The 72089-nt window shown below is 40.1% G+C and overlaps 2 protein-coding genes across 2 annotated transcripts in view; one reads left to right on the top strand and one right to left on the bottom strand.

Annotated features, from left to right (window-relative positions):
* Positions 1-555: 555 nt before the first annotated feature.
* Positions 556-32830, bottom strand: EIF3B (eukaryotic translation initiation factor 3 subunit B). The gene is made up of 19 exons (XM_043973052.1): positions 32139-32830; positions 24062-24254; positions 22317-22436; positions 22141-22198; positions 21834-21962; positions 21335-21492; positions 19119-19250; positions 18952-19018; positions 18604-18650; positions 16995-17205; positions 14853-14925; positions 12091-12213; positions 9793-9871; positions 8111-8249; positions 5543-5668; positions 4801-4878; positions 4043-4151; positions 3626-3744; positions 556-1095 (listed from the first exon to the last, which is right to left on the bottom strand). Exons 1-18 carry the CDS (start codon positions 32695-32697, stop codon positions 3641-3643), a joined length of 2505 nt encoding a protein of 834 aa, XP_043828987.1. The 5' UTR covers positions 32698-32830; the 3' UTR covers positions 556-1095; positions 3626-3640.
* Positions 32831-49475: 16645 nt separating this feature from the next.
* The window catches only part of SNX8 (sorting nexin 8), a 50698-nt gene continuing 28084 nt past the window's right edge, over positions 49476-72089 (top strand). Inside the window, exon 1 of the mRNA XM_043969439.1 lies at positions 49476-49614. Within this exon, the coding sequence (XP_043825374.1) occupies positions 49539-49614 (76 nt within the window). The 5' untranslated portion in view covers positions 49476-49538. The remainder of the gene's footprint in view (positions 49615-72089) is intronic.

A 72089-nucleotide genomic window follows, 5' to 3' on the forward strand; every position in this document is an offset into this window, starting at 1 on the left:
CAGTGAAAGTACAGCCCCTTTTAGAACCCTTGAACCCTGACTTCTGATAGGGGGTGAAGAACATCGAAGGACAAGGAGAGTGTCATGGTGGGTTTAGTAAGGCAGTTACAGAAATGAACCGGGAATAAGAGTAATGAGGGATTACCTACGACCCCTCCAGTATGAATGTGGCATTTAAAATATTCAAAGGGAAGACCATAATCCTAAAACAAAACCTCAACCAGATCAAGTCCCCCATATGTCTCTGAGAGTCTAAGGAGCTCATCAAGTGGAATTTTCCACAAAACCAAAATTCTCTAAGTATTGTATTTTAGACAAACTCTTGTAGTAGTGTAACACTTTCTGAAGAGCTCTCAGCTAATGTACAGAACTTCTGTTTTTTCATCACTCAAGTAGAATATTCCTTTAAATGAAGTATAAATAATAGGATCAGAATGATACACACCAATACAGCTCTGCCTTGAAAACAGATTTTCCATTTCCGAACAGATTGTGGGAGAAAAAGAAGTAAATCTAAGGTAGTTTTCTAGGTTTAAAAGAGATGAGAAAGACGGCTTTTTAACATAGGTCTGCTTTTTATTTCCACGTTCAACCTGTTGAGAAACCCTATCACAATCTGAAGGGCGGAGGGTACTGCCCGCTGTAGTGCTGCTTCAGCACACTAAAACATGAATGATATACTGTTTTCCTGCAGATTTTTTCCCGGACAAAAAAACACCAGTCCATGCACTTGGGACATAAAGAGAGTCCTTGAATGTCAACATTGTGTGACTGTGGGGATGATATACTTAAGAAATGCTCCTGAGAGCAGTAATCAAAAGTTACTTGCCAGTAGTCCTGCATAAAAGTCTGAGTAGCAAATACTGGTGGTTTGGGATTTTTTTTTTCTAAATCCCCCAAAAGTAAGAATTTAAAAGCAGTGCCTTAAAACCTCCCACAATGCAGACACTGGGGTTTAAAGGCACAAAATGTGTCAGAATGGAAGGATCCAGGTGTATTCACTGTCCAGAGAGCAAGAGAAAACAAGTAATTCAGAAGCTGTGTAGGCTTTCTGCAAAAGGATGAACTCCACTCCTGGCACAAGATATGGCAATGCTGTAATGATAAAAAAAAAAAGATTAGTATTTGCTTTATTGGACATGCAAAAGCCCTTTTTATTAGAGAAAGGGTTCTACACAATTACAATTAACATTATCATTCCTTTTGAATATTCCAAGTAGATGAAGCATGGTTGAATCTCATCTCCTACCCAATGCCAGAAATCTATCCTAATGGTATTCCAATCTCAATACTTCCGGTGATGGTAAACTCACTACTTCATTAAACAGGAAATCAAGGATAAGTAATACACTTCAGGAGCAGAAGCTACCCAAATCACGTGAGCTATCACATGAAATAAATAATATTGCTATAGCAAAGATTGCTCATTAGTCCCTCAATGTCATCCTGACAATCCAGCAATATTATGTTTCAGTGATATAAAGAAACTCAAACGTGTTCTTACGATCTTTTTTTTTTTTTTTGCGGGGCAATGAGGGTTAAGTGACTTGCCCAGGGTCACACAGCTAGTAAGTGTCAAGTGTCTGAGGCTGGATTTAAATTCAGGTCCTCCTGAATCCAAGGCCAGTGCCTTATCCCCTGCGCCACCTAGCTGCCCCTCATTGTTACAATCTTTTAAAAGCTAACCTCTATATATAGGAAATTAAATCAAATTTATAAGAATCCAAGTCATTCCCCAATTGAGAAATGGTCAAAGGATATGAACAGGCAGTTTTCTGATGAAGAAACCAAAGCTATCTATTCCCATATGAAAAAATGCTCTAAATCTCTAATGATTAGAGAGATGCAAATTAAAACTCTGAGGTACCACCTGACACCTATCAGACTGGCTAAAATGACAAAAAAGGAAGATAATAAATGTTGGAGAGGCTGTGGGAAATTTGGAACACTAATGCATTGTTGGTGGAGCTGTGAGCTGATCCAACCATTCTGGAGAGCAATTTGGAATTATGCCCAAAGGGCGATAAAGCTGTGCATATACCCTTTGACCCAGCAATCCCACTTTTAGGTCTTTTGCCCAAAGAAATCATGGAAGGGGGAAAGGGACCCACATGTACAAAAATATTTATAGCTGCTCTTTACGTGGTAGCAAGGAATTGGAAGTTGAGGGGGTGCCCATCAATTGGGGAATGGCTGGACAAGTTGTGGTATATGAATACAATGGAATGCTATTGTGCTGTAAGAAATGATGAGCAGGAAGAGTTCAGAGAAACCTGGAGGGTCTTACGTGAGCTGATGATGAGTGAGAGGAGCAGAACCAGAAGAACATTGTACACAGTATCATCAACATTGAGTGTTGACCTACTGTGATGGACTATATTCTTCTCACCAATGCAATGGTACAGAAGAGTTCCACGGAACTCATGATAGAAGAGGATCTCCAAATCCAAGAAAAAAAAAGAAAGAAAGAACTGTGGAGTATAGATGCTGATTGAACCATATTATTTCTTTTGTTTTGGGTGCTGTTGTTTTTTTTTCCTTCTATTTTGAGGTTTTGCATCACTGCTCTGATTCTTTCTCTTGTAACAGGATTAATGCAGAAATAGGATTAATGTTATTATGTGTATATATATATATATATATGTGTGTGTATATATCTATATCTATATCTATATGTATAGATATAACCTATATCAGATTACCTGCTGTCTAGGGGAGGGGGGAGGGAGGGGAGGGAGGGAGAAAAATCTGAAATTGTAAAGCTTGTATAAACAAAAGTTGAGAACTATCTTTACATGTAACGGAAAAAATAAAATACCTCATACATTAAAAAAAAAAAACTACAAAAAAAAAAAAAAAAGCTCAGTCCCTCCAGTAAAGGAATCCTTTCCAAACAGGGCTGATGAGTTAAACTCTGTGTGGAATTCAAAGCTGAGTAATATCAACACATCCTAATGGGGATATACTTGGCCTGGCAGCCTCAATGCCTGATGTCAACTTTCTTCCCTGCCCCTCCCCCCCCACCCTCCACAATAATCTCTAGAGACAGAGGAGGGGCCCATAACTAGGTGGTATGGAATGTGCTTTCTACCAGTTAATTTTAGCTCCAGGCCATGCTCCACCCCATAGCTTCTCAAAAATTTTAAGAGCTGCCTCTCTTAAAATTCAATTTTTCAAATTTTCAAGTCCCTTTTTATGGGATGATATTGTACCTATCTAGGAAATCTCAAATGAAGAGTTCTGATAGTTATTCTCAATCTAAATAAATAAGCCAAAAAGAAAGGACATGACATAATGGATTGTCTTGACTTTGAAATAAGAAAGACCTGGGGGCTGGGCACTGTGGTAAGAGCTTTTCACAATTACTATCTCATCTGATCTTCATTAGCTTGTGAGGTAGGTACTGTTATTATCCCCATTTTATGGTTGAGGAAACTGAGGCTAACAGGATTTGAGTGCACTTCTTCCTATTCCAGGCTCAGCACTTTATCCACTGTGCCACCAGCTGCCTAGACACAGATAAGACTTTAGTTTCTTGTATACAGATAGTTATTTTACATCTTATAAGATAATTTGGAAAGGAAAGAAGAAAACTGACAAGAAAATAACAAAGAGTTAGTCTTACCAGGACCCTATCAGACTACTCCTGATTTCCAAGGGGAATAATTTCTTCAGTGACAAAAAATTCAATTGTCTCTTCTTCCCAATCATCTACATTGCTATCTAGTTCATCAGTGTCTACACCTATAAAAAGAAAGAGAAACAGTTAAATAAGGGGCTGAGAGCACTCTGGATGTTCGATTACAATATTGTTTGTAGTGAACTGATGCTACAAAAGAACTCATAAAAATTTAAAAAGCATATCTCCTCTTTTTCCTTTTTAATTCAATGGATTAAATATCAAATGGCTGTTCAACAGATAAAAACACTTCAGTATTCAAACAAGAAGTGATGTCTTAAGTTTAGCTTCCATTCCTTTACCTCTATAATACAGAAGAGATTACACAGCGACAGGAAGTCATTTTAAGGATTTGCTGTTTACCTCCTCGTAATTCGAGACGCTCATTTTTCTGCTCCATATAAAGTTCTTGGGCCATTTTTCGATATTTCCTAAAATCTTCCATCATTGTACGTCTCCTCTCTACCAATTCCTAGAGAAAAATGTAGATGAAGGGTATTACTAAGCTGGAATTGAGTCCCTGAGACATCGTGAATGTACTAAAAGCACCTGAAAACCTTTTAATACTGGTTACTGTAACCTGAGAGAAAATTTTTTTTAAGAATCCTAAGGGGAGAATAAAGGAAAAGGGAAATTGGGGTTATAGCCTTCTCTACTCTTGATTTTTCTCCATTGCAGAACACAGCTCCCTTTATTGGAATATTAGTTTGGCTTCTGGATGGGGAGGGACAGGGAAAAGAGACAAACAACCTTATTCTAAAAGCTCTGATTTGCTCCTTCATACAACAAACTGTTTCTGGATACAGAGCAACTTTACAATTAGGTAAATTTTGATCATATTGTAGGACTGAAATGCAACAACAATTAGGTCATACCCTTTGTGTACCAACAACGAGCCCCTTCAAGACTCCAAACCTCCCCTAATATGATTTTAATGTGTAGGAGCAGAGGCATATTTCCAGTATCTTCACGTGGAAAAACATTTCAGGGTTGCCTTTCCTCTCTGTGTAGTCCCCCCGGTGCTCTCTCCTCCAATAACCAATAACCAATAATGCTTATTTTTCTGTAGCACTGGAAAAAGCTGCCTTTAACCTTTTGTTGAGGTTGGGAATAAAGCTTACCTTTGAGGCCTTGGACTGGCTCAAACGGTCCTTCTGTTCAAAAATCTTGGAGTATCTCTTCAGATCCTTTTTAATTTGCTAAAACAAAGACAAATCACTCAGGATCTAAACATACAAAGTCTGAATCAAAAAGCAAACTTCAAAATTACCAGGATGAACTGTCACCCACAAAGATTAAATACGCGCGCGCGCACGCACGCACACACACACACGCGCGAGATATCGAAGTGATCTTCCATTCTTTTTAAAAAGCAAGTTTCCCCTTCATCTAAAAAGGCTTTCTTCTCTAGCCCCAGGATTGATTGAGTCTCCCTCTTAGCTTTGACCTAATATCATTAACTTATTTCATTGTAATTATGCAAATCCTGTAGAACAGTTGCTTTTAAACCCATTAAAAATTTTTAAACAACCTTCAACACTTATTTCCCATTTACCACTTCAGTTCACACAGAACTTCTTGGAAGATGATGATATACTTTTAAACCACCAGGACTTTCTGAAGGTGCTAAAGTGAGAAGCCACAAAAGTCTGTTTAACCCCCAAAAGGGGTGCTTTTCATCCCTGTCCACTTTCCTAAAAGCAAAGAGTCCCCCTAGAGAAGGGGATCTAAGCATGTCGTTATCTACATTCCCTAAAGATCAATGAAAAAGCAAGGTAAAAGTAAACTGATATCTTCCTCTAGGACCACGAATATTTCCATAACCTAACCTCCTGGCAGTATGGGGGAAGGGAGGGAACATACCTTTATCTGATCCTGGCTGAGCAGAGTTGGGGGCCGAGGCCTCCACAGCAACTGGCAGAAACGATCCTTGTTATTCTTTTGAAGGAGACGTCCTTGGAAGGTCCATAACCAATAGGCATTATCCACCTAAGAATGGTAAATGTGAAATATGACTCTAGGAATGTATACAGAGATCCTAGTGATCATCCATGTGTACGTAACATAACTCCAGGGGAGGAGGGGGGAAGAGTACTCCAATCATCATGCTGGCCTGTTCTTCAACACAACCCATAACCTACATTTCCTTTTAGCTGTCCATGTCCTAAAATTTCTTAGTCCTTTGACTTCCACTGCCCATCTCTCACTGCTCACAATCCTACCCCTTCCTCTCCCTTGGCTTACTAACACCACTCTCTCCTGGTTCTCCTCCCACTGGTGCGACTAGTTCTTCTCAGTCTCTTAAAATCCAACTCCACATCTCTACCTATTTCATATCACCACCAGCATGTCCCATAAGCACCTCGAACATAACCCGTCTCACTTCTAAACCCTCAGCTTTTCCAAACTTCCTGACTTCTGTAGATACCACTTTTATTTCTATTGGCACCTTCACCTTCCCATTTACTCAAGTTCATAAGCTCAGGATCATCTTTAACTTCCCCCTCAAATCCAGCCATATTTCATCAGTTACAAATTCCTATGATTCTAGTTTCACAGTAACTTTAGAATCCATCATTTCCCGTCCACTCACCCAGTCACCACCCTACTTCATGCCCTCATCCTCTTTCTTCTATGCTATTTGAAGGACTTGTCTTTCTCCTTTTACATCTATCCTCAGCTGACAAAATAATCTTCCTATGGCACAGGTATGACCATGACATTTCTCTACTTGAAACTCTAGAGAGAGGGGCAGCTAGGTAGCTCAGTGGAGAGAGTACTGGCTCTGGAGTCAGGAGTACCTGAGTTCAGGTTCAGCCTCAGACACTTGACACTTACTAGCTATGTGACCCTGAGCAAGTCACTTAACCCCAACTGCCTCACCAAAAAAAAAAAAAAAAAAAAGCACTGGGGAAAAAAACTCTAGAGAGGCTTCTCATCACATTGAAGAGGCAGCACAGCTTAAGAGAGACAGTACAGCAGTGGACAGGAAGACCTAGGTTTGAATCCCACCTCAAATACTAACTGGACATGGGACCACAGTCAAGTTGCTTAGCTTGTCTGTGCCTCAACTCCCTCATTTACAAAATGAAGAACTGAACTCAATGGCTTCCTCGAGCCTTTTCCCGGATCTAAATCTCTAACCCCCAATATCTGAAAAGACAAGCTCACCCAAGGTCCTTTACGGTTCAACTCCAATGTCCCCCTCCAATATCATTCCACATTTCTCCCCTCACACACTCTGTGTTCCAGACCCGCCTTCTCTCACCTCTAGATCACAGGCCATTCCCCAAGGCCTGAAATGTCTTCCCTTTTTCTTCACAGCTCAATTCAGGTGTCACCTCCTCCAAGAAGGGGGAGTGGTTCCTCAGTTTTGTGTATGTTGTATCCCCTGCCCCCAGCAGAACATAATCATCAGTGCACTAACACTTTTGGGACACTGGATTCGATTCTTGAGGCAGTAGGGAGCTAACGGGGTTTATCAGGAGTGTGAGAGGCATGGGCGAGAAGGGGATGTCAGATAGTCAGACCTACAATAAATGCCACTTGTAATGCTAGAGATGCTGTCACTTTGGCAGCAGTGTGGAGGCTGGACCAAGGAGGGAAGAGCCTTGAGGCAGGAGTTGATACAGACCTCTAAGGCAGAAACTGGTTGAGTAAAGAACAGTGGTCACATGTGAAAGATGCTGGGGAGATAATCAAACTTAAAAAACCCGAAGAATGGTGCTCCTTCTGACAGAAACTGGGAACTGTGGAAGACAGTGGATTTGGAGAAAAGAGGTTTGGGACATGCTGAACTTGAGGTTCAGGGGGAAAACAGGCCACAGTGTATACACCTGGGAGCCAGCCAGTCAGAAGTGAAATTCCAGGTCTTCTGACTCTGTCCAAGAAGCTCTGATCTTGACTGGAAGCTGATTCTGGCTGCTTGTTATGACTGAAAGCATACAACTGTCAATTACTGAAGTCTATCTCACCTTCTCTTCAAAAATTCTCTGTGAAGGGGAAAATTTCCATGCTTTTTTCCCCTTACTCTAATTATGCAGAATGGGGCCTTAGTGCTCAGTAGGCCAACCCATGACTTAATGCCAACAATCAGCTATATGAAGTAGCCTTAAATGTGATTTAAGAAAAGGATCTGCAGGTAGTATGCAACAGGCAAGTCACAAGAGCAAGGAATTATATGATGCAGTACACCTAAACCAGTGGACAGAGGAGGAGCATGGGGTGTGGGTGGACAGGGACAACATACTCTGACTGTTTCTCCAAGGCATAGAGGCCTCTGTTAGATGAAGACTAATGATCTATAAACTCCAGCACTTACCCCTTCACTGCTACTAGACGTTTTAGGAAAGTACGAGACCCTCAGGGGAGTCAGCATCCCCCATGGCATTCACTGCCTGTTTTCTAACACCCAGAAACAGTTGTTTTTACCTTGTGGCTCCACCAGGACACAGAAGTCACAACATAACGGCCTGTGGGATCCCATTCAACATCAGAAGCCATGTAGTGTTCAGCAATGTTCATCATGGTACAATCTGATGTATCAACAAATGCCAGGGCACCATTCATGCTGTAGAGAGAAGGTGGTCATTGCACAGAAGTAGTTTTATTACCCTGACGATTATGAGAAAGCTAGAGCAAAGTTTCTTAAACCATGGGAGTCACGTAACTGAACGTGGGGATCACAAAAAATACAGCAACACTGAAAGGTTATGTATACCTATTTTATATACCTGGGGTCACATAAAAGTTCTTGGGCGAAAAAGGGTCACAAGTGGAAAAAAATTAAGAAGCCCTGAGCTTAATGAGGTTAAATTATGGAGTAAACCATTAAAGCACCTCACATTTTGGACATGCTGAGCTTGAGGTCTATGGCTCCTCTGACACCTGCCAGCTTTACCTGTAGTATTTCATTTAATTGAAGATGATGGCCTCACAGATCAATGAATATGACATTGATATTAAGATAAAGTGGAAAAGGTAACAACTGGAGTATATTATAATAACATATAGGCAGAGCATATTTAGGAGTGATGTATAGGAGTGACAGGAGAACCACGTTACTTGCAGCACTGCACCTTTTGTGATAAAGGCAAACGTGCAGAGAAGCAAGAAGAGGGCCTCTTCAGTCACTGTATGACTGACCTCAGAAAAAATGATATTCTCAAAGGTAAATGCTTTTCCTTTGAGAAGATATGCAACCTATGAAAGTATTATTACTAAAGAAAATGGTAGCTCAGCATTCAATTAAGACAGAGTAATGAAGCTTCCAGAAAATGTCTGCATGACCACATAGAAAATATACAACATAATGTCTGTTAGGTCTCCTGGCACTTGCCAATTCCACTGTAATTTGCTTCCATCACACAGCCCCAAGTCTAAGGACAATGATGACAAATTGCTGGGTGTTAATGTTAGAAAGGCATCAAGAGAGTGCAGTTGGGGGGGGGGGGGGAGGGAGACAGCTTCAGAGGACAAGACCTTAATCCCCTTTTCTGCCACTTATTCTTGCTGTGACCTGGGGAAAGTCACTCCACCTCTCTGGGCCTCAGTTTCCCCATCTATAAAATGAGGACAGATAGGATCACCTCTCTAAGGTACAAGACTACTTTCTCTATAAAGTATCTTAGGGGGGGTGGCTAGGTGGCGCAGTGCATAGAGTACCAGCCCTGGAGTCAGGAGTACCTGAGTTCAAATCCGACCTCAGACACTTAACACTTACTAGCTGTGTAACCCTGGGCAAGTCACTTAACCCCAATTGCCTCACTAAAAAAAACAACAACAACAACAAAAAACCATAAAGTATCTTAAACACTGGGACAATGATTACAAAAAGGCAATCAAAAGAACAGGAACCAAATTTCAATTTTATATGTTTACTATGCATGACAAATTCCGTAAGACAAGCAAAAGGCACGGCACTGAATAAGAGAAACCCGGGGGCGGCTAGATAGCACAGTGGAATAAAGAACCGGCCCTGGATTCAGGAGTACCTGAGTTCAAATCTGGCCTCGGACACTTGACACTTACTAGCTGTGTGACCCTGGGCAAGTCACTTAACCCCCATTGCCCCGCAAAAAAAAAAAAAAAAAAAAAAAAAAAGAGAAACCCACCTCCTCAGACCAGCTAGAACAACAAATTGTCCCTGGGGACTCCAAAAGATTGTGTTTGCCTGCTGCTTATCAAACATTTCTGAAAAGAAAGAAATATTTTGTTAAAATCTTCTTTTTTAAGGAAACTGTTTCTTTACCATAGGCAATAAATGACAAATTATAGCAAACCAAAGAGGGTTTGGTGATGAGTTTATTTTGTTTTCTGAAAATTAACTAATCCCTTCTGTAGTGAAACCACAAGTGCTTCTAAAATTGCTTATAATCTCAAAAAATTTTAAAACATGAATTTTAAAAACTGTCTTTACATGTCATTGGAAAAAAACAGAATGCTATTTAAATTTTTATAAAACCCAGTCTCTAGTTTTTCAGAGAGTCCACAAGACTATCAATTAAGGCTAAAGTAAATAATAGTCTAAAATTTTAAAGGAGAAAGGGGAAAAAATTGGAAACCTTAATAATACTGCTTAAGTTGATGAACTTTTAACTTTCCTAAGAAAAAAAGTTTTTTTTTAAAAAGATGATCTGAGGGGCAGCTAGGTGGCGCAGTGGATAAAGCACCAGCCCTGGATTCAGGAGTACCTGAGTTCAAATCTGGCCTCAGACACTTGACACTTACTAGCTGTGTGACCCTGGGCAAGTCACTTAACCCCCATTGCCCCGCCCCCCCCAATTTATCTAGGGGGGACAAAAAGATGATCTGGGTAAATTATTCCATTTACAGTTTCTTTTTTGTTAGCTTATTCCTACTCTTTAAATTAGATATTAGCTGAAATGTTTTTTCTGGATTTTTTAAAAATTCTGTTCCTATTAAATATCTCATTTCCAAATTCACAGGACTACTTTTCTAGAGGTCATTTACTTGGCAACCTTGCCCATCTCAAACACAGCCAATAAATACAAAATAATCAAAAAGAACCTCCAGCAGCCAAAATAACATTATAAAGTCTGTGCACTAAAGTTCATGGCCTTCTATATTACTCTTAGAAACTGGAACTTATTTATAAATTTTAAAAATGTTAAGAAAGCTGTAAAGTTTTCTAGTTCAGAGAATTCATTCATGTATCTATTCAACCAACCTTTTTAAAGCATTTCTTATGTGGCAAAGCATTTTTCTAGACAGTGGGGAAGACACAAAGATAACTATGTTGTGGCTCCTGTCTCTGCAGAACTTAGACTAACAGGAAGGATCATCACACAACAATATTCACCACTCTTCAAACAATTACCATAAGGGAAAACAGAGAATATTTTTTAAAAATGGAACTACTAAAGAAGATCTGAGGAAGGAAATACTATTTCTGACAGAGGCAGCCAAAGAATGATTCTTAGAAAGATGGAATTTTAACTGGATGGGAATTTTAAAAGACAAGTATGGGAGACAGTCATTCCACAGAGATTACCCAGTTATTTTTCCTTTCTGAAATATTATGGTTGTTAAATTATGGGTTTAACAGATTTCAAAGTGGTATATATTTTTTTAAAGGTGATAATAGTCACATGTGTGACTATTTTTTAAAATACTCTCTTCCTAGTTTTTATGGTTATATAACATGTCTTCAAATCTGCCTGCCTCACCTAAAGTGAACTATTTATTAACTTGAATTAAGACTTTAGAAGAACAACGTAAATCACCCAAGCTATAAGGAAAGTGTATTAGAAATATATCTCTCGGGGCAGTTAGGTGGTACAGTGGATAAAGCACCAGCCCTGGATTCAGGAGGACCTGAGTTCAAATCCAGCCTCAGACACTTGACACTTACTAGCTGTGTGACCCTGGGCAAGTCGCTTAACCCTCAATGTCCCACAAAAACAAAAACAAAAAAGAAATAGCTCTCTCCTTCCTATCTCCCAATATCTTTCAACTGCTTATTTTTGCCTTCTATCAAAATCAATTAGCTCTTTAAAGTGAGTTTCCACTACCAGTCACATGCTGACACAGCAGTGAAAGCTAAACTATCTAGAACAATATATTCTGTAGAACAAGAAAAATTAATGCTCAGAATATACTCATTCAAAAGTTAAGACTAAGAATACTTGATTACATTTTCCATCCACAGGTCTTAAGAAAACATAGAATCATAATACACAGGTTTTCCAAAAAAGCCCCAACACCTCCCTATCCACAATGATTTTAAACTGTACTTCACTTTTTATCTTTGTTAGACATTTAAATAACATCTTGATAGGAGTTTAGGAGACTAAAGACACTGGCTCCTATATAAGTAAAAGGAACACTGTTCACAAAGGACAAACAATATATCACTAACACAAAGAGTAAAAGCAAGTGAATCTACTTACTGATAAGCTCAATCTTTCCATTGTTTTTCACATGGTAGAAGGAAACTGATATTCGAGGAGCCTCACCATGTAGCACAGCAAACTTACTTCCATTTGGTTCCCAAGCAAAGGCTATTATACTTTCTGGAAGAAAAAGACAGGGTAACACCTCCTTTCACATGATAAAAACTGGTGTTTATATATTCGAATTATTTCATTTGAGCCTTAAAACAACCCTGTGAGGTAGATACTACAGGCAACATCATTTCCCCTTTTGCAAATGAACAGACTGGGGCTCAAAGAAATTAAGTGCAGGAAAAAGGACCCAGGTCTGCAATCACTGATAAATCAGTCTTATCATATAACTAGAGTTAAAATAGCTAGAATTTATATAGTACTTTAAGGCTTGTGATGCAGTTCTTATTTGGTCCTCATAAACTTTGGGAGTATAAACTGTTATGCAGATATAATGCTTTTCCAGTGCCCTGCTGCTCAGGGTCTGTGAAAGACAGATCCTCTGAGAGCAAAGTTTTTAGGTAGATGTAGGTTGGGTTTTTTTGTTTTTGTGGGTTTTTTTTTTTTGGTGAGGCAACTAGGGTTAAGTGACTTGCCCAGGGTCACACAGCTAGTAAGTGTTAAGTGTCTGAGGCCGGATCTGAACTCAGGTACTCCTGACTCCAGGGCCAGTGCTCTATCCACTGCACCACCTAGCTGCCCCTAATGCTTTTCCAAGACAGACCAAAGTTGAAGACACGTTTATGCTTAAAAATGGGATACTTGGGGCAGCTAGGTGGCGCAGGGGATAAAGCACCGGCCCTGGAGTCAGGAGTACCTGAGTTCAAATTCGACCTCAGACACTTAACACTTACTAGCTGTGTAACCCTGGGCAAGTCACTTAACCCCAATTGCCTCACTATAAAAAAAAAGGGGGGGATACTTAACTCAGTAAATTAACATATATGTAAACCTCTGTCAAAGGAGATTAATGGGCCAGAAAGAAATTAAATCTTCTAAATCCAGGGACTATTTCCATCAATATTGAATATAAACCACGTAACAGTAGGCAACCTCTTAACAACTCTGTGCCTCAATTTCCACACATGTAAAATGGGAATGATCCACCTGTTGAAGGATCAGATAAGTTAAAGTGTATAAAACACTTTGCAAACCTTAAAGTACTATGTAAATGCTAATTATTCTTTTAAAAGTAACCCACTATGGGCAAAAGGGAAAGAATTATGCCCTTAGAAAGTATAGTTCTAAACAACAGAAACAAGTATTTTCACGAGCACATTAGTTAATGCTGAGTTATGAACTTTTTCCTAGGAATGTTTCCATTCCACTGTATGGTGGTTTTAATATTTTCCCTAAGATGTTAAAATGACTGCTATTTTCAACCACTCACACAAGCATTTTGGGTCACAGATGTCAAACCCAAGAGATTAGATCCTGCAGACTCATAATGACTTAGAAAATTATAAATTAATATTATCTATATTATACTGTATTTTTATTTCTTTTGTTGAACATTTCTCGATTGCATTTTAATCTAATTCCAGTGAGTTTGACAACTCTGACGTAGGCCATCTTTACCTAACAATAAAAATATTCAAGCCAATATGAATGTTCTAGATCATTAACAATTAAAGACTTAAGCAAACTTAAAATAACCTCCAGATTTCAATTTACAGTTCTCAAACTGACAAAGATGGGAACAGCCAACGTAAGAACAAAAGAGAAGCTGTGGGAAACCTGCTGGTGGCTCTGGGAGTCAGCACAACCCAAGCATTTTTGAATGGAATCATGCAGACATCATCGCCTTCTCATCCAGAAATTCTACTACCAGGCTTTTACGCCAAGGAGCCACAGATAATCAGAAAGGTCCCATACAATCAAATCAAAGTATTTATAGCAGCACTTTATTGGGATGCCAAAGAGTTGGAAACAAAGCAAGATGACCATAAATTGGGGAACAGCTAGAATTATGGCCCTTGATTATAATGTAATATTATTAAGTTCTAAGAAATTAAAAAGCAAACTAAATACAGAGAAGCATGGGAAGACCTACACAATCTGGATGCAGTGTAGTAAACAGAACCACAAAACCCGACTACAACAATGTAAATGGAAAGAACCACAAAAAAAGTAAAAAATGAATAAAAAATAAAGTAGAGGAATGAGACAATACTCCCACTCCACTCCTTTGCAGAAATGAGAATACTAAGGGGCAACTAATACTAAGCACTGATTGGTTTTGCTTATTTTTTTTTCTTTTTCCTTTTTTCCTCCCTTTTAAAAAATATTCTGTTATATAGGACGACTTTCTGAGAGAGGGGTTAAGAGAAAGGATACTGGGAGAAATCCCAGTCATGTAAGAAAGTATAAAATAAATAATTTTTAAAAACATTCAAGCTGGAAGTCAAATCTAACCATGAATAACTTTTTTTTCAAAATAAGGCTGACCACAGTTTACTTTTATAAGACAGTATGTACTAAGCAGGAACTATCATTAATAGCATTTATGTAGCACTTAAACATTTGCAAAACACTTCACAAATATGATCTAATTTTAATTTAAATGCTCTCCCTTAAACACTTATTTTTACATGTTTCAATGTATCACTTGGTAAGGAAATTTTTCTAAGAGAATCACATGTGCTCAGATTCTGGTCAATTCTGAGTGGAATGTAAATTCCTATTCAAATTTTAAAAACCAGAAGCATTTCCCTTGTCAAGTTAAATAAACATGGCACATAAAGGTAACATGAAAAAGTTAAACTTGCCTTTCATTTCTACTACATCAACAGGCACCTGTTTCTCTCTCATACGGAAGATTTCAAAGTTGGTTACTACCCCCTGTTTAAAAGTAAGGGAAAAAATGCTGTTTTAATAGTAGTGTATAATAACATGACAAAATAATATCATAATACCATATAATAGTGCTTTAAAGTCAGTCACAGAGAGACCTTTGGAGCCAGGAGGCATTTTAAAAGGCTTTCAAATATGATCCTTTTATTTTACAGGTAAGAAACACGATTACCCTGAAGTTAAATGATTTGCCCCAAAATGGTACATTATCTGCCCAACCAGAATACAAGGGAACCAGAACCTGAATATGTATTATCTGATTCTAACTCCGGTAAGAGTAAGTTAAGTAATAGTTTTTTTGGTTAGTTTTTTTTTTTTTTTTTTGCAGGGCAATGGGGTTTAAGTGACTTGCCCAGGGTCACACAGCTAGTAAGTATCTGAGGCTGGGTTTGAACTCAGGTCCTCCTGAATCCAAGGCTAGTGCCTTATCCATTGCGCCACCTCGCTGCCCCTGGTTAGTTTTTTAAATGAAATTTTTCCCCCAGTTGGTAAATAGTCAAAAGTTCAAACTATCAATAGCTTTGTAAAAAATCCTCTAAATCATTAATAGAGAAAAAAATTAATGCAATGCTGACATTCCACCTCACATCCACCAGATAAGCAAAAAAGGAAAATGACCAGTACTGGAGGGGCTGTGGGAAACTAGGCATACTGATAACTGCTAGTGAAGCCATGAACTGCGACAGTTGTTCTGGCCAAAAACAATCTGAAACTTTGTCCAAAGAATTACTAAACTTGTATGGCTTTTGACCTATACCCCTGCAAGATCACAGAAAAAAAGAGAAGGAACTTTCTTTTCCTTGTGTATAGATGTACAAAAATACAGCTAACAGTCCCTTTTTTTCATCATGTCAAAGCAATAGAATGCTTTGGGCTCCTTCAGAACAGAGACCGTCTTACTCTTCTTCACCCCATGGTTCTCTGCCCATAAACATTAATAACTGCTTTATTTACTCATTCATCCAAAGAAGTGGAAACAAAGGGAATGACATAAATTAGAGGATGGAACAAATTATGATATATGAATGTAGTGGACTATTACTATGCAGAAAAATAACGAAGGGGACCATTTCAGAGAAACTTGGGAAGACTTATAATCAAGAACAATTTAAAAAATAATACCACTGAAAAAACAAATAACTCTAATCAGTAGCATTGATAACAGATGAAGGATTTTACCTCCTAGAGAGGTGATGAGACTCAGGGGTCAGTCGGAATGAGGCATGGTTTTTTTTTGTGTGTTTGTGTGTTTGTGTGTGTGTGTGTGTGTGTGTGTGTGTTTGTTTGTTTGTTTTTTGGTGAGGCAATTGGGGTTAAGTGACTTGCCCAGGGTCACACAGCTAGTAAGTGTAAAGTGTCTGAGGCCGGATTTGAACTTAGGTCCTCCTGAATCCAGGGCCAGTGCTCTATCCACTGTGCCACCTAGCTACCCCGAGGCATATGTTTTTTAGACTTGGCCAAGGCATGAATTTCTTTTCCTCAATTACAAGGGTTTGGGGTTTCTCCCTTTTTTCAAATGGAAAGAAAGGAGAGGAAGAGAAAAATCAACTTTTGGGTTAATTTTTAAAAATGTTTCTCCTCCTAAAATAGAGTAATCTGACGTGGCAGTTACAAATTCAGTATCATATACTTTTTATCAACAACAGTTGCTCAGTGACAAAATTCAATCCAACCATAAAGTGCTATTGTAAATGAGAGTTCCTGTTATAGGGAGGGAGGAAACCTGAGGTAATAGAAAAGTGGCTGGCTTTATAGTTAGGAGACCAATCTCAGCTCAGACACTAACCAACTATTTGGCTTTCTCTGAACAAGTTATGTTTAACCTCTCAAATTTGGTTTCCTTCTCTATGAAGGGAGGATAACCCATGATCCTAACAAAGCTCTTGTGACAAAAGTAGCTTGTAAATCTTAAGCCACTATGTAGATGAGTTATCAAAAAATAAAGAAAACCCATGTTAAAACCTAACAAAATAAAAAGACTTTACAATAGCATGAGGGGAGCAATTTAAACGTGAAGTAAAAGACCAGAAACCCAGGCGACCACTGTAGTTACTTACCTGGGTACCCTTTGGAGTTCTGTCTACTTTGACACACAAGTAATCTCCATTTTTTTGCCAATGTAGCTTGCAGTCAACTACATTAAACAGATTTCTAACCCGGATTTCTTGTCTGGTGGGGAGTTGCATCAAGGTCACTCTGGCAGGAATGTCCTTATCTTCTGGTACCCAAAAGGCGATTATGTTACCACCAGGTGACCAAGAAAAATCCCTGTGGGAAGAGATGTTATCATAATGACTATAATTAATGAAGTATGATTCACTGATTATGAGAATAACAACTAAAGCCATTTTAATCTGCTCTGACAATTCAGGAAATGCTGAAGAATAAGATGGTACATCATGCTATTAATTTATAGAAACAATATCAATACATGAGCCACAAGGCAGAACTTGCAATATAAGTAAAGATGTACAGGTCCAACTACAATCTGACTTTTTTTTTTCAAAGACTGACATCACTGGATCACAGACCTAGAGCTGAAAGGGCCTTCAGAGGCCAAACAGTCCCATCATTTTACAGATGAGGAAACTGAGCAGAAAAAGCTATAATACACACATAGTCATAGAGGAAGAATTATGGGTGGCATTAACCATTTTCTCCACATTTTTTCTTCATAGTACAGCTATTACAAAGAATAGTTTATGAAGACAAATCATATAACACGCAAGCATCCAGAAAATATTTCCATACACAAGCTAACAAGAATATAGAACAGAAACGTCCTAGGATTACAGCAATATTCTAATCGCTGCAGCAAAATGGGAGTGGGATAACTCAACTCTAAGACAGGATGTACTGGGGTATTCAGAAACGATGTTATCAAGAGGAAATGCATCTTAGTTATGACAGGAATGCTGGATTTTACTTAAGTTACCAATCATTCTGTGGCTAATAGCAGGCATGGAAGATGAGGAACTGTGTTTGAGGAGCTTCTATGAAACCGATTAAGCTGGAAAACCATGACCTCTTTACAACCATATTCTACCTGACCTCAGTATAGACAAATACTATTAATGATTCAGGACTAAAGCTTCTATAAAATAAAGGACAGGCTAGCCTAGCTCTTTCTTCTGGAACCATCTAGAGTAGGTATATAAGTATTGAAAAATAATTAGTAGGTGTGGCATTAAGATGCCACACCATTCTTAAAAATAAAATACATAAGGGGCCAGCTAGGTGGCGCAGTGGATGGAGCACCGGCCCCTGGAGTCAGGAGGACCTGAGTTCAAATCCAGCCTCAGACACTTAACACTAGCTGTGCAACCCTGGGCAAGTCACTTAACCTCAATTGCCTCACCAAAAAAAAAAGAAAAGAAAAGAAAAGAAAATACATGGGAGATGTTAACTCCTCCCATGATGAAGGGGAAAAATGGTCAGAACAAGAGGCACAAACATTACTTAAAAACAGAGGACAGGGGCAGCTAGGTGGCACAGTGGATAGAACACCGGCCCTGGAGTCAGGAGGACCTGAGTTCAAATCTGACCTCAGACACTTAACACTTACTAGCTGTGTGACCCTGGGCAAGTCACTTAACCCCAATTGCCTCAAAAAAAAAAAAAGAGGACAAACAAGAAACTAGGCTTTCCTTTAAAGAAGTCACTTACTTTATTCCAGGGATTTTCAAACTCTTCTTATCCAAAAGACCCATAGACTACAAAGAAAAAGGTACAGTCAAATAAAAACATGTCAGAATTTCAGTGCAACAGGAGGGCAAAGAACAATATAAAACATAAATTTGGCCAACACTAAAAAACATCTAGTACAAGGCTTCAATTGGTTCTACCCAAGGAAAGGGTATAAAGTAACACTAATTTGCTCAATGATAGACATCAGAAAATAGTTGCCAGCCTTCACTGTCAGAGCCCAGAATTCAGAAGATTCTGGAAGTAAATATCAGCAAGCAAAATTACTTCCATTAAATATTCTATTTCCTATATAAGACAGTCACTTACTGGAGTCTCATAGATGCTGAGAGTGTCCATTGTCATTCGGGCAAAAAACTTGCCATCGTGACTCCATCTAGGCAAATGAAAATAAAAACCAGAGCCATTACTCCTTGTCAGTTCTACAATTATAGAGTCTAATGAAAGGCCAGCTGGGATTTTAATACTGAACCTACTTAAAAATGGGCCAATGAGCAGAGCTTTCACAGTGAAATCCTCGTTTCTTCTGTCCTGTGAGAATGTCCCAGATAATTATGGCTTGAGGGTCATCCTGTGTGTCCATCAGAGGGCTGAAGGTAACAAGATACCTAGGAGAGAGAAAAGGAAAGATCACTGTATTAAACTTCTCTGCAGGTGTTGTTATCCACCCCCAAGTGAGAGAGAAAGGGACTGAGGTTAATTATTAAGTGGCATAAGTACATAGGGAACGACTGGTAGAGTGACTGCTAGAGCCCCAAGAGTAGCTCAAATGCAGTGTTCTCATTTCAGCAATCAATCACAACTATTGGATTTTTTAAAATTTCTTTTTTTTAGTGGGGCAATGAGGGTTAAGTGACTTGTCCAAGGTCACACAGCTAGTAAGTGTCAAGTATTTAAAGCCGTATTTGAACCTGATCAGGTCCTCCTGAATCCAGGCCTAGTGCTTTATCCACTGTGCCACCTAGCTGCCCCACAACCACTGGATTAAGAGCTCTAAGCAGGCATTCTAGGTGCTAAGTGATACAGTTGAAAAATGTTTCTCCTTTGATGTCAAGATGATAAAAAAAGAAAAAGTGAAATCCAAATAAAATAATGTATATGCCCTGGGAGCCAAGGGAAAAGAAATTCTCACATACCTCTGATAATGTGAAATTAACAAGACTAACAAGGTAAACACAATGATGGTCAGATATGATTCACATCCCGAGCTTGTGCCAGCTGGGGAATCTCAGTGCCTAGAGGCCTGACTATTCACATGTTTGTTTTCTATCTCTAGAACACCTGTTTGTTTTGTTTATACCAAGAAAAACCTAAGCCAAGTTGTTCCCTCATAACAGGATGGCAAAATAAAGAGGAAAACATAATGAGAAGAGTGACAGAAATAGCCCAAGATAGCCTGGGGTAATACCTTCAGTGATTGTATCTCTCCTGGTAGGACTAAGGCCTGATAAACTAAATTTGGGAATGACCCCACACCATGGTGGGGTATCTTACCACGTAACTCTTATTTCTACCTATTTCCTATGCTTAGATAAGCCTCTAACACTACTTAGAATGCCCCCCATATGTATAAACTGTGCCAACAACCTAATCATCTCATTCTATACAAACATAAACATTCAAATGACATTCCATACTGAAACATAAGTGAACTGTGTCTGAATCAGTCATACTGCATAACACAAATGGTGGCTTAGAGCAGGTAGAGAATATGGCTGTTTTTATTGTGGGAAAAGTAAGACAAAAGGGATGAATAAAATATTTAGCTGTTTGTATAATGAAAGAAAGATATTAAATAAGCAAAGTGAGCCGTAAGACAGGTTGGGACCAGTTACCAATCTGGGGGTCATTTAGCATCCAGGTAATAGTTGAAACCATGAGATGATGAACAACATGGGATAGTGAAAGTAGAAAGAGCAGGAGATGGAAAACTGAGCCTAGAGAACACACACAAGGGATGGGAGAAAGAAGAACCACCACTGAAGAAAAAAGAGCGAGAACATTAGTATTAAAGAAGCTAAGGGAAGAAAAAGTGTCAACCAGGAGAAAGCAAAATGTCAAATGCTAGAGGAAAGTTAAGATGAAAATTTCCCAGCTGACTCCAAGTCAAAGTGTTTCTAAAGTGAGTATTAATATAATAGTGGGACCAGAAGAACAAGAGTAAGGGGTAGGGGCAGCTAGGTGGCGCAGTGGATAGAGCACCGGCCCTGGAGTCAGGAGTACCTGAGTTCAAATCCGGCCTCAGACACTTAACACTTACTAGCTGTGTTATCCTGGGCAAGTCACTTAATCTCAATTGCCTCACTAAAAAAATAATAATAAAATAATAAATAATAAAGTGCTTAGCCCAGTGCCTGCCACACAGAAAGCACTTAAGAGTAAGGGGTAAAAAAAACAAGGAAAAAATAGTGAAACTGTAACAAATATAGAGCTTCCTCCTAAATATGCAAGACACTGAACAGACTACTTTTTGACCATGATAGCCTGTATTGAAAAGGACCTGAACTTTAGATTCACCTGTTTCCATTTTCTTTTACATCCAAACCTTTTCATGTAACTTTATTTTCCTTTCCAAGATCTCATACTTTTATAAAATACTGACTGAAATAAGAGCTGATTTCTCATTTGATTAAAAATAAGCACAAGACTCCACAGCACTGAAATGAATCTTAGCAGATCTTATAAAGCATACCTTTCACAAGGTGAGAAGTCAATAAGCTGCACCCCCTGGTGGCTGAATCGCTGAATTTGTTTGAATTTTTCTCCCCCCCATAAAGCAATTCCTCTTTGATGGAATGTAGCCAAATAGGTGCCCTTTGGGGACCAGCGCACATAGGTTTCTGTCCATCTCTGTGGAAATCAGTACCAACATTAACAAACAAAAGAGAAAAAACAATCACATAAAAGAGAGAACAACTAAACTAAAGACTACGGCTCAGTCCTACCTTCATTTTTATGACCCAATTTACTCTGGCAGAAGAAAACCATAATGATGAGTTATGGGGGTATTATCCTTTAACTTTCATGATGACACTTTTAAAAAAAGGTTTTAAGCAGCATACAAATATGTGAAAAGCCATGGTCTCTATCCAAAAGCCCAAATTTAGAGATATGTGAAATAGGTATCCTTTGGGGGTCCTGCAGGTTCCCTATACTGTTGCTCTGAGAATCACAGAGCAGGTGACTCTCACCGCTCTTTCTTCAATGGAGACTGGATCCTTCACATCATTCCAGAATATGGACGTACGATCCCCAGATTCAAAGATGACACTGTACTGATCTCTGCACTCAGCCTCCTCCAGCCAATAGCGTAGATTTCCCTAGAATAATAAAGTGAGACAAAAAAATTATTTTCCAATTTAATTACAATAAATTATCAAAACATGTTTAATGACATTTGTTTTCTCAGAGTTCTGAAGGATTTCGAAAATAGCATTTAGATATTGGGCACTGCTTTTTTAACCCCTTGGAGCTAAATTTAAAAACAAAACACCATACCAAGTCTTTGAAGGGCTGCTTCTCTGGAATGTCCCACTCATCACTGATTGTCATATATCTGAAAAAGACAGTGACCCATTATTAAAATAATGTAATACTGGAGTTCATTGATTAAATCACAGAACTGTATGAGTATGTTCATGTGAAGAAAGCGATGGCCAAAAATTGGTACTTACTTGTCAAAGTCAGTAAAAAGGTTTACTCTGAATGTATGCTGTTTGTCAAGCTTGTAGCCATCAGCATTTTTAACAGCATCCAGGGCATGAGCAGGGGAGACATACTCCAGGAAAATGTAACTGTACAAATATAAGAGGTAGAAAAGAAAAGTAGTTGGTACAACTATAGTCTTTTGCATGTGTTGACATATTACTAAACCTCTTTGAGACTAAACATTTGTTGGAATCCTTTTAACATTATGGATAAAACCCACTAAAGATTAGGTACAAGGTATATACTCGTCTGATGTCTCCCATAGGCAGAAAAAATCTAACAAACCACAATCCAAAGCAGCGAGCAGAAATCCCTTAACCAAAACATAAATTCCAACCTGATCACAGGTAAAATAACTAAGATGTGTTACCCTAACAACATGACCAACACAACCAACAGCTAGTAGACCTTTTAAGCTGTTCCAAAGAAGAGAAAGTTTTCATTATGGTATAGAAATGGTTACCGGTCATTTCTCTCAAAATTCTGTCAGCTAGCTGCATTTCTTTTACCTTTCTCTACTGCTTCCTCAAATTTTACCACTTGAACCAAGACTGGTCCTGTATTTAGCCCGACTCTTAGAGGGGGTGATTTCAGAAGAATTCTGGGATGACACAAATTGATATAGAATGAAACAAAAGGATAATTTATACAATGACTCAAGAATTCTGATCAATGTACTACAAGTTCAGGGGAAGAAACTTGCTATCCCCCTTCTCAACTCCTGAAAGAATTCTGCCATGACACACACAAATTGATACAGAGTGAATCAAAAGGATAATTTATACAATGACTCAGGAACTCTGATCAACGCACCACAAGTTCAGAGGAAAAAACTTGCTATCCCCCCTCTCCACTCCTGAAAGAGGGGCAAAAGACCAGGAGGGGTAAGAATAGAGAATAAGACCCCAAGTGTTATTTCCTCCTCTCTTTCTCTAGCAGCTTGCCTTGTGATGAACAAGTTCACTGATAATTTGCATCTCTATCCCACTAGCAGGCTGATATGATATATAAGATATATTCCTCTTCTCCCTCCTCTCTTTCTGTCTCATTCCTTTTGGACATGACCAGTAAAGAAATCTGCTCGACTACACATTTGCAAAACAGGATGTTTTTTTCTTTTGTTCTCAATTTGGGGGGAGGAGGGAGAGAAGGTAGACTTTTGCTGATTGAAAAAAAAATTTAATTTTAAAAAAGATAGCAGAATTACTTATATTTACTTCACCTCTCAATGGCACTATGAAATACTGGGCTGTTATGCTGTGCATAAACCCGTGTTTCTTGCTGTTCTTTTTTAAAGTGGATAGATTTTTCTTATAAAAATATAAAATTGTGTTTTTAGCTTTCCTAAAATACATCCAACTTGCATTTCTGTTAAAAGCCTTTTCTCAAGATTTGTGGCCAAATGCTTCAATTGTAGAATTGAATTTGACTTGTGATGGCAGTAAAACAAAATAGTAACTGGATTTTTGCAAGAGATCAACCAGTTCACATGATCAAAATTCAAGACCCATAGTGTTATTTCCTTCTCTCTTTCTCTAGCAGCTTGCCTTGTGATGAACAAGTTCACTGATAATTCACACCTCTATCCCACTGGCAGGCTGATTTTGGGGGGGGGGGGGACCGCATCGGGGGAGGAAGCATGATAAAACAATGATTATTACAACTTGTCAGGTAACCCTGAAAAGGAAAATTGACCTTTTTCATTACTCACCCTTTAGTTTTTCCATCTTCTTCTGGGTAATAATCATTGGTTATTTTCCCAAATTTGGAAAAGATCTTGTGGATGACATTCTTTAGTTTCTCAAGTCGATCAGGTCCTACCTGAGGAACATTGTCCACCACTATCACAGAATCAATTCCATCAGCTTCCTGTGGTCTATCTTTGAGGACATCTCCCAGCAATTCTGTAAAAGTTTAAGATATGCAGTTACCAAGCATGAAAAGGATCCTCGTGTGCATACGTGCAAGCACATACACATTTTCTCTCTCTCAATGGAATATAATTCATCGAACTTAAAAGTCAAAATAACTTATGAATTTAAATTCCAAATTCTCTGTTCCCCTCCACTCTCATACTTACTGAAGAGGTAAGAAAAACAAAGCTTGTAAAAACATCTATAGTTATACAAAACAAATTCTTAAATTAGTCATGGAAGGAAGGGAAGAAAGGAAGGAAGGGAGGAATAAAAAAAGCAGATGCCTCAGTCTGCTCCCCCAGTCCGTCACCACTCTATCAGGAGGTAGGCAGATTTCTATCACAAGTCCTTTGGAATTGGTCACTGTGTTGATCAGTTACTAATTATTAAGTTTTTTGGAATTCCTTGTCCAGTTTCCCTTCTGCGGTCCTCTCTATTTAATCTGTCATGAACTCTCTGCCTATCCCCAGAGATCATTCCTTCCATGATCCTATAATTCACTTATGTTACCCTTTATGTCCAAATCATGAACCCATTTGGAGGTTCTCTTGGCATATGGCTACAAACTGGTCTATTTCTAGTTTCCACCAGACTTTTCAAATTTTTCCAATAGTGACAAACTCTATACTCTGAACAAAAAGATTTCTAATTATTAATTACTATTTTCAAGACCTTAAAACATGCAAAACAAGGAATTATGATTGTGTTAAAGCCAATCTCCCATTTAGTTTCTCAGGACAGAAAATAGTCATAACATTGTATTAGCTCATCAAAAATGATGGGAAAAGGATAAGGAATGTGATTTAAGGAAGAGAAAAGGGAAACAGGAAAGTAACACAAATGTGGTACAAGAGCCTGTGGAAAAAACTAACATTCTGAATTTCTATAGGCCAATTGTATTTCGAACTTTCTCTTGCTAAATATAGGGGGAAAAAAGTCTATGTTGCAGTGAAACCACTAGCTAAGGTTTATAAAGGTTTGAGATATCATATGCTATAGTGTGGTCTTTGGTTCTAAGGCTTACACATGTAGAAATCACATTCTCAATGACTACATAACAAAGAAGAAACACTTTTTTTTTTTTAGTGAGGCAATTGGGGTTAAGTGACTTGCCCAGGGTCACACAGCTAGTAAGTGTCAAGTATCTGAGGCCGTATTTGAACTCAGGTACTCCTGACTCCAGGGCCGGTGCTCTATCCACTGCGCCACCTAGCCGCCCCAGAAACACTTTATTTTAAAATTTATTATGTAGTTAATCATAAATAATGTTTTCAACTTAATAGTGGAAAAGAAAGCATGATGGAAATACCACCACACTCCCAGTTACTCAATGTTTTATTCTGTCTTTGGTTTTGGTCTTTCATCAGGAGAAAAACGAGGAGGGCACTGGCACATTGGAGATGTGGAATGGTAAGGTCTATGCTACTTCAACATGGCTGGTCCCACCCTTACCTATAAGGCAACAGGTATACAAACACTTTCTTTATAAAACAGATGTATGAGGGAAAAGGGGTCAAAGAAAGCATTTTCCCTGAATTCAGGGTAGAGTTCTTTGTAACCAGATCAACAAAGCACTGTTATTACACATATTACATAGTCACATGGCAAAACATGCACATAAGTTTGTTATATAGAATTCTTGCTGTGTAACAGAAATTTTCTTATATCTATATAATCTCACACTTTCTTGACAATGACTACGACACGTACCCCTTGCTGTTAATTTAGGCTAAGACAAGCTCTCTTCAGCCTAATAAAGGGCTTTAGTCTCACAGTATTATTATTTCTATAAAGTTAAATCAGTTTCTGATTTGAGCCAACTTCTACTTAATGCTTAATGTACAGCTTTAAGTCTACAGATTAAGTCTAGTGTTAGGAAAAACTTATTTTTAATCAAGGGCACTAACTTACTTATAGAAAGTTTGTCTAGGGACAGGTAGGTGGCGCAGTGGATAAAGGACTGGCCCTGGATTCAGGAGTACCTGAGTTCAAATCCGACCTCAGACACTTAACTCTTACTAGCTGTGTGACCCTAGGCAAGTCACTTAACCCCCACTGCCACGCAAAAAAAAAAAAAAAAGTTTGTCTAAGGCTACATATAAAAAGAACCTAAATTTTATTTTCCAAAAGAAGTACAAAATGTTCAACTTACAAGTACAGGAGACACTAATATTCATTCAAAAAGTATAATAAATGCAAAAAACCGATTTCAGCTTCAAATCATAGCTAGTCTAGAGGGAAACGCTTCATTTCTTGGAGACGGCAGAATATGGGAAAGGGAAGGAAGAGAAGCAAAGAGAAGGAAGAGAGAAAAAAAGAGGAAGGAAAAAGAAACTAGAACCAAAGTACAATCAGTTGGGGAGATGGCTAAACAAAGTGTGGTTTATAAAAAGTAATGGAAATTTATACTGCTGTAAGACATGAAGAAAATGATGAATTTGGACCAATGTAGGAAAAACTTTATGAACCCACATAGAGCTAAGCAAGTAAAAGTTAGAACAAAAATAACAATAACATACATGAAAGCAACAGAAATACATCAAAATTCAAAATAAATGTGGCTGAGTATTCTTAGTTTGGGGAAAACTCTTGGCAGAGTAGTGGTATATGTTGAGAAATTCTGCATATATTTAGACTGGTTGCTTTGATAGTTGGTATTAATTATTTTTCTTTCAAAGAAGGAAGGATTCTATTAGGAGGCAAATTACTGGAAAATGACACCAGTATAAAAAGGCAAAAACAAAAAGCACTGATAAAACTTATTTTTGTTAAGGAGAGATGCAAAAGTGAAGAGAGGCTCAGTAAGTAGTTTAGCTTGGAGAGAAGGCTTCAGTGTAATCAATCACCTATTAGTTAATGAGCTTTAAAATGGTTAACCTCCCTTCATAGCTCTCAAAACTATTACAGGCCTTAAACTTTCAGAGACTTTAAAAACATTATCCCCAAAGTAATGGTAGTAGAAAAGAAGTCAGTCAAGCAATGCTTACTTTTTAATCCTATTTCTAGCTCTGTGATCTTGGGGAAGTCAACAAATGTCTTAGCTTCCTCACTTAAAAATGGGGATAATAATGTGTCACACCTACCTCAATAGCTTTACAAGAATAGAATGGGAGTGTATGTGAAGTGTTTTGTAAATTTTCATGTGTTATATCAGAAGTGGAAATGGAATATGGCTGCCTCAAGTCACAGGGTTGGCAACATCCTCAATAAATTATGTAGTCCACTTAGCTATCTCCATGTACAAATTAACTTTACTATCCCACAATAGCTTTTTCTCATTAAACATTTTTCATAATATATTCTACTTCTAGTGGATTAATAGAATGGACTGTGCCAGTGTGCAGAAGAAACAAGTGTTGTCTTAATACCATTGAAATGTCAAGTCCTAAGCATAAGAATCCCATTAGCCTGTATGCTTTGGTACTATAAGATATCTTCCTCTGAACTAGAAGAGGGGCCTGCCAAACAATGACATCACCCATCAAAGTTCCAGCAATAGCTTTTATTTAGGGGCTCAGCTTAACAAATTAGTAAACCTATCAAAATTGGCATTATACAATACTTTAAAACAACATTATAAGAATAATGGCTTATCATAAAAATACTTAGCTATAGTCAATCTAATTTTTCTTTATAACCCTGAACATCTGAATATACAAAATATCACAGAGGTCAGAAAAAAAAGACTGGCTGCAAGTACATTTCTAGAAGATGAGTAGGGTAAAAAACAAGGGCATATTACAAAAGAAAAACATCGGTTAGGAACTGAATGCAATTTTCTTTATTCCTAAAGAGCAGCCAAATACTTTCAAGATAGATAATAAAAATTAACCTTTTAAAAATGATTTCTAAGACTATTAATCTAAATTTAAAACTTGTTAATAGGAGGCTAAAATAAAGGTCAAAGAGCAGAGAATAGAGAAGTAGGAGATAAAGATGCTACAAATCAAAATCTCAGTTTTAAAGAAGTGACTGGTACATTTACCATGTAAAATTCAATCAAATCCTTGGATTTATTTTTACAATTCACATACTATACAATTAAATTGCCTGTTAAGGCTGCTCTGCTTTTATAAGGTTTGCATCTTACGCAAGTCAGGTTTTATAAAAACTGATGCAATCCCTTCCACAATCATAAAGACCTATGTCTCATTATAAGTACCTACCATTTTACAAGTAGTTCATAGTTGGAAAAAAAAAAAAGGGAGCTTTGTGAAGAGAGGAAAGTGGAACATAATGAATAGTTCACGTCAAAGTGAAGAAGACTTGAATTCAACTCCTTCCTCTGACAAAGACAAGCTCTGTGACTCTGGGAAAGTCTAACTTCTTAGTGGTCTAGGTAACTCTAAGAAAAGCATTCTTCACCTGTGTGAACATGCGTGTGTGTTTTTTAAATAATTTGATAACTGTATTTCAATGCAACTTGTTTCCTTCATATTTTATGATTAACATTCTGAGAGGGGTCCAAATACTTCACCTGACTGCCACAGGGGTACAAGACCCCAAAATGTTTAAGAGCCCCGGCTGATAAGTCTTTAGTTGTATAGGTGCTAACATGTTTTGGTAGAGAATTTTCTGATCTTGGAGTTCCCTATATTAATGAAATCACAGATCGAGTCCCTAACAAATGTCCTTGATCATTATAAGCACGACTACCTGATTAACTATCCTCCTACATGGCTTCAGAAAAAGAGAAGGAAAATTTCTAACTGATGCGTTAAAAAGAAAGACTTAAAATGAGTTAAAAGGAAAACATTTAGATTTAAAAGCTTGACTACTATTTGCTTATTAACTAAGCACTAGATTCAGTAGAAAAAATGGAAAGAATGGTTACAGATAAAGATATAAGTGCAATGAAATTAACCTATCAAGAAATAAATCAAGTCTCAGGATGTTGCTACTAAACAATGTGTAATGTTTTTTAAGAAGGGCCAATGAAAAGTTCAAATGAAAAACTACACAAAATTCTGAAAATGTGTTTGGTATAAGACGTATAGAAGAGAACTGCCCATGAGCAGGTCAGAACTGGCAGTTTCTCTGATAAGAATAATAATTAGCTAGCATTTATAAAGCATTTTATGGCTTGCAAAGTGTTTACATGAAACATGCACACAACCCACTTAAAGCACTTGCCCAGGGAGAAGTAATTACAACCAAAAAACTAAGAGAGCAGGAGACTTGGTGCCATAGGACCTGTGTTCAAAGGACTGCTGTTTCCATGCACATGGAACTGGGCCTTAACAAATAGCAGGGCCTCTTTTACACAAGGCTGGACCAGATGATCCACTAGGCTAAGTATGCCTGCCCGGCCTAGAATCAGGAAAACCTGAGTTCAAGTTCAAATCCAAACTCAAACACTTACTAGAAAGTCATTTAACCTGTCTGCCTCAGTTTCCTCAACATAAAATGGGGATAAGGGGAGCACAAATGAGATTGAAAAAAGTAAAGTACTTTTCAAACTTCAAGGGATAAATGCTAGCTATTATTAAAGCTCAAGGTTATTTCAAATCTAAGTTGTTCAATTCAACAATTATTTTGCTGTCCTGGCTACAGATTCTTTGTCAAACCCTATCTACACCTTGAATGAATTCATGAATATTAAAAATGTATTATTGGGGCAGCTAGGTGGCACAGTGGATAGAGCACCGGCCCTGGAGTCAGGAGGACCTGAGTTCAAATCCGGCCTCAGACACTTAACACTTACTAGCTGTGTGACCCTGGGCAAGTCACTTAACCCCAATTGCCTCACTTAAAAAAAAATTTTTTTTAATGTATTATGAAGAATTTCCTCCTGATGTGTATTTCTGCAAAAAAAAGGCGTATGGTTATTATTTTTCATTTTAGTCAGACATAGCATGATAAAAGAGCAATAGATTTAAGGAACAGGAGATATGAATCTGAATCCCATCTCTGCTAATTAGGTGACTGAGGAAGCCATTTAACCTTTCTGAATATCAATTTCCTCAGCTATAAAATAAAAGTGTTATTAGATTATAAAGAAAAACAACTTTGAAAGGCTTTAGGACTCTGATAAATGCAATGACAAATAGCAATTCCAGAAGTCCAAAGATAAGATGTGCTTAACTGAAAATGCAGATGTGTCCATTTTTTGGACATGGCCAATGTGGGAATTTATTTTGCTTGGCTAGACATATTTGTTATAAAGTTTTGATTTTTCTTTTCTTTTTTTCCTGGGGGAGAACATAAAAACTTGTTAAATGGGAAATGTAACTAAAAAGTTTTAAAATTGTATAACCAGGGGAAAAAAAACCAAGGAGACTGGGAATTGGTAGAAAGGACCTCAAAACAATGAAATTGAAGCCCATGGAGGCAAAGACACCTCAAATCAAACAGGTATTTTAGTAGCAGATTTGGGATTTGGACCACCACATAGAATCATAGATCTAGAGCTGAAAAGGACTTCAGGAGCCATCTGGTGCAATCCTCTCATTTGATGGATAAGGAAACCAAGGCCCTGAAAAATACAATACCTTACTCAAGGTAAAAAAATATATATATCATAGGTGGGATCTAAACTCAAATTCTATAACCCTTACTTTCATACTCTCCCCTTCTAATTCTTAATTACAATGATCTGATCTCTACTGTAGTTTCTTCATCTGTAAAATGGGAATATTTGTACCTAAAGGTTTGTAATTCTCAAACTTATATTAAGGAAAGCACAAAATCCTGTGTGAATACCAATTATTATTTTACCAGACATCCTTTATGGAACTTAAAAGAGAAGCTAATTAGCTGGGTAGGTGCTGACAGTTTGCTGCCAATTTACAACTCCCCCCCTCCCCAACAATTCTGAGGATATCTGAAATTAATAGGTTTCCTATGTGTCAATTAACATCTTATCTAAGTGGATGGGGAAATTAAGAAAAAGTCCTAAAACTGAACTGTTCTGAGGATCCCTGGAAAAGAAGCATCCATCATAAAACCCAGAGACTAACAATACAGCAAAGCAAATATACCCAATTATTTGAAAGTAGGGGCAACCTTACAAAGCCCTGTTAGTAAAACACATAATGTATTTATTATTTTTTGTAAAAGGGGAAGAAATTCCTAGAACACTGACCTACTATATTTTGGGTATTTTTGACTCACACCTGTGTAGACCAGTAGCATTTTTAAGGATCTCTTTCTCTGTTTTCTCAAAAAAAGGGCAAAGAAATTACAATATGGAATAAAGCTCCCACTTCCACAGAACTTAAAGAATTGGGGAAAAGTGCTGTATATGCATTATTTTATTTGATACTTGCCAGTGTGAGGCAGGTGATGTAACTATTCTTACAAATGAAAAACTGAGGCTCAGACCAGGAAAATAACTTGCTCAGGTCCTCCTGACTCCCCCCACCCCCAACTTCTCCCATTCACTCATTATACATACCAGGTTCTCCACCAACAGAAATCTGAATCAACGAATAGGTGGAGAAAAATAAATGATGGGGTGAGACCTGGCATCTGGTTCGAACCCTAGCTCTAGACCACTGAGATACTTAACTTGTACTTGCGAAACTTTTTTTTTTAAACGTAAATTGACAATTGTATTTCAATACGATTGATTTCCTTTATCACTTTACTAAACGTTATAAGTAAGTTTCACCAGACTGCCAAAGAAGTCCATGGCACAAAGAGGCACTTGGTAACCTTCATCACTTACATGCCTCAGTTTCCTCACTAGTAAAATGGTGATAATTGTTCCGATACCGGGGGTTGTAAGCAGAAAAGGGACTGTTCTGTGATCATTAGAGACCCGAAGGGGAAAAGGCTGCTACTTAATCCAAGGTAGGGGGTAGGGAGAGACCCGCCCTTCCCAGGGGACTCCTGCCCTCCCCCTCATCCCCACCGGGCCCAGGCTCTCACCGTCCTCGCTAATATCGTCCACGAAACCCTCGGGGTCGCTGAAGGAGATCTCGTCCTCCTCGTTGCCATTCTCCAGGCGCCTGGGCTCGGCCACGGCCTCCTTGCCCTGGTCTCCTTTCTCCCCCCGGGCCTCCTCCTTCTCTTTCTCCTCCTCCTCCTCTTTCCCTCCTCCGTCTTCCTCCTTTTCCTTCTCCTCCCGCTTCTCCTCCTTAGCCGCCGGGGGCTGCGCCTTGGGCTCGGGAACCTTCTCAGGCGGCGGCGCCTGCGGCTCCCCCGGCGGCGGGGACGAGGACTGTGGCGAGTCGGCCGGTTCGCCGGCGGCCTTGTCCTCCGCGGGAGGCTTCGGGATTGCCTCGGGCTCCTGCCCGGGCTTGGCTACCGTTCCCGCGGCGGCGTCCTTTTCCCCCTTTTCCTCTGGCACAAGCACGGAGGCGGCCCCCGCCGCCTCCTGGGCCCCGGGCCCCGCAGGCCGCTCCGGTTCCTCCTCGGCGGCCTGCTGCTCCGGCTCAGCCCGCTGCTCGGCCGCTTCGGGCACCGCCACGTTCTCCGCGTCCTGCATGGGCCTTGGCGCCACCGCTCAGCTCTCGCTACTCCCCCGGTCTAGCCGCCAACAAACTTCCGACTCTCCCAGCTGCCAACGCAGGGCCCGCCGGCTCCTACTCGCAGGCCATGTGCGCCCGACCTGGAGAAAGGACCGTACCAACGGGCCGACGGCGAGGGGAACGGTCCCACGCCCTCGTGTTTCACGGCGTGCCTGTGAGAGCTCAGAGCTACACAGACTGTCTGGGAATGTGTTAAATACCTCCATTTAGGACACAAGAAGAGGCTTTTCTGTCCTGATGCCGCTTAATTCTTTAGATCAAATACTCTACAACTTTGGATCCCCCATTTAGGGAAACAACTTGGCTCGGTCCAACATGGCAGTCACTCTCGCAGTCTCCCGTTAAGCGCTACGGTAACAGCCTGAACCATTTGGCAGTCTCAAAAAGGGAGGTAGAAGTTCCTTTCTTGAAAGAACCGGAAGAAAAGGAAATGTGACCTATTTACCAATTCCAGAGAAAATGAAAAATTCAGTAAGATTCTTAGGTCGTGTTCTATTAATTTCTAAACAAAAATTTACCAGGTTATAATCATAACACCCCCCTCCGCTCAGGACACTTTAGACTTGTCTACTGACTAGGCAAAGAAACGGACTATTCCAAAGTGGGAAAGAAATTCTGGGCGGGACAGGGAGACTCAAGACTTCAATAAAGAGGATTCCGCCAAAATCATCGAAATAGTTATATCTGTGGCGGTATTCCCCTTCCTCTAATGCGCCCTGCGGCTACCCTTATCCCTCGCTTTGCCCCCACAATCAATGGTTCTCCGGAATGGAACGGCCCACCAAAGACCTCCTCCCTTGGAGCCGGCCGGCCTGGGGCCGCCCTGCTCTGGCGGGACCCTGGGAATTGGTGATGGAGAAGAGACACCCTGAGGAGGCCCAGGGTCAGGCCGGGAGGAAATGACTTAGCTCTTTTAAAGGGTCTTTGCTTGGCTTGCCAGGTTAGCCTGGGGGGCGGGGGAGGGGGGTCCCGCCTCGGGGTGTAGGGCCTTGGGTGAGTCATTTGCTCTTCCAGTGAATCACCTGCAATTTTGATTAGTGTTGGAAGGGGGCGTTTCCTCTCCTGAAGTTTCCCATTCCCGCTGAAGTGTCAGGTCGGGCCTCCCCTTCACCCTGGTGTTGGGGAGGGGGTCGTTAGAGGACCTTGGGCAGAAGTTTCGTGGTCGAAGTCGAGGCTTCTTAGAATGTGACCTCCTTGAGGGCAGGGTCTGCTTTTTACTTAAGCGCTTAGCACAAGGCCTGGCACTTGGTGGTGGTGGTGGTGGTGGTAAGAGTATTGGGAGTAGGGGCAGCTAGGTGGCGCAGTGGATGGAGCGCCGGCCCTGGAGTCAGGAGTACCTGGGTTCGGATCCGGCCTCGGACACTTGGCACTTACTGGCTGTGTGACCCTGGGCAGGTCACTTAACCCCAATTGCCTCACAAAAAAAGAAAAGAAAAGAGTATTGGGAGTAGCAGGAGCAGTAGTAATTAATGTTTATATAGCGCACAATGTGCCAGGCACTGACTGCTTGCCAATGATCTCATTTGATCCGAATAATAATAATAGCCAGCATTTATATAGCCCCTACTGTATGTCAGGCATTGTGTTAAGCACTTTCCAATTATTATCTCATATGATCCTCAATGAAAATGATAAAAGCTAACATTTATATAGCGCCTAATATTTGCAAGACACTGTGCTAAGTGCTTTACAATTGTTAATCACATTTGATCCTCACAAGAATAATAATAATAGCATTTATACAGTGACTACTGTGTGCAAGGTGGGGCAGTGGATAGAGCACTGAGCTTGAAATTAGGAAGACTCATCATCATGAGATCTGGTGAAGTCTATGGACTGGACCCCTTCTCAAAATGATATTTTTAAATAATTGAAGGAAATATTAAATTTCAGTTAGAGGTTATTGAAAATAAAGATGTAATTTTTTTTCTCATCCAAGTTCACATACCTCCTGAAAGGAACTCCTTTCCCAGGTCCTATGAGAGGACTATAACCCTCCTGAACAGCCTTGGATTGAGGCAGCTAGATGGCCCAAGGCTGGGCATGATGTCAGAAAGAGTTGAGTTTAAAACCAGCTTTAGACACTTACTAGTTGTGTGATCTGGGCAAGTCACTTGACCTCTGTTTGACTCAGTTTCCTCAGCTGTTGAATCTAGGAGTATAACAATACCTACCTCACAGGATTGTTTGATTAAATGAGATTAAGATTTGTAGAATGCTTAGCACAGTGTCTGGCACATAGTAGGCACTATATAGATGCCCATTATAATAGTAATTATTATTATTGTTATACCATTGGATGGAAGGAGAAAAAAAAACCCTAGAGAAACCTTTTTTCGTGTTTCTGGGAATATGCTTTTCCCTGGACAAAGGAGGTATGGGGCAGTCCATGTTGACAAGTATCTTCTATATTACCTTGTGGGGTGCTCAGTAAATGACTGATACCTTAAAGGTATTGACCCTAACATCAAGGGTCTTAAAAGTCAACAAGCATCTATTAAGAACCTTCTGTATGGGGGCAGCTAGGTGGTGCAGTGGATAGAGCACCAGCCCTGGAGTCCCTAATACTTACTAGCTGTGTGACCCTGGGCAAGTCACTTAACCCCAATTGCCTCACTAAAAAAAAAAAAGAACCTTCTGCATGGCAGGTCCAGTGCTAAGTCCTGGAAGTACAAAGAAAAACAAAACCAGTCCGTGTCCCTGTAAGATTCCCCCCCAAAAAAAATCAGATCTGACAATCTAATAGGGGGTTCAACACATAAACAGATATGTACAAGCAAGATTCATAGAGGGTATGTTGGAGAGAAGGCAGAAGGTATGGTCTTAGCTGAGACTTAAAGGCAGCCATGGAAACTAGGAGGAAGAAACAAGGAAGGAGAGTGTTCCTGCAGTGACATAGGACTGAGCTGGGAAATGTGGTGTCTTATGTGAGGAACAGCAAGGAAGTCACTGTCACTGGATTGCAGAGTGTGCAGGGCAAAAAGAGAATTTTAAATTTGATCCTAGAGGTGATGGAGAAACACTGGAGTTTATTGAACAGGGGGTAACATGGTCAGACCAGCACTTTAGGAAATTCACTTTGATCACTGAGTAGAGGAGGATGGTCTGTAGTGGGGTGAGTGATGCCAGGAAGATCAGCCAGCAGGCTATTGCAATAGTCCAGGCATGAGGTGATAAGGGCTTTCTCTGGGGTGCTAGCAGTATCAGAGGAGAGAAAGGGGTGTATCAAGTATTTGGCAACAGATTGGATATGGAAAATAAGAGAATGAGGGAGGAGTCCAGGATGATTTGGGGCGGGGGTGAGGTAATTGGGGTTAAGTGACTTGCCCAGGGTCACACAGCTAGGAAGTGTTAAGTGTCTGAGGCCGGATTTGAACTCAGGTCCTCCTGAATCCAGGGCCGGTACTCTATCCACTGCACCATCCACTGCACCACCTAGCTGTCCCTAGGATGACTTTTAAAGCCAAGGGGAGAGCATACCCTAAGGTGTTGGGGAAAATATTTATTCCTCTGTTCTTGTCATAACTTTTTTTTTGGTAATAAACATTTTTATTTATAGTTTTGACTTCCAATTTTTATGCCTCCTTCCCTCCCTCTCCTCCCCCCTCCCTGAGGTGGTAAACAATCAGATATGGGTTATACATGTACACTTATGTAAAACACTGCCATATTAGTCATTTTGTACAAGAAAACTTGATTAAAAGAAAAAAATCAAAGAAAGTGAAAAATAGCATGCTTCCGTCTGTGTTCCATCAATATTCTTTCTTTGGAGGTAGATAGTATGTTTCATCAATAATCCTTTGGGATTGCCTTAGATCATTTTATTATTGAGAATAGTTGCCATTCATGTTTCTTCATCAAGTTATATTGCTGTCTCTGTGCACAACATTCTCCTGGTTCTGCTCACTTCACTATACATCAGTTCATCCGTGTCTTTCCAGGCCTTTCTGAAGTCGTCCTGCTTGTCATTTCTTATGGCATAATAATACTCCATCACCATCATACCAGTTTGTTTAGCCTTTCCCCAATTGATGAGCATTCCTTTCATTTCAAACTCTTAGCCACCACAGAAAGACCTGCTAGAAATATTTTTTTTACAAATAGGTCGTTTTCTCTTTTTGGGGATGTCTTTGGGATATAAACCTAGCAGTGGTATTGCTGGATCAAAGGGTATGCACAGTTCTATAGCCCTTTGAGCATAGTTCCAAATTGCTTTCCAGAATGGTTAGCTCTTTTCACAACTCTGTTTAATCTTGTCATAGCTGCTAAGTAAATATCCCTTAGGAAAAGCTAATTGATTAAATGAAACTTGCCTTCTAGTTACTCACTCACTGGTGGCTAACTGTCAGGAAGCCATGAGTGGTTGGGGCTTGAACCAATACATTAGAGAAGTATCCCTAGCCCCTCAGGTTCTCTTAGAACCTTGCCTAGCATAGATCTTTCCATTGCTCTTTAAGCCACCTACAACTTTGATTCTTTATGGATTGTAGTTTTCAATGATTTTCATCTCCATAGCACCATCAAGAGAATTTTAGTGTTAAAAGATACATTTTGGGGGAGCAGCTAGGTGGCACAGTGAATAAAAGCACCAGCCCTGGATTCAGGAGGACCTGAATTCAAATGTGGCCTCAGACACTTGACACTTACTAGCTGTGTGACCCTGGGCAAGTCACTTAATCCCCATTGCCCTGCCAAAAACAACAAAACAAAAAAAGATACATTTTTGGATTATAGAACAATTTAAATCATAGAAAGCACTAAGCAATTTTCTAAATGTATGTCCTTTGGAATGTTTATTTTATTCCATCAGGCCCAGCTCAGAAACTTATTTTTATCATCAGTGACAGTAGAACCACCACATTTAGCCTCAGTCTCCAGTATTTGAGGAAGTGGAATTGACACGAAAGAAGATGAAGACAGGAACTACAGGGGCCGACTTGGCTGTTGTAGAAGGAGTTTGGGGTTTGGAGTCAGAGGATATAGGTTCAAATCTTAACCCTGTGAGCTCTGTGATCTTGGGCAGCAGCAATCCTAGGAAGAACATCTCAACTATAGCTAAGAAGAGGACTAATCACAAAATGATACCACATTTAGACATAAACTTGTTGAAACTAATGCTGTGTGAAAACTGCATTGTCTGAACCCATTCAACCCAGAGACTGGGGTGGGAAGGAGGTGGGGGGGGGGAGGATGCCCTTTAAGTGATGGGGGCAAATACTTACACTTCTTGCTATATCTTAAAAATGAATAGCCCGGGGGCAGCTAGGTGGCACAGTGGATAAAGCACTGGCCCTAGATTCAGGAGGACCTGAGTTCAAATCCGGCCTCAGACACTTGACACTTACTAGCTGTGTGACCCTGGGCAAGTCACTTAACACTCATTGCCCCACAAAACAAACCAAAAATAAAGTTATTTATTAAAGGTTTACTATGTGCAAAACACAGTGCCAAGCACTGGTGATGTAAATAAAAAGGAGCTCAGATTCCAATGGGGAAGCAACTCATATGAAAGGTTCAACTGCAAGTCAGATGGAAGTGATATGGTCCTTAGGATGCAGTGGCATAGAAGATGTTAATGCTTCTTCTTTAATGTGTCTATCCTATTAGCCACAGGAAAAGAGGGATCTTCAACAAAGAGAGGCACTGAAGATACCTTGAGTTGATTCAAGTGAAGGAAACTCATCTCATAATCGATCTACCAGCCAAACATCTGAGAGACTCTTCTCCCCTCCCCTTCCACTTTGTGTCTGCTTTTGTATCCAGGCAATAAGGAAATGATGTCAACAATCTGAGCCCTTAGTCTCCTGAGCCTATCACATTTGTCTTAGTACTTTTTCTTTTTTTTTTTTTAGTGAGGCAATTGGGGTTAAGTGACTTGCCCAGGGTCACACAGCTAGTAAGTGTTAAGTGTCTGAGGTCATATTTGAACTCAGGTCCTCCTGACTCCAGGGCCAGTGCTCTATCCACTGCGCCACCTAGCTGCCCCTGTCTTGGTACATTTTAAGAAAATAACTAACCTACCCTTAAAGGGAATAGGAGTTAGGATAGTTCGTGCAACACTCAGGAGTACATCTAGAACCCTGAGGAAGAGATATAGAAAGCTTCGCTCTAGATGATTAGAGCATATTTGTGATATACAACTTCTCTTACTGTACTTTATGGTGGAGCAAAATTGACCTCTCTTGCTGTTGCTCATGCATGAGACTCCATCTTCTGCCTTTGTCTGCCATGCTCAGAATGCATTCTCTCCTCACTTCCTCCTCTTAGACTATCTAGCTTCTTTGAAAATTCAGCCTAAGCAATCCTTTTGGGCAGGGAGGTGGCCCAGTGGATGGAGCACATGGCCTGGAATCAGGAATGCTTCCTGAGTTCAAATGTGGCCTCAGACACTGACTATGTTACCCTGGATAAGTCACTTTACCCTGTTTGCCTCAGTTTCCTCATCTGTCAAATGAACTGGAGAAGGAAATGGCAAACCACTCCACCATCTTTGCCAAGAAAACCCCAAAAGGGATCATGAAGAGTCAGACATGACTGAAAAGACTATCAAACATTTGGTTGAAGGTTTTCCTAGTCCAGCTGCTGAGATCTTCCCGTCCCAAGGCTATTTTGTGCTTATTTCTATCTAAATTTTGTCTATATTTTTCATATCCCGCCCTCCCCAGATGTAAGCTCACTAAAGGCAAAGACAATTTCTGTTCTTGTATCCCCAGTACCCAGCACAATGCCTTGTCCATAGTGGGTGTTTAATAAATGTTCTTTGTAAATTGGTCAGTTAGCATTTATGAAGCATTTACTGTGTGCCAGGTACTGTGCTAAGTGCTAATGATACACAGAAAAGCAAAAACATGTGCCCTACCTACCATCAAGGAGCATTCTAATTGGTGACAACATGCAAGTGATTCTGTACATACACGAGATATACTGTGTCAGTGGAAGTTTCTCAGAAGGAAGGCTTTGGAGTGGGGAAGACTAAGAAAGACCTCCTGCAGAAGCCCAGGTTAGATGGGTCTTAAAGGAAGCCAGGGTTTGATTCTAAGAAGCCGACTGGAGGAAGGGTTCTAAGCAGATTCTAGTGCAGAACTATGGTGTGTAATGGGTTAAGAATGGCAACTGGGGTACTGTGGATTCCAAATGCAGATTGAACCACACTGTTTCTACTTCTGTTTTTGTTTTTTCCTTTTTAAGGTGTTTCCCTTTTGTTCTGATTCTTCTTTCACAACGTGACTAATGCAGAAATGTGTTTAATGTGACTGTACATATATAACCTATATCAGATTGCTTTCTGTCTTGGAGAAAGGGAGAGGGAAGGGAGGGAGGGAGAAAAATTAGGAACTAAAAATCTTATGAAAACAAATGTTAAAAACTATTTTTACACATAACTGGAAAATAAAAAAATACTTTTATGATTAAAAAAATTAAAGAATGGCAACTGGCCAGTAGAGCTGAATCATGGCTTTTAAAGTTTAAAACTGTACTAAGGCTCTTGGAACATACCCTACAAATATGAAATTCAGCATGTTAGTTCTGCTTGTTGGTGCTTTCCTCTAAACCTCCTTCTGTTCTCTACTGTATTTGTTGGGGGGGGGGGGCTCGGAGCAATGGTGATTAAGTGACTTGCCCAGGGTCACACAGCTAGTAAGTGTCAAGTGTCTGAGGCCAGATTTGAACTCAGGTCCTCCTGAATCCAGGGCCTGTGCTTTATCCACTGTGACTCCTAGCTGCCCTCTACCATGTATTTTTTTTAAATTTTAAATAATATCCTATTTTCCAAAAAAAATTTTAACATTTTTAAAAAATTTTGAGTTCTAAATTTTCTTTCTCCTCTCCCCTCCCCCTTCCCTGAGACAGTTTGATATACATGTACAATCATGAAAAACACATTAGACATGTTGTGAAAGAAAATAGAGACCCATATTGTGCTGTAAGAGGCGATGAGCGGAGGAGTTCGGAGAGGCCTGGAAGGACTTGCATGAACTGATGATGAGTGTTATGAGCAGAACCAGGAGAACATTGTGCAGTGTCATCAATATTGTGTGTTGATCAGGGGACAGCTAGGTGGCGAAGTGGATAAAGCACCAGCCCTGGATTCAGGAGTATCTGAGTTCAAATCTGGCCTCAGACACTTGACACTTACTAGCTGTGTGACCCTGGGCAAGTCACTTAACCCCCATTGCCCCCCCAAAAAAAAAAAACAACAAAAAACATTGTGTGTTGATCAACTGTGATAGACTAGATTCTTCTCACCAATACAACAGTACAAGAAAGTTCCAGGGGGCTCATGATAGAAAAGGATCTCCAAATCCAGAAAAAAAAAAAAGGAGGAACTGTGGAGTATGGATGCTGATTGAACCATACTAATTCTTTTGCTGTTGTTTTTCTTTTTTGAAATTTTTCCTTTTTGCTCTAATTCTTCTCTTATAGCATGACTAATGTGGAAATATGTTTGATGTTATTATATATATATATATATGTATAGCCTATATCAGATTGCCTGTTGTCTGGGGGATGCGGGGAGGGAGGAGAGAGAGGGAGAAAAATTTGGAATTGAAAATCTTATGGAGACAAGTGTTGAAAACTATCTCTGCATGTGGCTGGAAAATAATAAAATACATCTATTCAAAAAAAAAAGAAGATACAGACCCAAAGGGGGAAAAAAACCTATGAAAAAATAAAGTGAAAAATAATATGCTTCAATCTATATTCAGACTTTATATCGTTTCTTTCTCTAGACATCTATCATGCATTTTGCGGGGCAGGTAATAGGGGTTCAGTGACTTGCTCAGACAACCAGTAAGTGTCTGTGGTGGGATTTGAACTCATAAGGTTCTCCTGACTCTAGGGCTACTGCACTACATAGCTGCCCCTCTACCATGCTTTTTTTTGGGGGGGGGGCAGGGCAATGGGGGTTAAGTGACTTACCCAGGGTCACACAGCTAGTAAGTGTCAAGTGTCTGAGGCTGGATTTGAACTCAGGTACTCCTGAATCCAGGGCCGGTGCTTTATCCACTGCCCACCTAGCTGCCCCTTACCATGCATTTTTAAAAAATGCATCATTAATGCTCTTTTCTTTCTGTCTTTGCTTCTTTTTGCATTGATGACCAATTCTCTGCCCTCCTAGAAAAATGAAACCTTTCCTGTGACAAATTAACATTATTACAAAATAATAACTAACATTTATAAAGTGGATATGTTGTGCCAGGTACTATTCTAAACACTTTGCAATTTTTAACACATTTGGTCCTCACAGCAACCCTGAGACACAGGAGCTATTTTACCCACATTTTAAAGTTAAGGAAATGGAGACAAACAGGTGACTTGCCCAGGGTCATACAGTATCTGAAGTGGGAATTTTTTTTTATGACATCCAGACCTTTTTTTTCTCCTGATGGAGACAGCCCAGGCCCCGGAATCCCAGAGCCTTGGGAACAGCCACGCTTCTAGCCCAGTGCCCTCAGCCATCATCCTGGGAAGCAACCCCCATGGAGATGCAGCCTAGCAATTGCTCCTGACAGATCTACAGCCACAGGCTCTGAAGACACAGATTAGAAAGTTCTTGCCAGCAAAGTTCAACATCAGAAACTGATAGGATTTTTTTTTTCAGTGGAAATTACATTAAAAAAGAGGCATCACCATCTGCTTTCCTGCTACATTTTAAGGATGATGGGACTTTTCCATCTGGGTTCAGCTGAAACCTTCCATGAGTGTTGCCTTCCCCTGTTAAAATAAGAGCTCCTTTAAATCAAGAACTGTGAAACTTTTCTTTTTGTATCCTCCAGCATTTATCATGGAGCTTTGTACATAGTAGGTGCTTAATACATGTTTTGTTAATCCATTCAGTTAAAATATTCTGCAAGGCCAAAAAATAATAATAATCATTCTACAAGTTATTTCTTGTACATTTTATCTCTTGCCTCTTTTCCTTGGCAAAGATAGTACCACATGTTTGAAATTCACTTGCTAATTTTAGCTCCATATAATCCCTATGTAGATGTACCTCTTTTCCAAAATACAACGATCCAAGACAATGCCAAAAAACTCGTGATGGAAAATGCTCTCCACATCCAGGAAAAGAACTATGGAGTCTGAATGCTGATCAAAACATACTATTTCCCCTTTTGTTGTTGTTTCTTCTTTCTTGTGTTTTTTCCCCCTTTTGTTTTGATTCTTCTCTTATAACATGACTAATGTGGAAATATCACTGAAGGATCAATATAGTAAAGGGAGGAGTGTGTATCCAATATAGGGGTGATTGGGAAAAAACCAGAAAAGTGGAGGTAGTGGATGTCAAAGAACAAAGAGCGTTGTTTTAAGGCATAGGTCAAGGAAAGCTAGAATGATAAAAGATTATGAGTAGAGTTCACAAACAAGTAAGTTGAACACTGTGGGTGATGGCAAGATGACCATCTCTCTGTGTGTAGCTAAGTTGGAATGGAGGAGTAGGTAATGAGAATTAAGAAGTTGAGGAACTAGGAAGTTAGGGTATTTGAGGGAGTATTTAGAGATTATGTTGAAGTCCCTTTTAAGATAGCAAGAGATGGGGAGGAGAAAAGGGCTGATAGCCAGGCACAGAATTCAATGGTGGAGGAAAGAAAATGTGCTGGGGGTTGGTCGACAACAGCCACCAGGATTTAGATTAGGTGATACATTTGTGTAATAAGAAACTCATAGGAGGAGAGTTTGCTCATCTGACATGGTAGAGGGATAGCATGACATGATAGAAGTGGCAGTGGGGAGCAAAGAGTATCTCAAGGCATTCATGGGCCAATCTTCTCAGTGGCCACACTCTCTAAGAGCACTGGAAGAGTTGCTAGGGACTCTTCTGTCATTCATCTCCAACCCAATGAGACGTAGGAATTCCAGACTTCTTGAATGAACAAGATCTCCAAGTTTGTCCATTTCAAGATAATACTCATTCACCTTAGATCAGGAAAGCACAAATATGAAAAAGGAAGCCCAAACTCTGGCTCAGGATATATACTTTAGATGCCATGTGCTCATGGCCACATGGGGAATCAGAAAGACTTATCTTTACGAGTTAAAATCTGGCTTCAGACACTTACTAGCTATGTGACCCTGAGCAAGTCACTTGACTCTGTTTGCCTCAGTTTCCTCATCTGTAAAATGAGCTGAAGAAGGAAATGGCAAACCACTCCAGTATCTCTGCCAAGAAAAGCCCAAATGGGGTCACAAAGAGTCGGGCACGACTGAAAATGACTGAACAGCTGAACTGAGTCATCATCCCTTCTGTCTCCACAGCCCAGAAGGAGACTGACTCCTTGTCCTAAGTACAGTCCCTTTAGCCCTGAGTCATATAAAACAGACCCCCAAAGCTCCAGGGTTGTCCAGAAACAGGAATGGCAACCCTGAATATACTCTGTGGGATGGCCCCCATTGTAGGTGAGGCCCGACTCAGGTTGATCTTCAGGTTCAAGATTGGAATGGGATGATACATTCCATGGACCATTTAATAGCTATAGCACAGAAGGGACATTCAGTAAAGCACATTGTGCTGGCCCAAGTAGAGGAGGGCCTTCTCACCTCCTTACAGTAGAAATGTATATAATCCTCATAGAAGATGTGGGGAATCAATCTTTTGGCTATGAGATAATGCCAGATCTGAGTGACACTGACTCTTCTAAGTTGTTGGACTTGGAATAAGGAGTTCTGTGTTTGAATCTTGTCTCAGATGGGATTTAAATTTTCTCTGTGCCCACAGGAATTCACTTAAGCTCTTTGAGACTCAGATCCTCAGGAGGATATAAGGAAAATGCTTTGTAAACCTTAAAATACTACACATTTTCCATTATTATTTTTAAACTCCAAGAAAGCTGGGCCTGTCTTTTCTAAATTATCAGGTCTTCCTCTCCTCCTCCATGCCCCATCTATCCTTGCATTGTACATCCTATAGGTACTTAATAAGTGTTGAAATGAGAACCATTCAACAGATCTGCATTTGGCTTACAGTTTTACTAGAATGCCAAGAGACTGAGTCTTAGGGTTGGTTAGCCAAGTTATTTGAGAGGAAAAATGAAAAATTCAGCGTACTATATGTACAGAGAAGAAACTTTAGAATGTTAACGTCTCTAATAGTTGATCACTTATTTGTCCAGCCAGGTGGCACAGGGAAGATCTGAATTCAAATGTAGCCTCAGATACTTCCTAGCCATCTGACCCTGGGCAAGTCATGTAACCACTATCTGCCTCAGTTTCCTTAATTATAAAATGGGGGTCATAATAGCCCCTCCCTCACAGAATTGTGAAAATAAAATGAGATAAGTTAGCACATTTGTAAAAATGCCTAGGGCAGCTAGGTGGCACAGTGGATAAAGCACCAGCCCTGGATTCAGGAAGACCTGAGTTCAAATCTGACCTCAGACACTTGACACTTACTAGCTGTGTAACCCTGGGCAAGTCACTTAACCCCCATTGCCCTGAAAAAGAAAATGCCTAGCACAGGACCCAACACATTTTTTTGGTTGTTGTTGCTATTGTTAATTCATTTTGGTCATTTCTAACTCTTTGTGATCCCTATTTGGGGTTTTCTTGGCAAAGATACAGGAATGATTTGCCATTTTTTTTTCTAGCTCATTTTACAGTTGAGGAAACTAAGGCAAACAGGGTTAAGTGACTTGTCCAGGGTCACACAGCTACTATGTGTCTGAGGCCAGATTTGAACTCAGGAATGAGTCTTCCTGATTTGTACTCTTCTACCTAATTGCCACCTGGCCTAATAAATGCCTGTTCCTGGGAGCAGCTAGGTGGTGCAGTGGATAAAGCACTGGCCCTGGATTCTGGAGGACCTGAGTTCAAATGCGGCCTCAGACACTTGACACTTACTAGCTGTGTGACCCTGGGCAAGTCACTTAATCCTCATTGCCCTGCAAATAAATGAATGTACGAATGAATGAATGAATGAATGAATGAATGAATGAATGAATAAATAAATAAATAAATAAATAAATGCCTATTCCCTTCTTCTTCCCTTGTTCCAGAAAATTGTGTATTATATGATTGCCTGTCTTTCCCAAACTAGTCATAAGATGTCACTCTAGTCCACCCTATTAAGAGTTTTCAAATTACTTTTCAAACTTTTTTTTTTTTTTTGGCAATTCTTACAGTAAAAACATATTCAGGAAGTCTAGAAAGCAGAATCTGCTAACAGAGGAGTTTCACAGTAAGTTCACTGGGACAGTTTACATATAGAGGCTGATTTCATGTTTGTCATAGCCTCTAAAGGACAAAGTAATGAAGAAAGAACCAAGTATAGAATTTTCAGGTTAAAAAAAAAAAAGCAACCCACTTGTCAGCGATTACCCCTTTATCCTCTCACTTTTGACAGGCTACTTTTCTTTCCATTTCTCCTCCCACTTCTTGCTTGGAACTCTCAGCTGGTCAACCAGGAGCTCTTCCACTAACTAGGTACCCAATTTCCTCAAGCCTGTGCAGAGACAAATAGCTCAAAAAGACTTCTCAGGGATTTGGAACTTCTGGGTAAAACTGAAGCCTGGGATCAGACATGAAGTTGTCCGTTAGAGTCTGTAGAGGGGGAGGAGGGGTGAACACCAGCCTTTGAAGGGATCTGCTGATGGAGTTGGCAGATGTTAGGTGTGAACATAAGGCTAGGGGAGAATTTGTTCAATCAGTTAATAGGCTTAATAAATACTAATACAAGCTCCGTACTGCTGTGCCCTGGGAATTTTTATTTTTATTTTTTTGTGGTTGGGGACAGGAAACAAACTTGTGATTTCATAGGGAACTTCAAATCAGGAAATTCCCTCTAACAATGCAGATAGGTATCTGCTTTGGTATTGTGTCTTTGAAAGTTGCCATGAGCGTTGGGAGGTTAAGCGACTTGTCTAGAGTTACACAGCCAATGTGAGTAAGAGGTGGACTTTGGTCTAGGCCTTTTGTACTCCAAGGCCTGTGAATCCACCATACCAGGCAGCTTCTTGTAGGGATACAACATGGGGATACAAATGAAAAAGAGAGATGGAGCCTGGTCTTGACGAGCTTATATTTAAAAGAACTAGATGGGGGCAGCTAGATGGCACAGTGGTAAAGCACTGGTCCTGGATAAAGGAGTACCTGAGTTCAAATCCGGTCTCAGACACTTGACACTTACTAGCTGTGTGACCCTGGGCAAGTCACTTAACCCTCAGTGCCCTGAAAAAATAAAAAAAAAGAACTACAGTACCTTCTAGAAATACGATGTATCAAAATAGAGGGATATTGGAGAAAGGAAAAGGATGGTAGTAGGAAGAGGATGGGTGAAGACTTGTAGATGCACAGTAAAGTAAATAGAAACTCCTCTGGTGTCTTGGAAGAGGAAGGAGGAAAGAGGAAAGGAGAAAGGAGGAGAGGAAGAGAATAAAGGATTGAAGCTGGAACTATAGGTTGCAGGAGGAAGCATGGGAAAATGACAGGTCTTCCAGCCTAGGGAGATTTGGGAGAGGTGAGGAAGAGGAGAGGTGGGAAGGCAGGGGGATATAAGTGAATGAAAAAAGCATTTATTAAGTGTTTACCCTGTTCCAGACACTAGGGAGAGGGAGGCATGAATGAATGAAAAAGCATTTTTTAATAAATGTGCCAGAGAATTTGATAGGATACCCATCAATTGGGGAATGGCTGAACAAGTTGTGGTATATGATTGTAATGGAATACCATTATATAATAAGAAATGACAAACAGGATGCTTTCAGAAAAACTTTGAAAGACTTACATGAATTACTGCAAAGTGAAATGAGCAGAACCAGAAGAATATCTATACAGTAACAGCAATATTATACTATCAACTGTGAATGACTTAGCTATTCTCAGCTATACAATGATCCAAGACAATTCCCAAGAAGTTATGAAAAATGCTATCCATTTCTAGAGAAAGAACTAATGGAGGCTGAGTGCAGATAGAAGCATACTTTTGCTTTACTTTCTTTTTTTTTTTCTTCTTTTTTGGGTCTGTGTTTTCTTTCCCAATGTGACTAATAAGGAAATCTGTTTTGTATGACTGCATCTGTATAACCTTTATCAAATTTCTTGCCCTCTCAGTGAGGGGGGGGAGGAGGGAGAGAGGGAAAGAATTTGGAAAGAGAGGGGAAAATTTTTTAAAAACAAATGTTAAAAATTGTTTTTAGGGGCAGCTAGGTGGCGCAGTGACAGAGCACCGGCCCTGGAGTCAGGAGCACCTGAGTTCAAATCTGGCCTCAGACACTTAACACTTACTAGCTGTGTGACCCTGGGCAAGTCACTTAACCCCAATTGCCTCACTATAAAAAAAAATTGTTTTTACATGTAATTGGGGAATATAGAATATTAAATGTATTTGTTTTGTTTTGATTTTTGGTGAGGCAATTGGGGTTAAGTGACTTGCCCAGGGTCACACAGCTAGTAAGTGTTAAGTGTCTGAGGCCAGATTTGAACTCAGGTTGTCCTGAATCCAGGGCCGGTGCCTTATCCACTGTGCCACCTAGCTGCCCCTAGATTTATTTTTAAGAATAGACATGCCAGGAAAAGGTGAGGAGGTGGAGAGAAAATAGGAAAGGGGGAAGGAGGAGAGAGAGGAGGAGAAATAGAAGGAGGGAAGGGGGGATAGGGAGAAGGAGAAAGGGAGGATGATGATGAGGAGAAAGAAGGAAAGGAGGGAAAGAGAAAGAAGAGGGAGAGGAAGAAAGGAGAGAAACGGGAAGAGATGAGAGAGAAGGCAAAGGGGAGGAGAAAAAGAAGGGAGAAGAAAAGGAAGGGGGATGTAGGGGATTAGGGGAAGAGGAGGAAGGGAGAGAGTGAATGAGAATAGAGGAGGGGAGAAAGGGAAGAAGAGAGTAGGAGAAGAGGGAAAAAGGAGAAAGGGAAAAGAAGGAGAGGAGGAGAGCAGGGAGAAAAAGGAGATGAGAAGAGGAGGAAGAAGAAGGGGAGGGGAAGGAGGAGAAGATGGGTGGAGGGGAGGCGGGAGAAGAAGGGGAATCAAAGAGAAAGAGGTAAGGAGGAGAGAATGAGAAGAGGAGGAGGAAGAAGGATGGGAAGAGGAAGGTAAAGGAGAAGACAGAGAAGAGGGAAGAGTAAAAATGAAGAAGGGGAGAAAGCAGGAGAGTAAAACTGGAAAGGGAAAGAGAAGAGAAAAGGGAGGGAAGAGGAGAGGGGGAAAGAGGGTGAAGGAGAAGAGAAAGAGGGAAGGAGATGGAAAGGAGGGAAGGACAGGAGGAGGGAGGAGTGTAAAGGAGGAGACAAAAGAGGGACGGAAGGAGAAGGTTAGAGGAGGAAAAGAGAAAGAGGGGAGGAGAAGAGGAGAGGAAGCAGAGAAGGGGAAGAGGAAAGAAAGGAGAAAGTGAAGAGGGTGAAGAAGGGGAGAAGAAGAGAAAAAAGGGAGGAGGAGATGAAGGGGAGGAGAGGAGAAGGAAAGGAGGAGATGGTGGGAAAGGAGGAGAGAAGGAGGAGCAGGGGAGGAGGAAAGAAAGGAGGAAGGAGGAGAGAAAGAAGGGCAGGAGGAAGACGGAGGGAAGAGAAGGAAATGAGGAAGGAGGAGGGGTAAAGAAGATGAAGAGGAGGGTAAAAGACGAGGGTGAAGGAGTTGGAGGAGGAGGAGTAAAAGGAGGGGGAGGATAAGGAGGCGGTGGCAGCGGCGGCCGCGGAGCTGCGGGACCCGCTGCAGCCAGCAGGGGGCAGAGGGAGTCCGAGTCCGGGAGGCTGAAGTTCGGGAGCCAGAGCTCCCTCCTCAGTCCCCAGGCCGGGCCTCGGGGGAGGTCAGGGTGAGGGGGTCCCGGACCGGCTTCTGAGGAGGAAGTCACGTGGGGCCTGGGCTCACATGACCGGCCGCGAGATGGACCGGCAGCTTCCCGCTGAGGCGGCGGCTGCTACGGCTGCGGACCTCGCGACGGCAGGTAGGAGGGTCGGGGGCACACCGGGGCCGGGCCCGGCGGGGACTCCCGTGGGGGCTGGGTCTTTCTCGGCCCCGGAGCACCCGCCGGTGCGGCCCGAGAGCCCCGCTGCCCGCCCGCCTGCCTTTCCAGTCCCCCTCTCCCCCGCCCCGCGCGCCCCGCCTTGCTGCGCCACCCCCTCCCCAACTTGGAGGGACTTTTCTTCCATTCTCCTTAACTCTGAACAGTTTCCTCATCTGCAGAATGGGGATCCTAATACCGCCGACCTCCCGGGGTGGTTCTGAAGTTCAGAGGAGATACTGATGTGAAGCGCTTTGCAGACCTGAAAGTGCCGGACGACAAGGAGGAGGAGGGAGGGATTCTCCCCACCTGGCCCAACCTCAGAGCCGGGGGAGGGAGAAGCGGGGCAGGGGACTCGAGCTCTAGCGGGACCAGGAGGCCGGAAACCTGGGACTTTCCCGGCCGTGGTCCTGCCGCCCCTGCCCGCCCGCCGGCTTACCTGTTTGAGCCCTGGACAGAGGGTGCCGCGACTCTTTTTTGGAACCACGATTTCCTAATCTGCAAAGAGAGGGAAACGTTTAAATATGAAAAAGTCCGGCGGTATGTGGGGGAGGCATGGGGAAGAGCACATCTCCTGTATTTAATAAATGTTTTATCTATTCCAGTCTGTTAAATGTAGACTGTCAGGGATTCTGGTCAATTCCATTTTCTATTTAAGTGCCCTGTGTGTATGCAGGGATCTTAGATGGTCCCTAAGGTCCCTTTCTGCTTAAACTGGTTTTTGGTTTATTTAAACGTTTTTATTTATTTGAGCTAGGATGGTTGTAAAGAGAGTGGAAAGGAGGAGACAGGTGGAGGAACTATTATTGAAGAGGTAGAAAGGCTCGAACTTGGCAAATGGTTGGTTTGATTTATAATTTGGCAAAACTGATTTGTAATAACAGCTTGCACTTTAACGTTTGCAGAACTCTTAATATGTTCTCTCATTTGATCTCACAACTGCCCCGTGAGGTAGGTGGAGTTATTAACTCCATTTTATAAATAAATGGGCCAAGTCAGTAAACATTTTAAAACAACTACTATGTGCCTGATACTGTGCTAAGTGCTGGAGGTACAAGGACAAAAAAAAACCCCTCCAGTCTCTGGCCTCAAGCAGCTCACAATCTATTTGGGGAGACGGTGTACAACTAAGATATATTAAAGATAAATTAGAGCCCATTTCAGAGGAAGATACCAAGATTAAGAAGATCTGGAAAACGCTTCTTGTAGAAGGTGGTATTTGGGCTGAAACTTGAAGGAAGCCACGATGTGGAAGGAGAGTGTTCCAGGCAGAGAAGACAGCCAGAGAAAATGCCTGCAGTTGAGAGATTTGGGACATTGAGTATCCTGTTCAAGGAACAAGTAAGGAGGCTGGTTTGTAGAGTGTGTATAGGGAAGTATGGTATAAGAAAATTGGAAAGATTTTAGGAAAGGATCAAGTTCTGGAGGGCTTTGAAAGTCAAACACAGGCTTTTATATTTTATCTTCGAGGTAATAGGGAACCCCTGGAGTTTATTAAATGGGGCAGGGTTGGCATAGCCAGACCTGTACTTTAGGAAGATTACTTTGACCTGAGTGGAGGATGATCGGGGTGGGCAGGAAGGCTACTGCAGCAGTACAGGCATGAGATGATAAGGGCTTGCTTCCGGTTAGGGGTAATCAGAGAAGAAAATAAAGCAAATATTAGAGATGTCATGAAGGTAACTGAGTCCCAGAGAGGTTAAGTTTCTTGCTTAGGGTTCACAGAACTACTAAGTGTCTTAGGTAGGATTTAAATTCAGGTTTTACTGACTTCAAGTCTAGTACTTGTAGCCACTTGGCAACCTTCAATCATATCACCTTATTTGTCACTACTCTTCAAGATATTTTGCCTAGCACAGTGCTTGGCACCGAGTAGGCACTTAATCCATGTTTACTCACCGACAGACTTTGCTTCCTTTAGTTACAACACCCACCAACTCCAGGGATTCTGGAGTTGCCCTGGCTTCTGACTCTCCATCTCATTCTTCTGAACAAACCCCAACCACCACACTTCTAGGAAGTAGATCCTTCCCCCTTCTCCAACCTCAATTCCAGGAAAATCATAACCCTATTTTGTTGGAGGTGGTAAAGACCCAGGAACTCTTTGGAAAGAGTGTTGGACTAGAAATCTGGAGGCCTCCTTTCTAATTTTGAATTTTAGCAAGTCATACATAACCTTTCTGAACCTTGGTAAAATGGGGAAGTAATACTTGTCCTGCCTACTTCCTAAGGGTTGTTATTCAATTCCAAGGGTGTTCCCTAGTATCCTATGTTGTTGTTGTTGGAATCATACCCTTACCTGTGGGCACTATGCCCAAAGGAGTACAAGCTCCTTTGCAGAAACCTCACTAGATGCCTTGGGGCTTACCTGTAAGATGTCTTCTAAGGATCCCTTTAAACCTAAATAACTCTGACCCTCATTGGTTGGCCAGTGAGTCCAGGCCTCATTTTGCCTTTTTTTTGGCCTCTTGCTGACTCAGGGTGGGCATAAATAATAAGACCCTGAGGGTCTCTCCCACCCCCCTCTACCGATTTTCTTTTGACTAGGTAACAGAGGGCTTTCTTTGCCTCCTTTCTTACCTAGTATCTGATGCTCTGCTAGGCGCTAGGGATGTTAAGGTGGTCATAACAGACCCTGATCTCTTGTAGCTTGCATCCTAATTAAAGGGGGTAGGGGCAGGAAAAGGACTGGTACTCATATAAATATTGCATAAGAAAATTAAATTAAAAGTTCAAGGAAGTTCTAGATTCAATGCTGTGAGAAAGCTGAGGAGAAACTGTACTTTCCCCTGAGGGGAGGGAGGAATCCAGGAAAGCTTCAAGATCTGGGGAATTTTCCATTGGATCTTTGGGCAAGGGAGTGATTTCAGCTGATGGTGAAAGTGGGGTGAGAGGAGGAAGATTGAGCAAAGGCCTGGGGACCAAAGAAGGAAGGTCAATAGCTCCAGATTGGTAGGAATAGAGAATGCATGAAGCAGAGTATTCCAGACAAATGGGGACAAAAGCAAGAACTTTTAATGGCCGAATGAGGAGTTAATACTTTCTTCAGCAGGCAGTGGAGAGTTACTAAAGGTTTTAAGTAGAAGAGTACGTTAGAAAGATCATTTGGACAGCTACATGGAGGGTGGACTGGAGGCAGGAAGGCCTATGAGAATTTTTTTTTTTTTGGTGAGGCAATTGGGGTTAAGTGACTTGCCCAGGGTCACACAGCTAGGAAGTGTTAAGTGTCTGAGGCTGGATTTGAACTCAGGTCCTCCTGAATCCAGGGTCAGTGCTCTATCCACTGCACCACCTAGCTGCCCCAGGCCTATGAGAATTTGACTGTAGTTTAGCAAGAAGAGATCTGTTGGCCTGAACTAGTATGGTTGTAATGGGAGTGGAAAGGGAGTGAGAGGTGGAAGAGTTATTATGGAAGACTGAGAAAGGATAGAAAAGAGGTGGAAAGGCTATGGGCAGCTAGGTGGTGCGATGGATAGAACACTGGGCCTGGAGTGAGGAACGTCAGAGTTCAAAATCCGGCCTCAGACACTTGCTAGCTATGTGATCTTGGGGCAAGTCTTTTAAACCCTATTTGCCTCACTTCCTCATCTCAAAAATAGGGACATACTAGAAAAGAAAATGTCAAACCCCTACAGTATCTTCGCCAAGAAAGCCCTATGGACAAAGTCCACGGGGTCATGTAGAATCAGACACGACCAAACAATAACAAGAAGAAAGGATAGAACTTGGCAAATGATTGGATGTATAAGATGCAGGGGATGTAGGGGATGGGGCAAGAGGAAAACTTGAGAAAAACCCCAGGGTGATGAGCCCACTTAGATAGCATGCCCGGGGGTGGCTGGGTGGCACAGTGGATAAAGCACTGGCCCTGGAGTCAGGAGTACCTGAGTTCAAATCCGGCCTCAGACACTTGACACTTACTAGCTGTGTGACCCTGGGCAAGTCACTTAGCCCCCATTGCCCTGCCCAAAAAAAAAAACAACAATTAAAATTAGGTAGCATGCCCACCGACTGAAATGGGGGGATTAAATTCCGTTTGAGTCATATTAACGTTAAGTGCTGGTGATAGCTAGCAAACAATTGAAAATATGGGGCTAGAGCTCTGGGGAGAGATTGTAAGTAGACATTCAGATATTTTTGTCACAGACACAGAGATCTGATAGTTGAAGCTGAGAAACTGATTTAGAATACCAAGAAAGAGTGTAGAGGGAGAAGAGCAGACAACCTTTAAGGGCCAGCATGGTAGGAAGAGCTGGCAGAGGAGACAGGTGTGGTCAGAGATGTGAGAAGAGAACCTCAGGCCACAAAAGGAAAGGTATCTGGGAGGGAGTAGTTCACAGTCTTAGATGCTGCAGGGAGATCATTATGTTTAGAAGGTCATTAGTGACAGTTGAAAGCAGTTTCTGTAGTGGTGAGGACAGAAGCCTAGTTAGAGAGACCGAAAGACATCGAAAGTGAGGGACAGAGACAGATGAAAAGTGGAGGCTGCTAATGTTGATGTTTAGGCTTTTAAAAGTAAGAAGCCTTGGGGAAGCTAGGTGGTGCAGTGGATAAAGCATTGGTCCTGGATTCAGGAGGACCTGAGTTCAGATCTGGCCTCAGACACTTGACACTTACTGTCTGTGTGACCCTGGCAAGTCACTTAACCCTCATTGCCCTGCAAAAGAAAACAAAAAAGTAAGAAGCCTTGCCCCTCTTCTTCCCCCTTGTATGTAGTCTTTGACAGATCTTGCATATTACACATAATAGGACCATAAATCTTCAAGAACCTTTGTTCCTATGACTAGACTACATTTTCCTACCAGATCTTGGACTTTGATTAGGGGTCCCCCCCCCCGTTTCAGCTGTGAAATACTATAAAACTTACTCTCTGACTGGCTAGTTGTTATTGAGAGCTCTGTGTTTATCAAGTCAAGCTCACGAGATGAATCTGTATATTTTAAGGCTTCAGATTACCTTTAACTGTGGCTAGCTATCTTGCAGATGTCCATGCCCTTGGTTACAAAACTGCTTGGGTAGTGTATGGTTAGATCCATGCAAATCTATCACCCACTGGAAGACAAAGCCGGGTACATATTCTGGTAGTGTGGCATACCAGATTTGGATTCAGGAAGACCTGGGTTCGTATTCCACTACTATCTGTGTGACCTCAGGCAATTTGCTTAATCTCCTGCCTCAATTTTCTCATCTGTGACAGGGCTTTGGACCAGATGGTCTTTAAGACCCTTTCTAGAATCCCCTTTTGGTCAGTAGCATTGTCTTTGTATGTGAAACATGCATCATGTATAGAACTGGCCAGATGGCATCCTAGAATGTGTTTTGTGGGGTGTTGAAAATTCTACCCCAAAATTCTTATTCTTTTGATTTTTTTTTTTGCTTTTACTTGGCCCCTAATTCCTCCCATCCTTCTTGTCATGATTAGACTTTTAGAAAGAATAACTATACTTAGTATATCTGCTTCTTCACTATCCACTCATTCCTCAGCCTTTTGAAATCTGACATTTCTACAGCCCTACCTACCAAAATTACATTCTCCAGTGTTATTAGTGGACTTTTTATTGTTAAATCCATGGTCTATTTTATTTCCTTGGTCTTTCTGTGGCATCTGTATGTCACCAGGAGGTGATAGATAATCTTGCTGTACTTTGCCATGGTCTGATTGAATCCAAAATATGGTGTTCAGTTATGGGGGCCACATTTTAAGAATAAGGATGTCATTGAAAAGCTTGAGAGTATCTATATAGGAGGGTAACCAGAATGGTGAAAGATTGATGCTGTAGGAGGATCTTTTGAAGGCATTGGAGATACGTAACCTGGAGAAGAGAAGATTAGTAGGCATATTCATTCAGCTAACATTTCTTCCCCCACTCCCCCCCATCTTAATAGTATTTTTTCCCAATTACATGAAAATATAGTTTTCAACATTCATTTTTGTAAGATTTTGAGCTCCAAATTTTTCTCTCTTCCCTAAGATAGCAAGCAATCTGATACAAGTTATACAGTACACTCATGTTAAACATATTTCCACATTAGTCATGCTGTGAAAGAAGAATCAGAACAAAAGGGGAAAACCACTAAAAAGAAAAAACGAAAATAATTTAAAAAGTGAAAATAGTATGCTTTGATCTGCATTCAGACTTCATAGTTCTCTTCCTGAATGTGGAGAGCATTTTCCATCATGAATCTTTTGGAATTGTCTTGGAACATTACATTGCTGAGAAGATCAGCTAACATTCCTTAAGTGCCAGTTATGAGCCAGACATTGTTATTGGGTGCTGGGGGTCCAGAGTCAGAAGTGAAACAGTCCCTTCCATTAGGGAGCTTACATTACACTTCAGGGAAAAGCACAAGCCCAGATGAGTAGATATGAAACATATACAAAATAAATACAAGAATTTTTTGTGAGAGGGAATTGGACAAGCCGCTGAAGGGATTGAGTTAAATCAATAAGAATTTATTCAAAAATGCCTGCCACATAGCACTAAGGGCTGAATAAGGGAAGGTCTCATGTAGAAGAAGATGGTGCTTGAGCTGAGCTTGACAGAAATTAGAGATTCTAAGAGGCAAGATTAAGGAAGGCACAAGAGGATAGCCTATGCAAAGGCATAGGTGGGAGATATCTAAATATTTATCTGTCTTTCTGTAGGTAGATCCCCAGTCTGTGTGTGTGTGTGTGTGTGTGTGTGTGTGTGTGTGTGTGTGTGTGACACACACATACTCTGGTCTCCATGCCTTTGCTTATACTGTTCTTCCCTTCCTCTTTCTTTCTTTCTTTTTTTTTTTTGGTGGGGCAGTGAAGGTTAAGTGACTTGCCCAGGGTCACATAGCTAGTAAGTGTCAAGTATCTGAGGCCAAATTTGAACTCAGGTCCTCCTGAATCCAGGGCCAGTGCTTTATCCACTGCACCACCTAGCTGCCCCCTTCCCCTTTCTTATCAGTTGAAGTCCCTCCCTTTCCCTCAGATCTATCTGCTTATATATCCATCTAGATATAGATACATTGTTTTGGATATACATAGATATTTTACTGTATCAGTCTGACAAACCTCCCTGAGCTTTAGTTTTTGTGTGTAAGATGAGGGGGTTGATCTTCAAGGTGCCTTCAATGTCGAAATCCTATGACACAATTCACAGCTCCACCTAGAAAGAGTTCATTATTGCATCTCTATCCCCACACCTCTCCAACATTGGTCATTTTCATTTTTTGTCAGCTTTGCCAATCTAATAGGTGTGAGGTGGAACTTATATGAAAGGTTTTAGGATAAGGGCGACCAAATCATGCTTGGAAAGGGAAGGAATTAATGAAGGAATAAATCTTGGGGCTGTCTCCCAGAGGAGACAGTAGAGGATGGGATCCAAGGTACAAGAAGAGGGGTTAGCTTTGACAAGATGAAAGGTCACCTTCTTGGGAGAACAAAGGAGAGTATGGGTGAAGACCTATAATGACTTTAAATTTTGGAGTAAGGGAATGAAGCACCTAATGGACAAATTACTTAATTTTTCAGTAAAGTTGGAAGTGACAGAGGGAGGGGCTTTGGGAAGTGTGACAGAGAGCCAATTAGGGAAGAATGAAGGGATTACCATAAAGCACCAAGGGCTCAGTAGAGATTAGATAACATGAATTTTTGATGCCCTTAGCTGACACAGTGGTATGACTTTTCTGGAAGCATTCAGTATCCTGGAAATAGTAGAGAAGAGAAATGTTTTGAGTGATCCCGAGTTGAAAATTGCAAGGCAAATAGTGGTAGGACAAAGGGACAAGGGATTTGGAAGGGGAAGACAGTGCAGAGTTGAATTCATTGACTATAGTCCAAACTACAAAGAGAAGATAGTGAAGCTAAAGCAGGTGTAATTGAGTAGAGTAGAGACAGTAGAAGCAGATAGAAAGACTGGAGTGGTGCTGAAGTACAGGTTGAGGGAGAGTGAAGTGGTGAAAGATGGGAGAAGAAAAGTTTATGTTCAGAAAGAGGAGCTTTGGAGTTAAAGATGGTAGAGGTGGCCTAGTTATGGATGATGGAGAGACCCTGAGTATAATCATCCTTGTGGGTGGCTGTGGATGATTAAAGATATAGATATAATAAGAATTATGGAGATTCAGCAAGTCCAGAGTGTTTAAGGGAACATCAACATGTATGTTGAAGCCCCCAAGTGAGAGCAAATGGATGAGTTGCACAGAGTATAAGATTAAGAGATCTAAGATGATGAAAGTATGAGTGGAGGCGACTGGGGAAAGGATTTTTTCATCAGGAGATGGAGATTCTGAATTACTAAAATAAGGGGAACAGGAAGTGGGTATTTGACAGTCATGGGATGGAGGAAGAACCATTTAAGTGTGAGAGACCTGACCCAGGATCCTGTGATGACTAAGTGTGACATAAGGGTTGTGGTGTCACCTTTTATGGCTTGTCACTGTGAACACTGGGAATGGGGCATATGCAGAGGTGGCATGAGTTTTAAATGAATGTCTAGGTCACTAAATCCCCAGTGATAAAACTTCCCTATCTAAACTGCACTCTCACTTGACGTAGCCCTGTGGAATTCCTAGGTTTCAAGGATTTATGCACGACAAGGAGATAACCTGCATGTGAAGCAAGTTTATCTAGTCTTCTAGTTCCCAAGACTCCAGAAGCATAGGCTGTCTGGATTCCTAATGGATGGGAGTCCCATACACTAGAAAGCATAAGCCTTCTTAACTCCTATTGGCATTTATTGTTTATCAAATGTCTGGCATTTCTTGTACGTTCACTTTTACTGTATTATTCATTTTTTAGTATGTCTCTAAAACATGTTCCTTTAGGGCAAGAGCTTTTATTCTGGATTGAGGAGGGAAAGATACAAAAAAGTATAATACAGAGTCATATGTAACAGGTACTCATTAGATGTTTCCTTATTGATACCTATAGCGATTATTTTTTTTGGCGGGGAAATGAGGGTTAAGTGACTTACCCAGGGTCACACAGCTAGTAAATGTCAAGTGTCTGAGGCTGGATTTGAACTCAGGTCCTCCTGAATCCAGGGCTGGTGCTCTATCCACTGTACCACCTAGCTGCCCGCTATGGCGATTATTAATCAGAACAATTCATTCCTAGACCTTGCAGTCTAGGATGATAGGGAGTTTAATGAAGGGTGTCTACAAGGTAATTTTATCTGAGCATCTTTTAGATAGTTTAGGTTTTAAGACTATAAAGCAGGGTAATTCAGAATGAGGCTACAAAAACAAAACCCCCCAAACAACATTGTATAATAGCTGCTTTTCTTGCATGTTACTCCTTTAATTCTGAGGATGTAAAATTTCAATTGGTGTCAATGGGACATATTTTCGCTATAATTTTTCACACAGATGACCAATGTGGGAGTCAAAAGACCTGAGTTTGAATCCTGGCTCTGCTACTTACTGCCCATGTGACCCTGAACTAGTCACTTAACCTTTCTATCTCAGTCTCCATTTGTATAAAGAGGCTGACCTAGATGATCTCCAAAATTCTTTCCTGCTTCAAATCTGTGGTCCTATTACAGTTTATATATTTTAATATTATAGTTTTATATGAGCTTATGAATGTAAGTCTGTCTCTTTAAAATGCCTCTTATTTTTACTTTACCTTTATTTCTGAATATATTCTTTCGTCCTCCCCTAGCCATCCCTTGTAACAGAATATCAAGAGGGGGAAAATAGTTCAACAAAACTAAGCAGCATGTCAACAATGTAACAGTATATGTAATTGGAACCTGACTTTATAAACAGAGGAGAATCAAATATTGTTTCCCTTTTTATCAAGAAGTACAGGTAGTATAAAATACTTCAGTTGGTAGTATAACTAGAAGTATTTGAATAGTATTTTAGTTTACATTCTTGATCCTGAAACTGTCCTTTTTTAAATCTTTGGCATAACATTTGTCATTTGCAAGGCAAAATCTCTCAATTAGGAAAAAGAGGAACTGAGGCATTGTTACGTAGAAAAAAATTTTGCCATTATGTGTGGTTAAACAGAAAAGTGATATATTGAGGGAAGGGGAATTCTGGTTAAGGTTTTTTTTCTTCTTCTTAAGAAAAATGTAGTACAAAAGGGAGATGTGTCCAGAAATTAGGTCTGCTGGGAAGTGGAGGAGAAGTTGGATGTATAGTTTTTCCTTAAATGATTTAGCTGAAGCTCGGATGTGGGATACTTCTTCAGTCCTGGTTTCCCCTGTATCTAAGTGAAGATTCAAACCCAGAGAGATTGAAAGGGATAAAAGGTAAGCCAACTGTAAGGGTGATGTTGAGACTGCTATCCTATTTTTCATAGACTCATAGACTATTATATCTGGAAAGGACCTTAGAAATCATCTGCCAACCCCTTATTTTTCCATACCATAAAAAAGTTAGCAAACTGGATCCCAGAGATATGAAGTAAGCTGTTTAGGGGCACACAGTAGGTAGTGGCTGAGCCAGGATTAGAAGCCCTATCTCGGAGTCTAGTGTTCATTCTACTATACCATTCTGCATGCCTTTTTTTTTTTTTTTTTTTTGCGGGGCAATGGGGGTTAAGTGACTTGCCCAGGGTCACACAGCTAGTAAGTGTTAAGTGTCTGAGGCCGGATTTGAACTCAGGTACTCCTGACTCCAGGGCCGGTGCTCTATCCACTGCGCCACCTAGCTGCCCCCTGCATGCCTTTTAAAGAAATTTATTGAGAAAGAATGGAGACTGCCCAACACAAAATTATAGTGTTGTTGTCATGTTAGGTGTATTTTTTCAGGATCAGTAGAAAACATTAATAATCTTCTCGATAATGATTTGATTTCTTGAGTTTTTATTTCTACTGGATACTTAAATTGAGTGGCATATGAAATAACTGTTTTGGGTAGGCTCAGGAGGAGTAGTTGGGAAATGAATTCTGGTACTGTGAGGTTCAGTAGACACTAATGCACTTTGTACCAAAGTCTGTTACTGTTTAAACACTGATAGCATTGTAGGAGAAAATTTTATTTTATTGTCTCAATTTTATTAAGCATTTCCATCTATTTGCATAGTACTATATATAAGCATGGCTTTCTAGGAATTAGTGTGCTAAGGAGACAAGTGTTAAATATTGAATATCTGAATAATTGGAGGGGAGTTCCTCTGGATTAGAGAAGAATCTGAATTATAAAATTTTAAAATGCAATTATGTTGGGGCGGCTAGGTGGCGCAGTGGATAAAGCACCGGCCCTGGATTCAGGAGTTCCTGAGTTCAAATCCGGCCTCAGACACTTGACACTTATTAGCTGTGTGACCCTGGGCAAGTCATTTGACCCCATTGCCCCGTAAAAAAAAATGCAATTATGTTACTTAAAAGCACACTATCAATTGGATTAGGCTAGTGTTACTTTGAATCTCTTATCTAGTTATTTTAAAAACATTCACTTATCGTTAATTGTTTATAATATGAAATATACTATACTAGCTGCTAGGGAAGATAGGTAAATAGAACCAATCTCAGATCTCCAGGAGTTTATCATAGATAAGAATGACATGCTTATTAGAAATCAAGATACCAGTTTAACCTTTGTAGTTTTATTGGTTGTATGTAAGTTGTTGTTGTTCAGTTGGTTCAGTTGTATCTGACTCTTCGTGACCCCATTTGAAGTTTTCTTGGCAAAGATACTAGAATGGTTTGCCATTTCCCTCTCTAGTGTATCTTATGGATGAGGAAACTGAGGCAAACAGGGTGAAGTGACTTGCCCACTGTCAAACAGCTAGTAAGTAAGTGTCTGAGACCAGATTTGAATTCAGGAAGATGTCTTCCTGACTCTAGCCTGGCATTCTACCTCCTGTGCTACCTAACTGCTATATATAAGTAGGTCTTTCATTCTTACTTTCTTTCTTTCCCGGGCAGTGAGGGTTAAATGACTTGCCCAGGGTCACACAGCTAGTAAGTGTCAAGTGTCTGAGGCTGGATTTGAACTCAGGTCCTCCTGAATCCAGGGTTGGTGCTTTATCCACTGCACCACCTAGCTGCCCTCATAAATAGGTATTTCTAAAGTTAAAATAATTTGTTCTTTTATATAAACATTCTCCAAATCTTGTTTATATGACTAAATTGTTGACAGCTTTTTTTCCCCCAAGGTGGTACAACGATATACTTCAGCTCCCTGTCTTTCCCAATGATTTCAAATTCTAAATTATAGTTATTCCTTAAGTGTTATGTAGTAGATGTGTTCTTAGGACTTCTTTCCCTATAATTTTGCTGAAACTGCTCTTTCCAAGATCACATAATTTTACCTTTATGTTGGGGAGTACATTCAGCCCAGTCTGGAATTAATATCAGCATTCTGTGGAAGAACTTTTACTGGTATTTGGTAGCAAAGGAAGATAGTAAATTGGTTCCAGTTTTTGTTGAGAACCTAAATAAAAGATATATGCACGATTATCTTTCACTACAGAGACTTGTGGATGACTTGTATTGTTCATTTTCCCCTGGATTGTAAAATTGGTCGTTTGTAGCCAATGTTTCTTACATAAATTTAGCACGTAATCTTTAGCAACCCAAGAAAGTTTGGGGGTGCACAGTGAAAAGCACTCTCACCTCCCTATTTCCTTCTGTGGTAAATCTTGAGGGGTGCTTATGAAAATTCTATGTCCTAACTAGTAAATGTGCAAATGCCACCTATTTGTAACAGTTAGATTGGATTTAGGATTACGTGCAAGGCATTTAAGGCAGTTCCCTTTTTGATTGTTGCCTCAGCTCTCATCTTATATGCATCTCTGGTCATATGACTCCTTTGCTCAGAATCCTTCAGTGACTCCTGATTTATTGCCAGCCAGATAAAGTTCCTCCTGGCAGGCACTCCCAGCTCTTCACATCTAGAATCACCTTACCTTTCTCTCTTGATTTCTCCTCTACATGTGCTGTAAGTTGAACTGGGCTACTTGACATCTCCCCTATGGATCCTATGATTTGTCTTCTCTCTGCCTTTGTTCATGCTATTCTCTATACCAGGAAGACCCTTCCCTAGCTGTTTAAGTCCAACTTTTCCTTTAAAAAAAAAAACATGAAAGCATTTTGTTATTTTCCAGTTACATGTAAAGATAGTTTTCAACATTTGTTTTCATAGGATTTTTAGTTCCAAATTTTTCTCACTCCCTCCCTTTCCTCCTCTTCACAAGACGGAAAGCAATCCAATATAGGTTATATATGTACAATCACATTAAACATATTTCTGCATTAGTCATGTTGTGAAAGAAGAATCAGAACAAAAGGGAAAAACCTCAAAACAACAACAACAACAAAACAAAACAAAACCCAAAAGTAGAAACAGTATGGTTCACTGTGCATTCAGAATCCACAGTTCTTTTTTCTGGATGTGGAGAGCATTTTCCATCATGAGCCCTTTGGAATTGTCTTGGATCATTGTATTGCTGAGAAGAGTTAAATCTATCACAGTTGATCATTGAACAATGTTTCTCCAACTTTTCCTTTAAAGGCCAGCTTAGATATCACCTACTCCATTAAGCTTCTTTCAAATTATGCATTTTTTTAATGAAATTTTTTTTCTCTGCCTTCTGTCTCACCTCCTCTCCCCCTCCCCCATTGGAAATGGGGTGGAGGGAGAGAAGGTAAATGCTTGTTAACTTTAAAAAGCCTTCCTTGACCCTCCTTGCCTCCCTCCCAGTAATTATTCTCCTCCCCTCCATCTCATATTGCACTTTGTTATTCTTTTTATATAAATAACTATTATACAAAATAGCACATAAGTGTGTTTGTATTGTCCCTCTAGTAGTCTCAACTCCTTGGGGCCTAGGATGATGTATTTCTCCAGCATTTGAAATAATATTCTTCATTTGGTAGATGCTTAATAAATATTTGTTGAATTTAATTGTTTTGATTCAAACTGAATTCAATTTAACTAGGGTATTCCCACCTCTTGGATTTCAGCTCTAGGAACTAATTTTCCTATCTTGATTTAAGTGATTAGTGTAGAATATTTACTAAGTTTTTAACTTCTCTCCATTGATGATCTGGGCTAGGGAAAAAATTGAGTGAGCTGCTTGTTCTGTTTTCCTTTCATCTTGGGTAGGATTAACTGACATTATTGAGGGTCATGCAGACTTCAAGTGCATGTCATGTGGTGAAGTAGTTTTCATCAGAGATTAATTACATGTGTAAATTGAGCTTCAGTTTAGCAGACTTGATTCTCTGACTCCTCTCTTCTGTTCATGGTTATCTCTTCTGTCTCTGAAGACATGTGTGATTGTTTTTGTAAGTTTTTCCTTTCATGGTCCCTCATCTGTAAAATGGGGACAGTGATGCCTGCACAAGGTTGTTGAGAGGATTCAGTGAGATAAAGGATGTCAGATGCTTTGAAAACTGTAAAATGCTTTAGAAATGAGTCCTATTCATTTCCCCAGTTTACGACACTGGATGATTTTTGCTGAAAATTTTCCTTTCAGACTGGTGCCTGGCTGGAAGACAGATTTTCTGTCCTTTGAGTTGAGTGTAATGTCTCCTTGTGGTGCCAACACTCGAAACATTTTGAGAAATAAATCACTTCTAAAACTCTATGAAGTAAAAGCCTGGTTTGTGACAATGTTCCCTTTCAGTTAATTAATCACAAATTGAAACAGAGACTATCCCAGCAGCATGATCCTAGAATGTTTTGGCCATGCACAGAGACTAGTGAAGATTTCAATTTTCTTTGAGGGTGGGGAAACAAACAGTTTAATTCAGTGACCTCTTGTGAAAGCTAATCAGATCCCGAACAGTGCAAAATGACACAGTAAGTGAAATGTGTGTTAATAATGACAACTTCCCAGATGTTCAGTCTTCTGATTTATTGAGTCTCAGTTTGCCATAGAGCTTTCTTGGTATTTCTTTTAGAATCACCCCAATCTCTGTCTTTCAAAGTTATTTCTGTTTGGCTTTCACTATAATTAGACTCATCTACTTATGTTCACTTTGTATCTTTTGGAAACATTTGAACTTCCACTTTTTGAGAGCTCAGAAAAATTTAATCATTTTTAAAAGAACTGAGAACCAAAATAGAGGTAGGAGAATGGAATAGATCACATTGTGAAGCAGAGAAGAGAGCCGCATATGTAACTTTTGAATCCTAACTTGGAGGCAATTATTTTATAGATTTCCTAAAGTTATAAAAATAATCTCCATTCTAAATATGTGGAAAAGTCCTTTCACCTCTGCTGATGTAAACATTTCCAAAATGAGTGGGGCACAAGGTCTTCAGAGGAATAAACTGGATTTGAGTAGTCTTTTTCAGAAATGTCTAATCTTAAAGAGTTATAGAGATGTAACAGCCTGATCACTTTTCTGGCTACGTTACTTTAACTTTGATCTGAGTCACCAGGAAATCATCTGATAGATGACTATTTTCACTACCCTGTTTCATTTTTGTGATGCCTTCAGCAAACCAAAGATTCTCTTTTTCCTGTGGTTACCCTGTTGTCTGGTATGAAAAGGATTAGAACCAGGATTGGGCTGGTAAATGTTTAACAACTGACTTGTCAGGAAAAAAAAAATAGGAAAGACAAACTTTTAAGTTTAATCTTCATTATTAACATTTTCTCCATCACTTAAGTCTGGACTATCAGCAAAACAATAAATCAAGCTGTGATAGGTAGCATTTGCTGATTTCTGAGGTTTAAGTGCTCTCATTGAAAATTTAGCAATTAGTTGAGAATCAGCACACTGGTTATTAGAAGGACCATAAAGTGTGAGAATAGTTCTATTTTTATGAGTGGACTTCCATCAGCATGTGATTTACAAAGATCAGATGGAAAACAGATATGCTGAAACGACTGATAAAACCATGTTTTTGGTTAGGAAAATGTGGAAAAAACTTCATTAGAACCCAGTCTTCAGTTAAAGAAATAAATTTTGACTTGCAAGTCTCTTATTATTTCACTTGAATTGGAAGTTTAATATAATATGCTTTATGGAGACACAGTGTTTCTGGGGTGGTCTGTGTGAATTTTGTGAGAGAGGGTGTGTTTGTGTGTGTGTGTGTGTGTGTGTGTGTGTGTGTGTGTGTATTTGTGTATGTGCTTTATACTGGGGAGGAGGGCTCAGAGTAAGGAGAATTGTTTTTTGTTTTTTTGTTTTTTAATTCTTAAGGTCCCATAAGATACTTAGAAGGGAACTGGACCAGGAGATGGGAAGACCTAGGTTGAAATTCTGCTTTAGACACTAGGTATGTGGATTGCAACCAGTGAATTAGTAAACATTGAGTACTTAACTATGTCCCAGGAATTACATTACGGTCTGGGCTTACAAAGAAAAAGCTAAAATATCATAGGATCAGAGCTTTTGAGCTGGAAGGGATCTTAAGTGCTACAAAATCCAAATCTTTCATTTTACAGATGAGTAAATTGAGGCACAGATTTAAGTGACCTGCCCAGGGTCACACTGCTAGTAAGTATCTGGGGCAGGATGTGGATTCTGGTCTTCCTGACTCTAAACTTAGCACTCTATCAGATGTCCCCCATAGTTACTTCATCTATAAAATGAGTCTGTTGGACTCTGGTCTCTAAGGATCCTTATGACTCTAAGCTTCTGATCCTCTGCTTTTCCCCCTACATACATTTTTCTCCTGACAATTTGTAGTTTTAAGCCATCGTGGATTGCTCTCCAGTCATTAAATGTGATCCCCCTTTACGAGCTAGAACATCAGGCAGATAGTTTACTCCAGGCTAGAGAGAATCCAGAAGATTTTAAACTAAGATAACTCTTTACTTTTCCATGGACTTAGGTCTACCATGCTCCCTCCACACATAGGATTGATCCTGGGATCTCATTGGTTTGGAAATCTCCCTTTCCTGCCAATGGATGTTGCCACTTTCTCTGCCACTTAAATTCTTAGAGAGTTGCCTAAGCATTGAGAGGTTCTGTGACTTGCCCAGAGTCGCTTAGCCCCAAAGTGTCTGATGTTGTATTTGGAGCCAGATGTTCCTGGCTTTGAGAGCAGCTTTTTATCCACCACTGTGTCTGCCTGCCCTTCCCTTGCATGCTGTCTCTCCAGCAAGAAAAATTGGAGAGGGAGTGGTAGCAGTAATCCAGATAGTGCAGATTGGATAAATTTTGTGTTGAAAGGATAGTGGGAATAGTAATATATCAATGAGTGATACTGCTTGTTGTGGAAGATGGAAATGCATACCTATAGGAGATATGAAGGTGTAAGCATAAATGCACTTTTGGTATTGCCTCTTGGTCCTTTAGGCATTGAATTCTCTTCTGAAACCATGGCCTATGATAGTGATAAGGAAACTTAAATTTCCATTTCCTGAGCACAGTTTGTTACCGTGAAAGGAATGTATTTTCTTTCTCTTATAGGAATTGGGTTTTTTTGCTGGGCAATGGGGGTTAAGTGACTTGCCTAGGGTCATACAGCTAGTAAGTGTCAAGTGTCTGAGGCCGGATTTGAACTCAGGTACTCCTGAATCCAAGGCCGGTGCTTTAGCCACTGCGCCACCTAGCCACCCCCATAGGAATTGTTTTTATGTTTGTTCAGAGTGTCTGAGGGACATGGACACAGACCCAGACCCAGACACACACACACACACACACACACACACACACACACACACACACACCCTTGATCAGTGAATCTGAGATCTGAACAGTGTAGCAGTACAGATATTTTACACATAGCTAGAAGTGTATTGTAGGATTGAGTTAATATTCCTGTGGAATAATTATGGGCAGTGTATTTTTGTGTGTTCATGCCTTGTATCTCTTCCACTTTACTTTTGTTTGTGAAGGTGTGGTCTAGATTTTTCTTTTTTCCTGAAAAACTAGATTTTCCCTCAGTAGTTGAATAAGTGGAAGCAAGTTTATTGCATTTTGGGAAAGCTATTGAATTCCTTAGCTGTTGCTGTTACCTGGCTATGACTTTGACCCATCTCTCCTTGTCCTATATATATTTGCCATATGTTTTGCTGAGCTATGGAATTTCCCATCAACTGGATTTCAATGGGTTAGACGTGCTGTAGTTTGGAGGCATTTAGAAATACCTCCCTTCAACAGTTGGCTGAATCCCGCAGTACTTCTGGGGAGTAAAACATGTTATGTGTCCTTGGCCATAGTGAAGAAGGTTTTCTTCCAATAACAAGACAGGCTGTTGAATAACTCTGAAAGTGTTACTTTGCAGCGTTCATGTCAGTTCTTGGCCAGCATGTTTCCCAGCATGGACCTGCAGCTGTACTGAAGTAATCTTGGGAGAGAGAGCCAAATATAAGTAAACCTTTCCATAGCTGCACCATCTGTGCAGAAGTCCCCATTGGTCTTTGTCATGCTCATATCTGAATTTGTGAAAGATCTTTGCCTAAAGTATTGAACATCTTAAAGATGTTTGTTTTGTATTTTCTACACAATTGAGTAGAGATGTGCACCTTTCATGTGAAGGAGTACCTCAAAATGTTAATTCATTGTCAAGTGTCCTGATATAGACCGATGGTTTCAATTGAATTGGGGGCTATTAAATGGTCTAGAAGAATCCCTGCATGAGCACATTGACTTAGAAAACCATATTAACATGGTCTGTTCCATTGTATTTTTTTAGTTTAAATATTTCTCAATTGCATTTTTGTTTTGTTTTGTTTTGGGGGAGGATTTGCAGGGCAGTGGGGGTTAAGTGACTTGCTCAGGGTCACACAGCTAGTAAGTGTCAAGTGTCTGAGGTCAAATTTGAACTCAGGTCCTCCTGAATCCAGGGCTGGTGCTTTATCCACTACGCCACCTAGCTGCCCCTCAATTGCATTTTAATCTAATTCAGGCAGCACTTTGAGGGGGTTGACACCTCTCTTGTAGACCACTCCCTACATGTATGTTAGGCAATTGTAGACACACTGAAGCTAAAGTCTAGGTATGTTCCGAGAGTTTCAGGGTTTTTCCTTCTTTACCAAGAGACAGTTATGCAGCTTATAAAGATCTGATTTACAAATGCAATTCTATTAAACATTCATTAATTATCTATTATGTGCAAGTTGCTCTGCTAGGTTCTAGGGGAAAAAGATTTTTAAAAAATAAGTTGGTCCCTGCTCTTAAAGAGTTTACAATCTACTGGGGGGGGGGTGTCATGTATTTTGTATTCAAATAAGTATTACACAAGGTAAAATGTAATGTCTAGGGGTAAAGAGAGATCCAGATGACGTGCCCATGGTAAATGATGTCACATTGAAAGAGAAACTGGTGAACCATTGAATCACATTTAAGGATCCCTGTAAGAAGCATAGTAACTTAGAAATCGACATATTGATATTATTCATGTCTTGTATTTTTATTTATTTTGTTAAACATTTACCAATTATATATTAATCTGGTTTAGCAGAACAGAGTTGCCCAGCTGGTCCCATGTTTGACACTTCTGCTCTAGGCAATTTTGAAGAAGGAGAGAGATGCTTTTTATCTGTTATTAGAGAATCTGTCATGGAGGAGGTCATAGTTGAGCTGAGTCTTGAAGAATTACAGTAGATAGAAATGAGGAGAAAGTATGTTTCAGGTAGGGGGCTTGCCTACAATGGGATGAAGGTATAGGGGCAAGGATTTTGTTTTATTTTTCTATGCATATTTGCTAGAAAGTTTTTTTCCCCATAGTAGGTAATATGTAAGGGAGAAAAAGATAAAAATGCTCTATAATAAATAAAATAAAATGTAAGAAAAATAGCTAAAGTAAAAACAATATATTAATAGTTTGATGTATAGCTAATAAGAGACTTTTCATAAGATTCTCTTTTTTTAAAAAAATTATTAAAAATCTAATAATGCAGGGACAGCTAGGTGGCATAGTGGATAGAGCACTGGCCCTGGATTCAGGAGGACCTGAGTTCAAATCCAGCCTCAGACACTTGACACTTAACTAGCTGTGTGACCCTGGGCAAGTCACTTAACCCTTATTGCCCTACAAAAAACCCCTCCAAAAAAAATCTAATAGTGCATAGTAGGTCTTTTTCCCAGGGAGATCATGGAAAAGGGAAAAGGACCCACATGTACAAAAATATTTATAGCTGCTCTTTTTGTTGTGTCAAGGAATTGGAAATTGAGGGTTTGCCCATCAATTGGGGAATAGCTGAACAAGTTGTGGTATATGAATGTAATGGAATACTATTGTGACGTAAGAAACCATGAGCAGGCAGATTTCAGAGAAACCCGGAAGGACTTGCATGAACTGATGATGAGTGAGATGAGCAGAACCAGGAGAACATTGTACACAGTATCAACAACATTATGTGTGAATCAACTATGATAGACTTGATTGTTCTCAGCAATACAATGGTCCAAGGACTCTTGATGGAAAATGTTCTCCAAATCCAGAAAAAAAAGAACTGTGGAATCTAGATGCAGATCAAACCATACTATTTCTATTGTTTTGTTGTTGTTGTTTTTCTTTTTTGAGGTTTTTCCTTTTTGCTCTTATTCTTTTTTTCACAGCATGACTAATGCAAAAGTATGTTTAATGTGATTGTACATATAAAACCTATATCAGATTACTTGCTGTCTTGGGGAGGGGAGAGGGAGGGGAGGGAGGGAGAAAAATTTGAAACTAGAAATCTTATAAAAACAAATGTTGAAAACTATCTCTAAATATAACTGGAAAATAATAAAATATTTATATGGAAAAAAAATCTAATAGTGCACATCAGTGCAAGCAACTAGACTTTACTGTTTACTATTTACACTTAAATAATTACTTTTGACTGTGAAGTATCGTAACTTTTCATTCCCTTCTTCTGTGGGCCTGTTAGGACTCCTTTTCTAAGGGGTAGGCAGAGTTTGGCCTGCTATAGCCAGCAGTAGACTGTTTCCAACTAAAAATCATTTTTACATTTGTAAAGGGTTCACCAACTCAGGTAATTGATCTATTCAGTCTCATTCATTTTTAAGAAACAGTTAATTCTTTAAGATATTTGAAACCAAATGAAAAGTTAAATGATACATCTTTAATTGAAAATGGTTCCTTTTTAGTTTCTTTCTGTCCATTCCTCATGTGATCAGAGTTCATTCCTGTTGCTAGCATGTGATTAGTTGAACATTCTTGAGTTTAGATTTTATCTTGATAGTTGATAAATCTTTTAAAATTGTACTTGAGGGCATTTGTTCAATGATTACTAACCTGTTCTACAAACTGACATCACTGCACATAGCCCCAAATTAAAAGTGTAATCAGATTTCTTGTATGTGTTTGTGAATATTTTGTGATACTACTTGTCCCTGATCACTGGCTGAATTTTAGTCTTAAGCTGGGATATTTCCCCTGCCACTTAGTACATTTCAGGCCTGACTGATAATAAATGCACATTTTATAGCTGCATCTGATAAAAGGCTAAAGTCTTTGATTATTTCAGATCTTGTCTTTGTATTCAATCAATATAGAAACCTAAAGATCTTTCAGAGTTGTACTTCATCTGTCATTTGGCGGTAGCTTTTCACTTCAAAATCTCATTAATAAAATCTTCATATGTAGTCAACCTATTGCTATAAATGCAATAAACATTATACAATAGAAGAAAAAAATTTAGTCTTTAGTTTTATATGTTTCCAATTACTTGTTGCTGGGTAATATCTTAAAATTTGGGGAGAACATTTTGCTTTGAGAGAGGCTTCAGTATTTTATAAATATCTGGGTCAACTTGAAATTATGTAGTTGCTTTTTCAAAAATATTTTATTGATGTCTTTTCTCTCTCTTTTTCTCCCTCCCTCCCTCCCTCTCTCTCTCTTTCTCCCTCCCTCTCTCCCTCTCTTTCTCTCACCCTCCCATCAGAAAAGCAGTAAAGCAAAATCAGGGAATAAAGCAAATGGAGGCAGAGTATTATAGGGAACTGGATTTGGAGTGAGAAGACCTAAGTTCAATGCTGCCTCAAGTATTTATTCACTGTGTGATCCTGGGCAAATCCCTTAATATCTTTGTGCCTTAGGGGGAGGCTAGGTGGGCAGTGGATAAAGCACTGGCCCTGGATTCTGGAGTACCTGGGTTTAAATCCAGCCTCAGACACTTGACACTTACTAGCTGTGTGACCCTGGGCAAGTCACTTAACCCCCATTGCCCCCCCCCAAATATATATATATATATCTTTGTGCCTTGATTTCCTAATTTGTGAAATGAGGGGGTTGGATGATATGATGGTCTCTAAAGTCTTCTTCAGCTCTAAATCTATAGCCTCATTTAAAACTTTTATTTAGTATTTTATTTTTCTCCAATTACATGTAAAAACAGTTTTTAACATTTTTTTTTTAAACTTTGTGTTCCAAAATCTCTCCCTCCCCACCCCGCGAAGGCAAGCAATTCAATACAAATTATACATGTGTAAGCATGCAAAACATTTCCATATCAGTCACATTGTGATAGAAAACAGACCCCAGAAAAGCTCAAGAAAATTAATCAGCTCTAAATCTACGATCCTATGACCTGGGTCTGGTTGGTTGTACAATATTTTATTTAAATGCTTCTTAAA

This window comes from Dromiciops gliroides, chromosome 1, assembly GCF_019393635.1.
Source record: "Dromiciops gliroides isolate mDroGli1 chromosome 1, mDroGli1.pri, whole genome shotgun sequence".
Lineage (NCBI taxonomy): Eukaryota > Metazoa > Chordata > Mammalia > Microbiotheria > Microbiotheriidae > Dromiciops > Dromiciops gliroides.

Bases quoted from the DNA above. Each gene is read 5' to 3' on its own strand.
- EIF3B (XM_043973052.1), bottom strand. From the start codon at position 32,697: ATGCAGGACGCGGAGAACGTGGCGGTGCCCGAAGCGGCCGAGCAGCGG. The intron at 21,963-22,140 runs GTATGGTGTTTT...TTATTATTCTAG, and splicing joins AGCAGCCCTTCAAAGACTTG to GGAAATCTACGCTATTGGCT. The intron at 17,206-18,603 runs GTAAGTGACTTC...CTCTTCCCACAG, and splicing joins TTGAAAATCCCTGGAATAAA to GGATTTTTCTTGGTCACCTG.